The sequence below is a fragment of the Aulonocara sp. 'chitande type north' Nkhata Bay genome, linkage group LG1, assembly GCF_057382095.1.
Source record: "Aulonocara sp. 'chitande type north' Nkhata Bay isolate Kocher_YH1m ecotype deep benthic linkage group LG1, A_spYH_male_GT1.1, whole genome shotgun sequence".
NCBI lineage: Eukaryota > Metazoa > Chordata > Actinopteri > Cichliformes > Cichlidae > Aulonocara > Aulonocara sp. 'chitande type north' Nkhata Bay.
Window position 1 is genome coordinate 7,433,042 of NC_141344.1, and position 63,821 is coordinate 7,496,862.

Sequence of the window (63,821 nt, forward strand, 5' to 3'; positions counted from 1 at the left end):
AAACAATTTGTATCTTATAAAATATGTGAAAGATGAAAAAATCAGCCAGTTGCCTAAAGTTCATAAAAATTCAAGCTTTTAAATAATAGTTGAAAAAAAAATGGAGTGTCGTTATTCCCAGTTTTACCCCAAGGTATGCTATGTCCCAAATAAATCAAGACACAGTCATTAAGAAGTGCATCTATGTGGCCTTCAGCTCATCATTTTATTGGTGTTTGTATTGGCATCAAGATGAAGATGTACCTGAAGCTACTGAAGAGAAGTGTCTGTAAATGTCTCATGTCACTGATGCAGATCTTTTGAAAGCAGGAAAAAAGACGTAATCTGGTTTGCAGAAGGCTGTTTTAAATTCATCATAATTTCTAATATTACGAAATGGTGACTTTCAGAGACCTTTCATGATCTCAAAATAATCCGATCGCATGGAGAATTTTCTGTAACATATGGCAATGTTATACAACAACACAAACAGGACATATTTTACCAACATCAAGGTATTTTTAAATATAAATACAAGGTATATTGTTTGGTAATGATGCAGCTCTTAGGCTCTGGGGCTTTGTGTTTCACGATGTGTGTCCTTGCATTAAAGAGGGCATTCGTGTCAGTGTTACATTTGTTTTTTATATATGTATAATCCACTGGAGAAACAAATTCCATAAAGTGTTCTTTTATTTTGGACTATTTCGTGGTTGGTCAGTCATTGACTGTCAGGTCGAATTCGGTGTCTGATTGGTTAGAGAAGGAAAAATTTCCTGTTGAATGAAATGCGTAAAGCCCCGCCCATCCAGCCTAGCAAGACCAACGGAATTGAGTTAGCGAAAACTTCTTAGCTCTGATGCGGAAAGAGCTTGTAAACATTTTGGAAAGGTGATTCATTTGTGTTCAAATAGGTGTTTTAACGCAATGCATAGCAACTGCGTGACCTAAATAATACACCTGTGAAAATTTACTGTCAAGATATTACAGGTACAATTTTTGAACGCTTCTGCAATGTCTAATGGTGCTTTATGCTTAGCTGTAAGGAAAGTATTCTGCTTGCTTAAAGCCTAAATGATGATTTTATTCATCCATAAGAAAATATGTAAAAGACATTGTGTATAATCACTTAAAATATATTTTTTAATTTGTATGTATAATTTTGATATTTATGTTATTTTAGCGTACATTTTGTACTGTTCCTGAGCTCATGATAGATGTATTCTGTGTACAATTTCTATGGTTTACGTTTTAAAATTCAGAATTAAAATGAAAACGCATTTAATGGCTGATTGAACTGCAGTGTCATGTTAAGGGTTATTGATTAGCTTATGGCCATACAGGTGTTTCCCTGCCATATAATTCGAGGGGTCACTTCACACACTGGTTCGTGCAAAGTCAGTTTTATTTAAAATAGAAATATGAACATTTCCCTATTTCTGATCGTTTATTAATAATATGAAGAAATGAAATCCCAATAAACAAAACTGATTAAATATCTATTTACATTACAATTCTGGTGAGTTTTGGGTGCTTATCAATTTACTATTCAGGATATACTCTGCAATAATACCCACAATAACAGTCCTGTTGGTGTCTGTGCCAGGTTTTTGAGACTTCTTAAGGATACTGTGTCTTGGACCTTGGACTCTGGCTTATCTCTAGTGATGGCAAGTTACCAATCTTCAGAAAGAAGAAGACAGACCTCAGCTTGGCGGGAGCACTATGGTAGGACAATCACCCAGTTACTGCAGTCCTTTTGCTTGAATTGCCAGAACTTGAAACAAAACTGATTTTAGCTTTAAATGGTAAATGGTCTGTATTTGTATAGCGCTTTACTAGTCCCTAAGGACCCCAAAGCGCTTTACACATTCAGTCATCCACCCATTCACACACACACATTCACACACTGGTGATGGTAAGCTACATTGTAGCCACAGCTGCCCTGGGGCGCACTGACAGAGGCGAGGCTGCCGGACACTGGCGCCACCGGGCCCTCTGACCACCACCAGTAGGCAACGGGTGAAGTGTCTTGCCCAAGGACACAACGACTGAGACTGTCCAAGCCGGGGCTCAAACTGGCAACCTTCCGATTACAAGGTGAACTCCCAGCTCTTGTTCAGGAAGTCCTGACATTACTATCCAGAGTTATAATTTTTTAATGTAGCCCTAGTAAAGAAAACACTTCACAGATATCACCGAGATATCACCAAGGTCTCTTGGATGTTTTGGATGGTCCAAATAAAACCTTTAATTTCTAACCCAATTTGAGTGTTCACTGTTTAAAAGACCTTGGGTAAGTCACATTTTCTTCCTTTCGTTTCTTTTTTTTGTGCCCACACTTTCAATTTAGTTTAACTTTTGTAGTGCCAGTAAAACGACAAACATTTGGAGAGATTAAAAAAATCCTAAAAATACATCCATGCAGAAATAAAAATTAAAATGGGGAAAAAGGAGGATAAATGAATGAGTTCAATTAACTTGTTGAAATGTTTGTTTTGTTTTGTTTACATCTTCATTTATATATTTTTACCTTTTATTATAATAACTTGGGCGGTCCCAATCGCACTTGAAGTGATTGCGCAGTTTAAAGCAAGTAGACATCTGAAGATGATATATCTGATATATATGTTCTGACTGAAGTATTTCTAAAACAACTAAAATGAAAAGTAGTGGTTTTAACTGATGGATGCGAACTATTAATGAAAATTGAAAAACAGTTGAGGGCTTATAAAGTTTCTCTAGTTGGTGTATTGTGTAACGATGTGTTACCTGCTGTTTAAGTAGATAGCTGTGGTTGTATTAACACATCAGGATGAGGGTTAAATTGTTCTCAGTGATAGTCCATGTTGAGAGCATCTGATGGGCAGCGACAGATGCCATTGTATGGCGCAAATAAGACATGGAAAATTGACCAAACTTTACCAAAATGAACACCAGGTTTGTTATTAATATGCTGCTGTGTGGTTTTGATTGAAGTGCTAAAATAATCCAGGACAAAAGGGTTTTGTGGTATGCTGTGAGTTCTTAAAAACTTACCTTAAAGTGGAACACATAAATAGTGCTAATAAAAACTCTAGGGGCAGAATGGCAACTGAATCGTTTTTTTGGGGACTTGTGTCTGTGTAGATAACAAGGGACAAAGCACAGCAGCACGCTAAAAGATGAGCACCTCATCCAGCACAGACGAGGCCTGGACCTGGAAATGGAACATTGCTATAAATGTTGAAGCTCTCACTAGCCAGCCCTAGAAATACATGTTGGTTAAATAAATTATTATTCTAATATATTAATGTAATGCAACGCCAGTTAGCTGCTGTTTTTTGAGATTCTGTGTTGTTACCAATCACTAACCTGTGCCCCAGCAGGCAACAGCTGCAGCCCACTCAGAAATATGCCACTTTAAGAACCATGACATTATATCATTTATGCCCTTCTGCATTTAGGAAATCTCTAGATTTATTTCTTGAGATATTCAGTTTTCTTTTAAATATATATGGCATTAGGTTATGTAAGTATATTTAACTGTTTATGCCATCCATACTAGAACAACATATGGCAACAAAGTTTCTCCCCTTATAATAATTCAGTAACTATTTAAAACAAAACTGCCGGCTGTGTCGAGTCACTATGAAGGAATTTAAGAAAAAGAAATGAAAAGGCTGAATCCACAGTGGGAGGTGAAGGGTTAAGATGAAAACTGACATACAGTTTTTGATGATAATAAATGTGATGCCTCAGCTTACTAACACAGAGCAAAAAAGTCTCAAAACATCTGCGTCCCCCTCTGTATTCCTGTTATTTGTAAAATTTCTGTATCACTGCACCTCTATTCAAATTCAAATTCAGTGTCTTGCAACAAAGTGTTGAATTTACTCAGCTGTAAACCTGCTGACTGGCTGCTTGCATGCTGTGAATGACATGCAGTGGAAGTTTCACACTAAATCCCTGTTGCAACGCTGAGCTGGCTTTATGCTGAAAATACTCAAAATCTGATAGAGCATGTGCTTCTCTGTGGACTCGCTAGGGCACAGAAGATCAAACAGGGTTAAAGATACTCTCTGGTGGTGACTGAATATTAGGCTTTAGTGCTGGACATTTTCACAGATCAAATGTAACTCTGGTAGTCCACAAACTGCACAGTCTTGACTTGTGGGGTCTTTTTTGGCTCCCTAATATATGTACCTGCACCAGACCTTAAAGTTTGGAGTCTAATTACGCTGGTCTTAAGCGTCCTCTCGACTTTATTGCTATGCAGAAGTCCGGGCCTTTGACCTGTAAAGGTATTTTGATCTGGGATTATGGTTGTGTGATGGAAGGATTAAGACCCAATTAACTGAAGGGCTGTGAATGATGTGAATGATGATGATGTTTGAGGACTTTTCTTTGCTTTCTTCAAAAGTGAAGCACCATTTCCTGTGTGAAGCATTCCAAAATTCTTGAGAATTATAGTCCATCAACAGCAGGATTTTCAACAGCTCATGTTTTTTTAGACACTCCACAAGCATTTGTTACATATTTGTCCATGTCGTATATATAGACATATATTTATATGTGAGTTTGAGTGTGTTTTGGGGGCATGGTAGTGTGTGTGTGTGTGTGTGTGTGTGTGTTTGTGCACAGCAAACTGCCCACTCTCTATGGCAGTGAAGTCAGTGGTTCATATTTTGGATGATATAAAGATTAGATATGCTCTAAATTCAAATAGCTTCACACCGCAATAATTCCACTCTTTGTGTGTCTTTGTATGTGCACACATTTGTGCGTGCGTGGGCCGTGCATCTGCACATATGTTTATGTCAGTATAATAATACGATTCTGCATTAAATTTCCCCTCTTACTGCGATTCTCAGACTTGGCTGTGACATTATTGTAAATCCTTCAGTAGCGATACAGTAGTACTACATCAGACTCAGCGAGCCGGCCTTCCTCCTTAGAGCCAAAACACCTCCGCCACTCACGCACACATTCAGGCAGAATTGGCATCTTTTATCCTCAACTGGCCTCTTTTTTCAGAGATTGAAATTTACTATTCAACATTCTTCCCCTTGTTAGAAAATAGAATATTGCTTTCTGCCACTGACAAAGTTGGCTGAATTAGAAAATATGCAACAACCTGACACCACCTTCTGTTGCAGAAAAGAGCCTCTTTTTCATTTTTTGATTGAATTATGTATAAAGACTTAGAAGACACTCCCTGGCCATGGTGGTGTTACTTTCCCCATATTACTTATTCAACATGTCTAACCTTAGGCCCCATTAGCGTTGCAGAAGTGGAGCTATTTCCTCAGCTCTTCATGTTCAAACACAAGACTAACATAGAAGCAGGAGCTGAAACCCCACAGTGAGTCACACAGTCACAGTGTCTTCCCTCTCTGCCTCCTGCTCTGCCCACCTTTGGCAAATTAAGGCAAGATTTCATAGCTTTAACCTACAGATAGCATGCACTGCCACAGGCAGTATGGTCCCAAGGTTTGCCATATTTGTCTACAGGATGTGACATTGTTCCTCTGCACGTCTTTGATCTGCTTTGTCTTTTTATGTAGGCTTGTCTCTGTGAATCAGCGACGGAGAATAGTGTTTATTTTTATGAAATGTGTAGTACTCCAGCCGTCACCTGGATGAGGTGATTTGTATGTACCTCCGATGCACATATCGAGTCTAATGCTTTGACTGTTCTGTTCATTTTATATCACGATCCCAAGCGTTGTGCAGCAATTGAATTTGGGCATTTTTTATTCCTTTGTGTCTGTCTTCCTTTGACATGTTGTCAACGTGGAAATTCACAGCACCCCGCCACTTTTCCTCAAGCAACCTCTTGATGTGCCACAGTGAGAGTCGTGTCATGAATAAACATGCTGATGTACAAAGGGATGAGTGTTGGTTAGAGATGAGATAGACAGTTTACATGTGTTTGAAAGGGAGGGCCTGCAGAGAGGAGAGTGACAGGGTCACGGAGCCCAAATGTTTAAAAAAAAAGCTGCTTCCACTAACATCTTTTTCTTTTCTCTTTTTTTTTTCAGTGGTTAAAACATGCTTCTGTTGAAATTCTAGTTGTGGCTCCTGCTGTTGCTCTGCGATTAGTGAAATCCTGTTTGCAGCACTCCTTTTTTTTAAAAGTTAAAATATTTTTTCCAGAAGTCGGTGCTCTGAGTGGTAAAAACACGTTGAGTTCTCAGCATTGTCAGGAATGAGCAGCAGCACCTTCTTAAGTTTGGAAATAATCAGAGGAAAAAAAGCTGGTACTTTACACTGAGACTCCTGGAGCTCTGGCAGCACTTGTCAAATAACATCAGCCTATGTCAGACCATAAGACCACAAAGCTGATAACCTTCTCTTCCAACTCTGTATACTCCTAGTCGAGCGCTAAGACCATCAGGTCAATTACTCTTGGTGCAACCTAGGTCTCGGCTGAGGACCAGAGGCGATCGTGCTTTTGTCTAAGCTGCACCTAACCTCTGGAACAGCCTTCCTGCTACTATTCGTGCCTCGGACTCTATCCAATCTTTCAAATCACGGTTGAAAACTTACCTATTTAATCTGGCATTCCCGACTAGCTAGTGCCCTCATCTCATCTATTTTAATCTTATTATTGCATCTTTGTTTAGCCTCCTAGTGGATATTTTATATATGTGAACTGACCCTATCTCTGAATTGAGGTCTGATACCTACTTTATTGAGCCCACACTTCTGGTCTAATTAGTGCTTCCCATCTGTTAGTGTTAGTGCTTGTTTTGTATTTTGTTACTGCCTTTCTATATAGGGCTGGGCCATATCATACTGTTCACGGTAATACCAGTATAAGGTTAGGCAATGATAAGAAAATTAATTGCCCTGCCCTACTTTTATATACATTTATTTTGGTCTATTGTATTATTGTGAAGCACTTTGATATACCTTTGGTTTTAAATGTGCTATATAAGTAAAGTTGTATTATATTGCATTGTTATTTTATTTGTTTTATCTGGGTAGTTATTTGTTCCCACTTTTGCAGAAGGATAGTTAATCTTGAAACATTTAATGGTTGTTTCAGCTCTTCATCCCAATTTTTAAGCATTTAGCTAGTACAAAATAATGTGAAAACAAAAAATATTTGACATTGATAACTGATAATTGGCTGATGTGGGTAGTTAGTTATTCAGGTGATTTATCTGTATTCCATTTTAAGTTTTGCAAAGTGTGGTTCATATAGTGGTTTCATTAATTGGACAAAAAGATGATGTTAAAAGTTGTGAATGGACTTGGAAGAAATCTAATTTGTTTGTTTTTGCTATACTTTAGAAAGCACAGCAAAATTTTAAAATGTGGCTTTTTAACATGAGATGGTGAAGCATTCCAGGTTTCGAGTGTTTAATCAGAAAAGGCTTCGCCACCAGCTTGTTCATGGGCTCTCCGGTGCGAGAGCAGCAGGGGAGTATTGGAGGACCGTGGGATACGAGCTGGGATTAGTACCTCTACAAAATGGGTTGGGGCTAAGCCATTTAATGTTTTGCAAATCATTAAAAGAACTTTAAACAACTCACTTTTAAGAATGACTGGGGAATAAGTTGGAGAAGCTAAAGTCGCTATCCTGTCCTCACACTGGTTGTGAGCCTCAGAGTGGAGCTTTAGATAAGTTGTTGCTGTTTTGTGGCTTTTTTATAAGTTCTTAAAAGTAATCAGATCTTTGAAGGCAAGAGTGATTTTTATCGCCTTCCTGTTTTTTTTATTAAATTACTGAGGTCACTGAGTAACACCCAGGCTTGTAACTTCTGATTAGCTCGTCCAGCTAAAGGACCAATGAGCTGATGCCATTGTGCCTCTGTCTACAGTTAACAAGAATCACTACTACTCCCAGAGTATTGTTCAGATTTCAGTGAAATTTGCACACAATGATAATCTAATGGGTCTTTACTCAAATGCATGGTCAAGGTCATATTTATCATTCTGCAGCTGAAACCAGTATTTTGTTAGCTAGCTGTGCAGAAGCCTGTTTTCTTTTTATGAGCAAAGCCACTTCAGAACCGTTCCAGCCATTCCAGACTTTTAGGGTTTGACATTACCTAACCTTACATTGGTGACCATTTGTTTGGAATGATTATGCCTTGAGTTCTGGTCTATTATGTGTTTATTACCTTGCGGTCGTGTCCTGGTGATTTGTGTGCGTTGCCAGACATGATAGAAACAACCAAAATGCGGACGTCTTTGTGCAAGTCATTTTTTGTCAGGGGAAAACATATTTATTCCTCTTCTTTTTCCACTTCTTTTTACTTTCCTGTACATCCATTCTGACAGTTTCAATAATGTCCCAATTTGCTGACATTTATGAGTGCTTATATTGATGCTGTGATTATTATTCTTTATGTGTTATTCTCTCACTGAGAAATTCAAAAAATGTGGCAGAAAAGTAGCTGGAATTGCACAGAAGGAATCTATGCTACTGAACTGGCCAATCATAATAGTTGTGGGTAGGGCTGTGCGATATGACCAAAATCTCATATCCCGATATAAGAATTCTATCGTCCCGATAACGATATAAATCACAAAAATGTAACATTTTCTGTAAATTCTGTGAATCTCGGGCAGCTCGACTTGCGGGAAGTGTTTCCAGCTGCGCGTCATGTAGCTGGAGTCGAGTGTTTTAACCAATGCATGAAACTATACATTTTTAGACATAAGTTGTAACAGCCGCCGTTTTCTTTGTATTTATTATACGGCGTGCTGCGGGGAAAAGCCTGTTCTAACGTTTGAGTCTAAGGTTTATTTTTTAGCACCTGGAAGCTATTTTTTTGCTTCTCATCCGTAAATAATCTGCTCTTTCACGTGGTTCAGTTTATTTTGAAAAGTCTCAACAGGATCTTGAGCTTTATTGTGAAAGGTTTATGTGGAACATAAACAAGCGGACACGAGATGCTGTTACCGTCGTTGTTGCTAACCACAACGCATAAAAAGAGGCGCTTGTCCGTCCGTAGTGTGGTTATATTAAATATAAGAGAAAGAGAGAACTTTAAGAAATTAATATAGCCACTACAGTGACTAGAGATGGACCGATCCGATATTACGTATCGGTATCGGTCCGATACTGACCTAAATTACTGGATCGGATATTGGAGAAAAATAAAAAATGTAATCCGATCCATTAAATATCACGAAAGCACCTCACAAAACTTGCAACACGCCGTAACTCGCCTCAGAACGTTAGCACGTCGGAGCAGTATGCATCACGTGATAGAGCGGCTGTGACATTTGTGACCTGTTGGTGGTCTGGATAGCATGTGGAGCTTCGCTAGCAACCCGGCATTTCATCTCCGACAAAGTTATCCCCGAGAGAAGTAAAGCAAGTGTGTAAGTCCATCTCTGAATGTTTGTAAAGCATTCCTGCGTTAAGCTTAACAAGCGACTGCCTCTTCTTGCTGCTACTTCAATCATGAAACTGCTTAATGATCAGCTGATCGGCTTTTCTGTCTCGACTCCGTCTCTCTGGTTTGTTTTTGGTCCACTTTGCACCAGAAAGAGGAAACCAGCGGCTGAACAACAGCAGTGCTTGATAAGCTGTTGTTAGAATGTATTTATTATTACTTTCTACTCGAGGATCTTTTGTAGCTGACGGCTGGTAACTGTGCAGGGGCGGATCTAGCAAAGTTTAGCCAGGGGGGGTGATAGGGCATTAACAGGGAAAAGAGGGCACAAAGACATACTTTTCTTTCTTATTCTCATTTAAAATGTCTAGCTTTTAATAAATAATTATCTGACACCCAAAGTTTTAATTTGATGTAAAATGAATAGAAGTCCATTACTGTATATAGTAACTATTAAGTCTAATATACCCTAGTAAGCTATAGTACTTTTTCCTTTGGGAAGGTACCATCTGTGCAGTCTGCAATTTTGTTGAAGAAAGATGTTGAATCTATTTAATATTTCTTGAAAAATAATTGATTTCTGTGCATTTTTTTTTTCACACTGCATCAAATTAAGGTTGATTACATCGATTAAGCATCATGAGGTGGAGCGTGAGGGGTGGTTCCCTATTTTTTATTTATTTATTTTTGTTGTTGCTGGGAGTTGGAACCCTATTAGTTAGGTTGCTTAATATTTACGCTAAGTACTCTTTAAAATACCAGAATAGGGAGGATGGTGTAGGTTTAAGTTTATTAGATTGATCAGTATTGCTGAACTATGAAATTTTTTTTTTTTTGCATACAGGTATAACAGAATAGCTTTAGTGTAGTTGTTGTTTTAAACTTGAGTATGAACTTATACAAAATGCAGCAAGATATTAAAAAAACAAACAGTTTTGTTGATTAAAAAACACTATATCGGATTCATATCGGTATCGGCAGATATCCAAATTTATGATATCGGAATCGGTATCGGACATAAAAAAGTGGTATCGTGCCATCTCTAACAGTGACCATCAAAACGATGAAAAAATATTGCCGTAAACAGTTTATTTTGCGACACCACGAAACAAATGATTGCGTAAAATGAAACGATAGACGTTTTTATATCGTCATCCGATATATAGGGGAGACCGGGGATAGTTGTAACGTGGGTCAGTTGTAACACTTTTAATTTCTCCAATCAGGGCTAAGTTTCAAATCATGTGATTCACTCGGTACATGCGCAATTCAGTTCTTCCATCACTGGTGAAAAATCAGCACCCTTCGACAAACACAGACAATTTTAGAAGAAAAAAACTAATTTGTATGCCAAAAAGTAAGTTTTTTGACTTTATTTCATTTTCTAATAGCACTAACTGCTTTGCAGTTAAACTCATCAAACTTAAATTATGTTATTTGTATGTCTATGGGGATATATTCTGTGCATGTCTTTAGTGCTAATGTTTTAGGTGTTAGCTGTAATGCGAACTAGATCGTGGCTATAGGAGTCTGGGTCAGTTGTAACAGCAACAGCCTGGGTTAGTTGTAACAACCACGCAAATGTTACAACTTACCCCACTATTACTTTAACTCATATTTTTTTGTTTTCTTTGAATTACAGTATGCCTAGGTCATGGAAAAGACAGACTGACCGAGGGGTGCCACTCAGTATTTTGGAGAGAGCATCAAATGATGTTAGAAATCAGGGAAAGTCCACCAGATCTGTGGCAAAATTGTATGGCATTTGCCATGTCACTTTGCACCGATTTTGTAAAGAGAGGAAGAAGCTGGAAGAGCAGGGATCAATGGAACTCCCACCTGTAGGATACCATAGTGGAAAGAAGGTCTTCACTGATAAACAAGAGAAGGAATTAACAGAATACCTGATGAGAGCTGCAGATGCATTTTATGGACTATGTCCACGTGAGGTAAGCAGATAGGAAGCAATAAAGGATAAGACAAGGGAAAGTTAGAAATTTGTAATGGTAGCAATTTAAAATATAGTATATCAGAAATACTAACATATTTCGTGATTAAAATTACAGGTAAAAGAACTGGCATATCAGCTTGCAGTGAAACATGGATGCAAATATCCAAAGTCATGGGACAAATTCTCAAGGGCTGGACCAGACTGGTTCTCAGCCTACATGAAACGAAACCCAATTTTGTCCATTAGAAGTGCTGAGGCTACAAGTCTGGCACGGGCCACCAGTTTTAATCAACACAATGTAGCAATGTTTTTCCAAAAATTTGATGAAGTGCTAAAGAGACACACCTTAACAGCAAATGACATATGGAATATTGATGAGACTGGCATAACAACTGTGCAAACCCCGGACAGAGTGATTGCAAAACGTGGCACTAAACAAGTTTGTGCAATGACATCGGCAGAGAGAGGTTCACTGGTCACCCTTGCATGTGCAGTTAATGCCATTGGCAACACAATTCCTCCAATGTTTGTGTTCCCACGCATACGTTATGCAGACCACTTTGTCAGAGATGGGCCAGTAGGAAGTATTGGCAGTGGAAATAAGTCAGGATGGATGCAAGAAACAGAGTTCCTCATCTTTTTAAAGCACTTTGCAAATCACACCAAGGTCAGCAATGAAAAAAAAGTGATTCTTCTCATGGATAACCACAGTTCACACCTGTCAATTGCAGCCATTGACTTCTGCAAGAGCAATGGAATTGTGATGCTCACATTTCCCCCTCACTGCAGTCACAAACTCCAACCACTTGACAGGAGTGTTTATGGCCCACTGAAAAAGATGGTGAACAGTGCAAGTGATTCCTGGATGAGAATGAATCCAGGAAAGACCATGACAATATATGAAATACCAGGTCTTATCAGGACGGCACTTCCAGCAGCAGCTACACCAAAGAATATACAGGCTGGATTCCAGTGCTGTGGAATTTGGCCATACAATCCAAACATATTTGAAGACAGTGACTTTGCTCCATCACAGGTCACAGATCGTCCTTCTCCAGCAGTCCATATGGACATTTCTCCAGCTGACCAACAGTCTGCTCCTATTGCTGCTCATCTCACCAGTCCTACAGCTGACGACATGACCACTCCTCCAGATGCTCACATCTCCAGTCTCCCAACTGACCTCCAAGCTGCTCCCTCATCAGGCTGTGATGAAAACCCACAGACCTCCTTGGGCTTTAACCCAGAAGATGTGCGACCCTTACCAAAAGCTGGACCTAGAAAAACCCCTTCAACGGGAAGAAAAAGGAAACAAACAGCAATACTCACTGATACACCAGTTAAGATGGCCCTTGAGGCAGAACAGAGAAGCAGGAAAATAAGTTTTCCAAAGAAGAGGCTGTGCCAGAAAAAAGGCAAATCCACTCCCACAAACCTAAAACAATCCAAGCTTTCCACATCACGAAAGAAAAATCAGAAAATGAAAAACACTGAACAGGACAACACAGATTCCTCAGATGCTGATGAGAATTTCTGTATTGTGTGCATGGAAAACTTCAATAACTCAAAGCCAGAAGAAGCTTGGGTTAAGTGCCTGACCTGTGCACTGTGGGTGCATGAGGCCTGCACTCCAGGACAGCCATACATCTGTCACCACTGTGATTCTGATGGTGATTAAAAACTTGACAGAAACACATACAGTTCATTTGATGAAGCTGGTGCACAGCTACATTTTTTCAGGTTAATTATTATGTTCAAATGTGGCAAGAGTTGTCGGTTATAATCCCCACCGAGCCAATGAAGACTCAATGAAGGCCAACCAAAAGTATTGAAAAATTCAGTTGGTGAAAAGTTTTTGTTACAGTATGTTCAAAATCTATATTTCTGCACTCTGTCACACACTCCTACACACACTCACAAACACACAAATAGCTACATAAATGTTTATAAGTGCATTCAGGTGTTGAATAAAATAGATTACATCTTAAGATTTTGTCAGTACCCTTATTTCATTGTGTTACATCTCACCCCGGGGTATGTTACAACTAACCCAGACTATGGGGTTAATTGTAACATTTCACTCTTTGTGTTTGAGAGCATACCATGCAATGGGTAATTGTGCTGCAGAGAAAATAGCTGCACTATTTAATAGCAGAGACATGTAAATACTTTGCATTAAATTTTGAATCCACTACCTTAAAAGAGCTCCAAGCTACAGACAGAAATGTCAAAAATGTTACAACTATCCCCGGTCTCCCCTATCGTTATATCGAACAGCCCTAGTTGTGGGCTGCGTTGACGCAAACTTTAGCTACATTTTTAGGTAGGTGCACACCAGGTTTGGCCATGCAGAGAAAAATGTTGCCCATACCTGAGCTAGGGTCAAAGCAAGACATTTGTACAGAGTTGTAATTTCCCTTTATTGCTACCACATGTTAGCTTGGTTTTGAACCTTTATCCAGTTCTACCAATATACATTATTAACTGTTGTAGTACTACCGAACCAGCATTCTGAGTGGATTATCAGATGAGTCTCACAATCATCTGCTTTTACATGCATGTGGCACACACTCTGTCTGTCTCCTATCCTCTGTGGAACGTGAATGAATAGGATGAAGTACTGAATAGCGGTTGCTGAATGCTATAGTGAGAAGAAAAGCAGCAGTGAGATGTTATCAGTGGGGGAAATGGTCTCTCCTGGTTGATTTACTAGTCATGTAGTGTGCTTGTCTGACTGCAGTATAGCAGATAGTGTCAGAGGGACATCAGAAGAGGCCCAAGGGACTGTCCGCTAAGAGATCAACCAGAAAAACATGTTATCAGTGACATACTGTGTGACCATGAGCTAATGCTGGCTGCGTTTTCACTATGAGATCAAAAGGGATTTTTAAGATCAACTGTCTGAATATTTGCTCAAAGCTGCACCGAAGCAAATTTATATGTACACAAGCACCCGTCTTATTAAATCAGAAGTTTGAGCCCTACAAGAGTAATGCAGTCCAATATTTCTAACTGAGATGCCATTGATTTACCCTGTTTGGCCAAATTAAATTCAGGTATGGGCACTGATACAGCAGGAAATCTGCTCACTACAGGAAGTCACATTCAATAATTAAGACTGAAATGCAAACAGTATTCTAATCAGCAGTGAGTAAGTACCCTCTCAGAAAACTTTACCTTTGAATATAAGCTTTTCTTTCTTCCCCATCTGGTTTTCTTTTCTTTTCTTTTCTTTTCTTTTCTTTCTTTCTTTGTCTTTCAGTGTAAACCATCAGGTATTGGTTGTGTCTGTTATGGTGGTTGATGTAAGAGTTTCAGCGACAATCTTTTGCCATCATTTCCTACAGCAGACATTCCCAAGACTGCCACGGCCCAGTTTCAAAATCTAAAAATCCACCCAAGCCGATTATAACATGAGCTCAACATAAAGTAATTCCTTCATTGTGTTTTTGTGCATTCATTTTGATCACTATTTGCTTATTTAGGTTGATTTCCTATTAACAAGCCTCTGCCACCTGATAGCTGCTTCTTTGTCGCTAGTAAGAAAAACAAAAAATAGACAAAATACTTGGTAACCACTTTACACCTACAGGAGCTGACTTGATAATGAAAACTTGTAGCATGAAGCTCCTGGTGCACAGTTCTTAAGTTTTCATTAGTTCTTAAAGTTGTCATTAGCTAGTTCCTCCATGGCCCACACTTTGGAAATCACTGTCCTCCAGGGTATCAGTGAGTCATTTAAGAAGATGCTAAATTTCTTCTTTTATGTATTAATGCTGGTAGAAATATTAGTAACATACACAGGGTTTTCCTGTATATAGAAAATCTTGGCGCTCAATAAAAGAATAAATCAGGACTGTAATTTAAAATTGTTTTTTGTGAGTTTTATTTCCTCTAGATTAAAATACTGTCAATAACTGGCAAAGTTTTGTTTATTAAAGTAATACTCATTCTTTGGGTAGTTATTTGTGGTATTGGAAAACCTGTCCATTTCCCATTAAATAGTACCACATCTGAGTATGTGGGTTGCACCAATTAAAAAACTTACCTGTCTGGACCAAAACAGCTTATTCTACTATTGCATCTTGTTTTGACCTTCTGGTACCGTAGACAATCAGGTGCTGACAGTTAGAGTTCTGACTGGAACCTGATTAGGGCTGTTTAGCAATGAGTCTAGATTCTGCCTATGGCATTTGCATCTAAGGGTTGAAGGAGAAGATGTAGAGAACTCTATCCTGATTGCTGGACCAATAGGGTAACAGAGTTTAGTGGAGGCAGTATCATGGTGTGGGGCGACATGTCCCTCACTGGAAAAACAAGGCACTTGTGGGATCAGATTGGGCGTGCTGTTCGTGTCAGAGTGAACTACACTGCCACACTGGCTGTTGACTACAATTACGAGTATTAAGAGAGTTCTCCTAATGCTACAGTCACACAGGGAAAACAATGGCTGAAGACCATGGCACAATCAAAATTATTGTGACTGAACTTGCAATCAATACGATTAGATGATGATAAGTCTGCTGTTACTTTTCTACTGAATGGGATTAAGTTTGCAAATACATGCAATGTATTTGTGATAATGCAACAATAATACTGTGATACTTTGGTGAAAGTTGCAAACCTGTTGTCATCAACATACACAGAAATTTACATCAAACACAAATTGATATTAACTACAGTATTCTGCAACCTGAGCCAACCCTCATTTCTTTATATATTGCTTCCAGAGAGCCAGACTTACCTGTATTTTTAAAAACTGGTATTAAGCAGTATTTCTCTAAGCTGTCTGTGCCTTAACACTTAATCATAGGTTAACTTACTTATGACACATTCAAACATTAAAATTGGCACCTAACTCAAGGTATGAACTAGGGTTGTGTCTACACACAACAGAAACTGTAGGAAAAAAAACAGATTTAAATGATATCTTTAGGGACACTAGGCACAGCCTGTTGCATAAACACAATTTGTTACCATTTTGTTAGTCAAATCCATGAAAACTGCCAACGGGCAAGAAATAGAATTCTTGCATCAACAAGGTTACTCTTGAAGACCTATTAACAAAAATCTTGGCATATCTAGACATGTTACAACAGTTATTTAACTGCAAAATGACACAGACACTTTGTAATCTTGCTTTTGGCATATAGGAATATAATCAGCATACCAAACACCAGACTCGACTCCATGAGTCTGCTGTTGCAAAGAGAAATTGCAATTAATGTCAGACTTTATAAATTAGACAGCCATTATTTGAAAACCTATGCCAATCTGGCTGGGAGAGTTTGCGGTCAATCTGAATTGGACTAAAATTGTTTGACAAGTTGCCTCCCACCAGATAAACTGTGTAGTCACTTTGAGATTAAATGTAGTTGTTTAGAGGTTGGTGGTGTTGCATGTCAAGCACTTGTCAGCCAGTAACAGCAATTACTTGCAATCGGATGCAGAATATGAGAAAAGATTATGCGATCAGGCAGATTTTTTGTTTGTTTGTTTGTACTCTAGTATTATTCTATCAGGCTGTCATATCAGTGTAAACTATAGGTGAAGAATCCTAACTTGCTGTTTACATGTGTTCCCATTTTAATCTACAAAATCCACACGGGCTCTTCCTGTAGATAAAAGCCGAAACTGGTTTATTAATCTCCAGGTCGGCAAGTATCGACAAAGGGCAGTTGTCAATGACTCAGTTATGACCCTGCAGAAAAAACTATTATGCTTCAGTATTCTCTCACTGCTGCTGCCTGCCTTTAAGTACTCATTAAGCACTGTTATGTATTGGTAGTGGTCTTGTATGAGTATGCAACTCTACGTGTAACTCTACATTCATCAGTGTTGGGAAGGTTACTTTTAAAATGTATTCCACTACAGATTACAGAATACATGCCCCAAAATGTATTTTGTAACGTATTCCATTACGTTACTCAAGTAAGTAACGAGTAACGTATTCTGAACACTTTGAATTACCTATTATATTCTCATGCTTTTTACAACCACATGAATGTACGATTGCTGTGTGAATTATTATTTTTACTGACGGTTACTCGCCACACCCCCCATATGGAAAAGATATATATAAATCTTATAAAGTTTGTATCTGTCTTGTGTGAAACTTGTATGAAAAGCATACAAGAGTGAAAACAGATATAAGATCCCTTGAAAAATTATATAATGAAACTTGTATGTTTTGGATACTTACTAAAACAATAAATGAAAGTAATGAGAAAGTGGCCACTTTCATGAGTAAATCATGTAAGTTTTTACTATTTCTTTTCCATATGGGCAATACCGACTAGATCTTTAAATCTTAATATAAAATGAGTAACAGTAGGGTGGGCATTAGGGTAAGGCTGCATTTTTGCAGCGATGTCGTATAGAAAACTGTTTTACGTGTATATAAAACAGGTCCGCGGCTCCAAACCGTAGTTAAGGAACCTCTGGCTAATACGTCGGGTTCCATGTCGGGCTCATAGCCGAAAACTAGCTTTACTTTGTTGTCTGGGTCAACTTTGCTTGCGAGAGACAAAGAGAGGCGTTGAAAGGCTGCTCCAACGGAACTTATTGTTTCGGAGGAAAACACGAACACAGTGTACAGTCGAGTTTTAATAGCTTACTTACAACTGGGCTCGTCAGGCACTGTTCTTGACTGCAGTGGTTATTATTATATTTACATGCTTCCAGCTCCCATTTCTGCTCGGTGACAGCTCGGACCTTTCCACTCTCCTTTTTCTCCCTTCCTCGCGCTCACAAACACATAACGGGTATGGCAGTCCATTCTCCCTGGAGTACGGACTACACTGCCCATGAAGCTACATTCTTTAGGGCTATGCCTGTAACACTCTGCCTATTGCCTTTATATTAAATCATTTTTGTGAAGAATTTTTAAAAATATTTCTTCACGTCATTATGCAGGCCGCAAGTAGAGGTGACATGGGCCGCAAGATTGAGACACAGACATGAGCCTCTTAATGCGTGTTTTATTTGGGGCGTGGAAACCAAAAATAGAGAGGGCATAGCCGAACATATGAAACAGGAAAATCCCTTTATTTCAGCAAAGTAACTATATTCTGAATACCACCTTTTTAAACTGTAACTGTAACGGAATACAGTTACTCATATTTTGTATTTTAAATACGTAACGGTAGTACATGTATTCCGTTACTCCCCAACACTGACATTCATGTAACTCTACATTTATTATACAGTTGGGAGGAAATTATTCATGATAATGCAGATTAGACTACAACTAAAGTGTCATTTTTTAGCACTGTGGCTGAATGTAATATGACAGTAAATATTAATACACTGTAATTTGTTCAAACTGCAAATCAAATTCACATCCTCAGATACGCCGCCTTGTCGAACTAAGTCAAAAAAAGCCAACAAGACTCACTTTGCTATTATGTATGATAAAGAAAAACATAAATTAGAGTTTTGTAAGGATTAGTAAACTGTTGAATATTTGCATACCTGACTAAGTAATTATTATTTTTTAGTGTAAAGTTTTGTTTCTAAATCGAGGTCTTACAAAGCCTTTAAAAAATTTGTTGTGTTATTTATTTCTTTTTTTAATGAATGGAGCAGGAACACTGGCATAGTAGTGAAGTCCAAGGTCTGTTGCCAGTTTAACTAGTTCCATTTTAAGCTGTGTGTGGGATGTCGGTGTCAGTGGTCAGTGTTTATTTGAGCTGCCAGTGGGTAAAGAGGGAGGAAAGTTTCCGGATAGGTCAGAAGACCATCATCGACCAAAAAATGTATTATTTTTGTAACAGTTAACTCTTCATTTGATATTTGTAACCACTGGACTGTAATCAAAATGCCTATAGGAAAAAAGTAGGCTGTCAGCAAAAGACTGGAAGCTTTATGTTATTGGATAAAACTCATCAGAAACAGAATATTTTATTAATCCCAGAGGACATTATGTGGTCACAGTTGCTCCAAGACAGTAAGAACATTAACTAACAAGTTAAAGTACCAATCAAATATTACAATATTTTACAAAATATTGCAAAATAGCTCTAATATATAAATATCTCAATATATTACACTCAATTAAATATAGATAAAGTTGTAATTGAGGTGCCCCTCTTATCATCCCGACTTGATGTTATTTTCTCTGTAGAGACTGTGCAGATATTAACGGTGTGCAACTACTGCAGTGTGTACTTCTGCTTTTAGATGGAGGAGTTGTACAGAGAGATGGCCGCAGGCAGGAATGATTTTCTGTGTCGTTCAGCGGTGCATTTGGGTAATCTCAGTTTCGCACTGAACATGCTCCTGTGACTGGCCAGCACGTCATGGAGTGGTTGGGAGAATATTGTCTTTAGCTTAAACGACATCTACCTCTCTGACACCGCCTTTAGAGAGTCCAGCTCCACCTCCGCAATGTTACTGCTGTGCGGATCAGTTTTCTGGCATCCACAACCCTCAGCCTGCTGCCCCAGCATGCAACAGCAGACAGTATGGCACTGGCCACAACAGGCTCATAGAAAATCCTGAGCATTGTCCAACAGATTAAAAGACTTCAGCCATCTCATAAATAGTCATGGCTCTGGCCCTTCCTGTACAGTGCATTTGTTTTTAACCCAGTCTAGTTTATTGTCAGTGTGTACTTTGAGGTATTTATGGTCCTCCACCATGTCCACATCAACTCCCTGGATTGAAACAGGGTCCACAATCATGTCCTTGGTCTTTATTACGTTGAGCTGCAGATGATTGTGCTTGCACCATATGACAAAGGAGTCCACCACAGCCTCATCGTCTCATCACCCCAGCGGATGCATCTAACCACCGCAGAGTCATCAGGTGCAGGTGTCGGTGCAGCAGCTGAAGTCTGTGTTGTAGAGGGTGAATAGGAAAGGGGAGAAGATGGTCCCTTGTTTTGCTCCAGTGTTGCTGACCACCATGTCAGACACACACAGTGTTAAAGACGCTCAAGTCAAACTTGGGATATAGTTTGTAGAGAAAAAAAAGTGGTAATAATGTATTGCAGTTTATGGTATTGTAATACTCTGCATATGGAAAATGTTTATCATTGAAATCGTATCATTTTATGAATTAAGATTTTTGATGATATTGTGGACTCTACAGGGATTCCAACCTGTAGTGAAAAATTAAACCTGGACAGTTCTGAAGCTTTTGATGTATAAAATGAAGGGTATGTAATGTTGGCTGTTTCTAAGTAAACTGACATAATGTGTTGTGTTGTGTACGTGCCACATATTTTAGCAACATTTCAAATATAATTAGGTTATTGAAGAATGTGTTTCTGACTCTTAAAAGACTCTTATATGTATACAAAATAAGTACATACAGTATTTGGTTGGAAAACAGTTTAACTAGCCCCGTTTAATTGCTCTTAATTTTGACTGTTTTCTCATTGTTTTCTACTTTTACACTAGTCTATTAGTTTTATATTTTTTCTCCAGTTTGATGGAGTCTGAAATTAGTCGCCAAGAACATCTCTAGTCCATTTACCATTGCACACTGTTCCCAGTCAGTGTGATTATGTTCATTTGCAACAAAAAGTCACAAACGAGCATAATCCTGAGTAAGTAAGATTGGAGAAGGCAATTTTTCCCCTTTTACAGAAACTTCAGAAGTCAACAAATCAGTGATGCTGAAAGGGGCCGTGGCAGCAATCAAGGACTATTTTCCTATATACCTATCTTTGACTGAAAAAACATCAAGTTCAAACATTTTCTCTGGGTCTGGAATTGCCATTCAATAAAATACAGAAAATAACTGACTAAAGTACAAGTGGACAAGCTCTTTGAAGGAAAAGTTGGGGGAACAATAAAGTAATGCAAAACCAAGCATAAGCTTGATGTGTTAACAAATGTCTCAGAGGCTGAACTGTCCTCAGATGAATATGAATGAACTTTTACAGATGTATGTGGCTAACATAAAAGAAAATGTTAGAATAAGAGGGAAAGGGGTATTTCCAGTGTGTTAAATAAGATTGAAATGCAGACTGGTAACCTAATCGGGTTGTTCTTCTGTTCCCATTGCTGCTGTAGTCTGCCTCCATCAGGGAGTGTTGTTAAGAATCTGCAACTATGTTCCTTCTCATCTTCCTTCCCTACTTTAATCTCGACCCGAGTGCTTGGTTTTACAGTGAGTGAAGTGTGTCTTCTAAGCTTTGGTGAAGGAGAGACAAGGTTCTTCAAGTCCCAGCAGGTCTGAGAAGCTTCTTATGAGGCCCCTTAAAGACAACTTTTCAACAGAAGTGAGATCCTGACTGACTACAGCATTTTGCTTCTCTACAGAATTCTAGTGAAACTTCTGTACATTCTTGATAATTATTTGTGTTGTCCACATTGATGGCAAAAGGTGAGGAGCATAAAAATGATGCCATCACAAATGGCTTCATTTCTTGGGAGTGAAATGCTCTGAACCTATAGCCATTTCAGTCACGAACTGGATTAAGCACAGATAGAAGAAAGCATTTCCCTGCTGGGCATCTGTCCTACCCAGTGGCTCATTTCTTTCACTTAGAAGAGTGGTGGTCTTACATTAATGAAGCCTGTGTACCCAGGATGCTTCAGGCCAGCTTTGACTTTTGGCTGTTTACTTGACTGTCTTTCCCTGGAAAGCTGTCAGGCCAGACAAGACTTTATGATGCCATTAAACATTAGCGTCAGACTGCTGAGGGACTGGATCTGGTCACTCTAACTGAGGTTAAATTAGCTTTTTTGGCAGACAAAAGAAATGCTACTGAGCTTAGAGCAGTATCAGAAGTGGAGCCATCAAGCCTAGTGTTACCTCAATATAGAAAGAAATTAGGTTATTCGGTTGACTTATGAATGAGCCATAATGAAGGTTTAAGGCTTTTGGGAATAGTGGCTTCATTACAAAATGCTTTATGTTAATAACTGGCATCTCCAAAAATAACTGAATTCAGCCTAGCAAAAGGATTCAATAAGGCAAAGCGGGCCTGATTTTAAAAGGGAACATAAGACATACAAAAAAAGCAATGAATGATGTCATAATTACTGCTTCAGGTAGTCTTAAATTGATAGGTTTTTACCTCAGTGACCTGGTGCTGATCATAAATCCAGCTATGTCCTGTAGGACACATTACTAAATATCAACGAAACACAAACAGTACTCATCACACACATTGTTGTGATGTTGTGCGATCATTGTGTAAAGATCTTTTGTGTGTTAACAGGACTAAATAAAGAGTTATACGAATACACCTTATTAACCTTATTTTGAACTGCGCTTCCTATTTTAGTCAAAGTTCTATTTGCCTTTTTTTTTTTTTTTTTGCCACATGTTAGTTCTCATATGTATATAATAGGGGTGCAACGATACTCGTATCGATATTGAACCGTTCGATACAGTGCTTTCGGTTCGGTACGCATATGTATCGAACAATACAAAATTTTTAATTTTATCAACTTTTCTTCTGACTATGCTGTCTGTGTTGAGAGCTCAGTGGATCTGCGTTCGACTACTCCGCCTAGGCTGCACTGTCAAGCGCAGATCCACTGAGCGCAGCGCAAGCTAGCAAGACAGAAGCTAAGCTCGTTGCAACATGGCAAATTGAACCTCCCCCACCCTCATTCAGATCTGGCCTTTGGAACTATTTTGGTCTTCATGTGAAGTATGACCCTAAAGGTAAGCGCGTCATGGACAAAAGTAAAACAGTATGTCGGATGTGCACCGCAATGCTCAATTACATGGGTGGGAACTACTGCGTTAGCGCAGTTTGCTCGTTAACGTGTTGATGCTGTCCAGCCCCAGGCACGGGGCGATCCGAGGTAGCTTGTTAACGGAGATTTGCCGTGTTGTGGCGTTAACGTCATTTCAGATTAACACTGACAGCACTTGTGGGAACACAATGAATATGACTGCCCATTTACGCCGACATCATCCTAGTGCAAAGACAAGTGGAAGCAGACAAAAACAACAAGCACGCATGCTACAAACTTTACCCGAGTCATTTAGACAGCCGTTAGCACATGATTCTCCTTATGGGGACCTGATATGTTTAATATGCTGCTGAGAATATAGCCCAGAAGAAGCGTATAGTATAGCTTTTATTTTGGAAAGAGACATTTCTCTGTAATAAACTCTCTTTTCCAAAGATGAGTGATTTCTCGATCAGATAGATTTATTATTTTATCCCTTTGTTGTTTCAGCAACATTAAATTTAAAAACTGTACTTTTGAGTTAAAATATATATTTATAATTTTAATAAATGACAAATTAAAAAAAGCATGAGCATTTTTTGTATCGAAAAAATATCGAACCGTGACACCAAAGTATCGAACCGAACCGTGAATTTTGTGTATTGTTGCACCCCTAGTATATAAATATGATGTGCGATGTTGTATCTGTTACTCAGGATATCTGCAAGTCCTTAAAAAGTCTTTATTTGCTAATTAAAATATTACAAAATTATTAACTGTCCTAAATTTAGTTTGAAGGATTCTTAAATGTTATTTGGATGTTTCATAAATGAGATTTTGAAGTACACAATGTTTTCACCACCTGTTCAGATTTAGATCACGCAAAATGACATGAATTTAGACGACAGAAGACATGACAAGCAGAATTTAAGCTGTTCTTTAAGATTTTGTTCTTTGTAGGCTTTTTTTTTAAATACATTTTAAAAAAGTTAATTGTAATAGTAAATTGATAAGACACATTATACTTCAAGGTTGGTTCATCTATATAAGATACTTTTGCCTGATACATATACCTAGTGGGGTCATTTTGGGTCCATTTTCAGGCCACAGACATGTTTCATCATAGTAACTGAGATTACACTGCTTTTCAATCATAACTACCGCAATCCCTTCATACCTTTTGTTACTGCTCATACTAAAATCCAAGTTCTCCTGAAAAGTCCTGAAGAAGCGTGAATGCACAGTAGCATTGTCTCCATAAAACACATTAAACTACTAAATTATTTCCTCTGGGTCTTAATCACCTAACAGACTTTGTTCATCTTATTGTCCCAAGACCTCACATTCCCTGTGATGATAGCTGGAACAGGTGATTTATATTTAAACTTAGATGTCTACTTTGCTCGACCTCTGAAGCCTTGTTGTCTCCCCCGTAGCTCCTCTGGGATTACAGGCCTTCCTCCGGGCAGTAAAACTGTCATGACGATTAGCTGCTGCTGATTCCAATAGTGCAATGTGAAACCACAATTAGACTTGCAAAACTTGACTTGCCATTTATATTTTTTAAATAAATTTTAATGGATGATAAAAGTCATAAAAATAATAACATTAAAATAAACTAAAATTAAATTGGTATGAAACATTAAATTTGTGGTTTAAATGTAGACAACAGCATCTTGGTGCAGTTGTTAACACTGTCATCTCACTTACAGTATATAGGTGTTGGTGACCTGTGCAGTGTGTATTCTGCGTCTTGCTGTATGACAGCTGGGATAGGCTCAAGTCCCTGCCCCAGAACACTGAAATGGATAAGTGGATGAAGATAGATGGATAACTTTAGACACCCTGCTACCACCGAGGAAGCATGTAGTCATGCCCAAAAGTTTTTGATTGAGTTCCACCAGTTCAGCTTTACAACAAGATGGCAAGGTAGGACGAACCGTGACAAATTCTCCAAGGTGCTGGGAACAATTCATACACAAAGTACCTTTAAAAAAAAAAAAAACAGAAACCTTGCACGATACACAATGGATAAAAACTGGTGCTAACATCAAATTTTGTGGTTTGAATCATTCACACTTCTCTTGTAGCACCAAATACATTTCCACAGTACAGATTTTTTTTTTTCAGTTCCCTTTTAACATGGTCAGAGAATAACCAACAGAGGATACGTCTTTAAGCAAGAGCTACACTTTGAATCTAAAATATAAAACGCATACTAAGCAGTAGAGGCTGCACACCACAGCTAGTGCAAGCATAGTGACCCAGTTTTCAAAAGAGCGTTGACTAAGTGGGACTTGGATCATCATCCTTACTTTTATTCTGAAAAAGATCCTGATAACAAGGAGCCCTTACATAGTGGTTCATGCTGTATTTAATTGGTGCACAATAATATACTGATTTTAACAACTTGTGTTTTTATGTGTAGCAGGCCTGGGTTTGACAAAAGAGGATACAGGGCAGTTTTAGATCCTTGTGTTGTGATCCCTGGTGTTGATGGAGAGGAATCCTGTGAGTTCAGTGATAAATGTTCTTCTTTCTGGAGTTTAACACTGAATTTTGAGCAGAGCAAGCAGTTTTCCTTTGTCTTTTGAGGGCATTAAATAGCTTGAAATTAAAATACTGGTGAGCAAATTTCCATTTTTTTCACATATTGATGATGTGGAGACAAAAAGCAATTAAGCTCTTTGCAATAATGCAATTAGACTCTTAGTTTTAACCAACAGAGAAGGTTATCCCCCTTTAATTTGGACACTTTAATGATAGTATGTGAGGAAAATGAGGGAGCATTTGTTTTCTCTACTTAAATTTGTGTAGCTGATCTGCGGATTCTAATTGGCAACATTCTCACCAGTCCAGCTCTCTAATCTAAAAGCCACCAACAGGCCAAATATACCGCAGTCAAGTTAATTTAAATTGGGCTCTACCAGCATGATGAAGAGTAAGGCACAGTGCCAGAATAACTGCATCTGCAGTTAGTCCCAGTTGGAGATGGTATTTCACTGAGACAAATGAAGACAGACACTGAGAGAATTGGGAACCCCCAAATTAAAGGCATAGCACAGTAAGGATTGGTCTAGATTGATCCCTTTTTTGAAGCATAAAAGCAGCATTTGTTTTCTCAAGCATAAAAGCACTGTCGACTGTGTGAGTAGATAAAAAAAAGATGTTTGCATTTTTTAGTTTTTCTAGTATGTTCAGTCCCTTATCTGAAAAGGACACTACAAGATTAGCACAGGTAATGTTTTATTCAGTTTTTCTTGTAATTTGGTTTGTAAGATTTTTGCTTTTGTAGAATTCTAAAAAAACTACAAGAAGAAAAGCACGGCTCCTTTGAAAGCTAATGGGACTGGCTTGGAAAGATTGCATAGTTGTAAGTCCACATACTGCTGTGCTTTCATAGTATTTTACATGTAATCACAGTGCTTTTTTTTCATCAGAGTTACATATTCGGTTTCTGACTGAGGCAACTGTTGTTGTGATTTGGTGGTACATACAGTGGGGCAAAAAAGTATTTAGTCAGCCACCGATTGTGCAAGTTCCCCCACTTAAAATGATGACAGAGGTCAGTAATTTGCACCAGAGGTACACTTCAACTGTGAGAGACAGAATGTGAAAAAAAAATCCATGAATTCACATGGTAGGATTTGTAAAGAATTTATTCGTAAATCAGGGTGGAAAATAAGTATTTGGTCACCTCAAACAAGGAAAATCTCTGGCTCTCACAGACCTGTAACGTCTTCTGTAAGAAGCTTTTCTGTCCCCCACTCGTTACCTGTATGAATGGCACCTGTTTGAACTCATCATCTGTATAAAAGACACCTGTCCACAGCCTTAAACAGTCAGACTCCAAACTCCGCCATGGCCAAGACCAAAGAGCTTTCGAAGGACACCAGGAAAAGTATTGTAGACCTGCACCAGACTGGGAAGAGTGAATCTACAATAGGCAAGCAGCTTGGTGTGAAAAAATCAACTGTGGGAGCAATCATCAGAAAATGGAAGACGTACAAGACCACTGATAATCTCCCTCGATCTGGGGCTCCACGCAAGATCTCATCCCGTGGGGTCAAAATGATCATGAGAACGGTGAGCAAAGATCCCAGAACCACACGGGGGGACCTGGTGAATGACCTGCAGAGAGCTGGGACCAAAGTAACAAAGGTCACCATCAGTAACACACTACAACGGCAGGGAATCAAATCCCGCAGTGCCAGACGTGTTCCGCTGCTGAAGCCAGTGCACGTCCAGGCCCGTCTGAAGTTTGCCAGAGAGCACATGGATGATACAGCAGAGGATTGGGAGAATGTCATGTGGTCAGATGAAACCAAAGTAGAACTTTTTGGTATAAACTCAACTCGTCGTGTTTGGAGGAAGAAGAATACTGAGTTGCATCCCAAGAACACCATACCTACTGTGAAGCATGGGGGTGGAAACATCATGCTATGGGGCTGTTTTTCTGCCAAGGGGACAGGACGACTGATCCGTGTTAAGGACAGAATGAATGGGGCCATGTATCGTGAGATTTTGAGCCAAAACCTCCTTCCATCAGTGAGAACTTTGAAGATGAAACGAGGCTGGGTCTTCCAACATGACAATGATCCAAAACACACCGCCCGGGCAACAAAGGAGTGGCTCCGTAAGAAGCATTTGAAAGTCCTGGAGTGGCCTAGCCAGTCTCCAGACCTCAACCCCATAGAAAATCTGTGGCGGGAGTTGAAAGTCCGTGTTGCTCGGCGACAGCCCCAAAACATCACTGCTCTCGAGAAGATCTGCATGGAGGAATGGGCCAAAATACCAGCTACTGTGTGTGTGCAAACCTGGTAAAGACCTATAGTAAACGTTTGACCTCTGTTATTGCCAACAAAGGTTATGTTACAAAGTATTGAATTGTATTTTTGTTATTGACCAAATACTTATTTTCCACCCTGATTTACGAATAAATTCTTTACAAATCCTACCATGTGGATTCATGGATTTTTTTTTCACATTCTGTCTCTCACAGTTGAAGTGTACCTCTGGTGCAAATTACTGACCTCTGTCATCATTTTAGGTGGGGGAACTTGCACAATCGGTGGCTGACTAAATACTTTTTTGCCCCACTGTACATAAAATTGAATTGAACTAATCTATGCTTTACATCACTTGCACTTTCCCACACTGACGGGCTCATTGGTGACGTCAGTGGTGTAGTCCAATAATCTTTCTATCCGACTTCTTCAGGCCAACCAGCCTCCACTCTGTGTACTTTAAATCTCATTGCCCATCTGTCATTCTCCCTTGTAACCTACCTCCTCCCCATCTATGCCTCTCCTCCATGTTACTCAGGCTCCTTCAAAGCCTCTATCTTCATAACCACCACCAGCACGTAGACTTCAGGAGGTCATGACCTAATACTATGGACTGGACTATTGGAGTCAAATCGCCAAATAGGTTAATTGAATTCTATACATGTATATCAAGAATTCCTTTTTGAACTGATATTTGGATCAGATATCGGGGACAACAAGCCTAGTTGCATAGGCCTAAACCATCTGGCAACCACCGACCACTAGGGGAAAGTATGTTCTGTGACAGGTTGGCAAATGGTTGCTGGGAGTTTCTAGGTGAAATTGTTTGCAAAGAAGCATAAGGATGCAGAATCAAAAAGCTCCTTTGGAATTCTTTTGGCAACGAGCAGTTTGCCATGCTCGTCAGTAGAGGCTCATGGAGGAGCTAGCATTAGCTCAAACACTTGGAAAGCCGAGAAAAAGCAGAAGGAAGAGAAGACAACAAAAAGTAATTAAAGTAAAAACGAATTCTTTAACAACTTGCAGAGCTTTACTCAACTGAACTCAGAGTGTGGACTCAGAGGTTTCATAGCACCTGTTAAACTGAGCTGCGTGACTCAGTCTAACTTAGCAGGTTTGTCATAGGAGATAGGAGTCTATCGGTGTTTGAGAAAAGTTGCAGCAGTGACAAAAAAGTGAATGCAGTTTTAGTGGCTGTCAGATTATTTCAGTCATCCATAAAGTGTGCTGATAAGCTGTGGTTGCGAAAAAATAGTAAGTGAAACAGGCTGCCAAGTTAGTCTGTTACCCTAATTGTGCTGTTGTAGTTTGCTTACTGCATTTCTCTATGCATGTTTGGAATGCAGTGTAAAATTTACTGTGCAGGGGAATCTGGAATATACGTGGATACTACCACATGACACATACCATCCATATTAATGTTGTTGTACACCCCCTGTGGGACTATAGCCACTCCCTGGTAGCAGCAGCCTAACCTATCATGGTAAAATACCCCATAACACTGCACAATCGCTTATGAATGGTTCAGAGACACGGCAGAGATCACTCCACATATGATCACCTCATCTGCCTCAGTTTATGTACACACTTCTTTGTGCTGCTTCCTTATTTTTTAGGGAGTGGCTGAGGTTATTGCCAATTGTTCACAAAGATGCTTGATGAGTGCCAACCCTATCATTAATATTATAGTAGATTTTCACTGTTTAGAGAGCTCTTTATATAAAATATTAAATTTTAAAATACCTGGAAAAAAAAGCCTGAGGACGAGCCAGTTGATCAGATTCTTGCAATGAATTATTAATGAAACACAGTAGGAGCACAGCACATTCTATCTCTCTCTATCTTTTTCTCTCTCTTTTTTTTATAAGTATGCAGATTTATTTTCTCTTCTGTTCCAGCAACTGCTCGTCCTTTTTTTTTTTTTTATCTGTCACACAAGTAACAGACAGAAGAGATAGAAGTTGCAGAAACATGAGCCAGTGTGTGAGGATTTAGCTCCTGTCACTTAATAATCAACATTATTCAAGGCTGTGTCATACACAGCAGTCTTCACCACAAGTGTGAAACCACAGGATTTCTGTTAATAACAAGTATGTTTGCGTGAAAGGCATCAAAAGAAAAGGCAGGTGCATATTGCAGGTAGAAATAACAAAGAAGCTTCCAGTAGACAAGCAGTTTGATGGACACACATTCTATAGGGAGGATGTATAGTCTACATTAGGGCTGTGCGATATGACCAAAATCTCATATCCCGATATAAAACATCTATCGTCCAATAACAATATAAATCACAAAAAATTTAATATTTTCTGTAAATTCTGTGAATCTCGGGTAGGTGAAGTGTTTCCAGCTGGGTGTCGTGTACCTGGAGTCGAGTGTTTTAACCGATGCATGAAACTGTACATTTTTAGACATAAGTTGTAACGGCCGCCGTTTTCTTTGTGAGTATTTATTACACGGCGTGCTGCGGGGAAAAGCCTGTTCTAACGTTTGAGTCTAAGGTTTATTTTTTAGCACCTGACGACTTTTTTTTTGCTTCTCCTCCCTCCATAATACTTTTTCACGTGATTCCATTTATTTTGAAAAGTCTCAACAGGATCTTGAGCTTTATTGTGAAAGGTTTATGTGAAAAATAAACAAGCGGACATGTGATGGTTTTACCGTCGTTGTTGCTAACAACAACCCATAAAAACAGGCGCTTGTCCATCCGTAGTGTGGTTATATTAAATATAAGAGAAAGAGAGAACTTTAAGAAATTAATATAGCCACTACAGTGACCAACAAAACGATGAAAAAAATATTGCCGTAAACAGTTTATTTTGCGACACCACGAAACAAACGATAGCGTAAAATGAAACGATAGACGTTTTTATATCGTCATCTGATATATATCGTTATATCGAACAGCCCTAGTCTACATGTCTACATCTTTTTATGAATCTGACAGATATCCATGGCGATGCTGGCCTCCCAGAATGTTGCAGGAAATGTAGATGTGATTTCAGAAACTGAAAATGTATTGTCCGGTTTTAAAAAGCAAGATTTTGATAAAATAATCAGTTGCAGGAAATGCAATTTTACGATAACAAGAAAAACATGGCTCAGTCACAGAATCAAATAATACAGAAGCCATTCCTGTTCCAATATCCTCCCAGATAAATATCAATGAAAGGCTCTTTTCTTTCCAGATGGCATCTCATTCAATCAAGTGCTACCTTAGACCACAAGCTGGGCAGCAATTTAGTAGATTTTTATTGTTTATTTTGTGAATCAAACAAAACAGTCAAAAATCAGCTCTGTAATCATGACTCATCTCTGCATGCTTTAGAGGAATTACTTCATATTAGCCTGTGGCCAATCCATGCAAAAGAGAACAGGTCAGTATGTCAAACCTCAAATTTATGAAAATAAGGAAAATAAACATAATCACGCAGTTTAACCAATATTTATTTTGCATTTTTTTGGTCTATTTTGCAATAATATAATTTTTTATTGACAACAAGACTTTTTACAGGAGCGGCTCCCATCCATCAGCATACACACAGCTCAGTGATACACGTGATAGCTGGTCTGCCTTCATTAACCATGCACGCCACATCCATGTCTTGTTTGATGGATAACTTCTTGGCACATGAGTGCATTTCTCTGAAACATCTGACCTTTATTGACACAGTCCACTTCAATATACTGAGCAATGAAGGGCTCCATCTATTCAATACATGATTGCTTTCGTGAAACGCCTGCTTAAAGAACTCTTTTTGGAATATGTGGGTAGAATTAGCATTTTGCCAAATAAATGAAATCAAGTGACCTTATATGATGAATAGAACAAACAGCATCCTATTCATCACATTCATCAAGAGCTGAAGATGAATAAAAGATTATCATTTACACCCACAATCAGTACAGGTCAATGATTTTAACCCAGACAAATTATTTAGACAAATGTCTTTTTTTTACTCTGAGAATTTGGCTGAGAATATCTAAACGAGCCTCTGTATTTGTCAGGAAAATGTATAGACATAGTTGTGAAACTTGGTTAATAAAGTCATAGTCATCCAGTGCACAGTGTGAATACAGAGGTTTAAGTTCTGTTATAATTGGTTGGCTTTGATCTCCGAACTCTGCAGGAGACTGCTTATGATCCATCCCCAGAGAAACCTGTACTGTGCGCCTCAGTCAGCTCCAAAACCTCCAGGTTCTCATCCTTTTCCAGAATTGAAGACAACACAGCCGGCAGCTCATTCTGATGTAACAGCTTTACTCTTACTTGAAGGTCAGTAACTCTGTTTTGTGGCCTGAAGCTTGTAGTCATTTCTTTCCTGACTGTCTTAGCTGGGACTCCTCCTGCAGGACTACGAAAGCCATATGTCTTCTCCTATTAATATTTTAATTTAAATTTTTCCATATCTTCAGTTTAGGATCTTGATTTCTTTTTTATTAATTAGCTATATTTACATGTATCATTATATCATTTATGTAGTAAGTTGAGTTTCATTTTAGTAATAGTATTGTTTCCGAAACTATTTTGGATTGAAAGTTCTTTTGTATATTACAGTATAATTTATCACTGATAAATTGTTGTTTCTAAAAAAAAAAAAAAAAGGACAGCTGGAAAATTTGTTAATCATGGATGCATAAATGTGCATCCGGTTCTGATATACATTAATGCAGTTCACTAGTGTTATGTGTGGGTTCAAACACACATCTGTGTGTACAAATCTGCACTCAGAGTCGATTAGCTTGCCTGTGTCTGTCCACATATTCAAGCAAATATATAGGGGGGGGGGGGTCATGCTTCATCCAACCTATACAGCCACATTGACGTGTCTACGCAATGAACAGCAGCAGTGGAAGACGGATGAATGTGTATATATCCATTGGCTGTGACAGCTAAATTAACTGTTGCCAACTAAACTTTTCACCACCTACAGCTTGTTAAGAGACTTCTTTGTCTGATTAAATAAGATAAGTTGGAAAGGCCAAGGTTATAGTTAAGTATATGATAAAGCAAAGGACAAAGCAAAGTAAACATATACCTTAACATAGCATCTATTCCAGTTATGCTTCCCTCGCCTAAGCATGGTATTAATTATACAGTAATAAGGACTCAAAACAACATCATTGACTTTGGAGGCCACCGTTGTCAATATCATCCTTTTCAATAACAGGCCACCAGTTGATGTTACTTCTTCTCTGTGCTACTTGCTTGTGCTTTGTAGACATGCTGCAGGGATTGGTTTGCTGTCTGTATACATCCCTGAGAGAGGGTCTGTCATTCATAGCCACACTGTTTATTTTTTGACCTTTGCATTCGTTGTATCCATCTGTCCTTTGGCTGGCTTTGCAAGTGGAGCCGTGTCCTCTGAGGAAAGGCAAGGAGGAGGAGATGAAAGATTCATACAGGCACACGCGGCATGAGGGAGGTAGCAGGAGAGCTCCACCAGAGAGAGTTAATTAGGATCTCCCTTTCCCAGGCAATCACTCTGCTCTTGACATTTCATCTCACTTTTTCCCGAACAAATCTCCCTACGACTTGCAGAGACAGGCAGAGAGACAGAGAGGAAGTGCTTGACCTTGGTTAGGTGTTGTGCTGCATTGCTAGTTTTAGCTCACATCAGTCTGCCTGCCCATGATAACGTTCAACATGAAACAGTGGAATAATCCCACAGCTCTCCAAGCAACCTGTCTCTAACAGTCTGCCTCCTTTCACCTGAAAGGAAGAGCCCATTCTTTTGTCCTCCCTGGTGCAAATTCATTATTTTGTAGAAGAAGCACACATATAAATGTTCCACAGACACATTTCCGAAGGCCCATACTTTCCCTGCTGTATCAAAACCCCCAGAAAAACACATTCATACGCAAATCAGTCCCAATGGTGAGGTTAGCAAGAGTGCAGCGATACAATAAATGAACAAAACAGACCATCAACACTTAGGATTTTTTTTCTTCTCATAATAATAAAAATAGGAAACATAATCATAGCTTGGCTAAATTGAAAACCTTCAGTGTTCAGTGAGAGAGAGAGAAAGATCTGATGATCAAGCCATAACAAGAGAAAGGATTGGTCTGAGAGAGAGACACTGTGAGAGTGTGTGAGGAGGTAAAATGTGTTTATTGTCCCTGTCTCCCTGTCTGTCATTTGAAATTGGAGAAAGCAGACTGTATTATTGGACACCAGTGCCAGTCGCAGCCAATGATCTGGCTCTGTGATAGATCTGTTTAATGCTCACTTTATAGCTGGCAATCCCCTGCTGAGGATTTTTCAGAAAGCTGACAGAGTGGTGTGTAGGTAACCTGCACGCAGAGAAAGGGGAAAATTACTGTTCTGAAATTACTTTGACTCAAAGCTTTAAAGTGGCATCTCAGTCCCCTCAACCTTTTTCGACTAGGCCGAAATAGATGACAGAATTTCCTCACCTCTCAAAGGTTTCATGGTGATAGGAACAAACAAAAGTGGGAGTATTTGTGACAACACACATAATACGTATGAAACGTGACTTGCCTCTGACATCCTCACTGAGTTTTACAGCCATTCGTTGCTGTTTTTATGTAGTCTGGCATGAAGCGGTGCAAGGACTTCTTTGATTACAGTTCTGAGATGCTTGTCACATGACCCGAGGGGTCATGAAGTCAGTGGTGGGCATTCAGCAGGACCTTGGCAGAGGCATTACCAATTTGTTCATTAGACCTTTATATGGGTGTAGGTAGGGCTGGGCGATATGACCCAAAATTCATATCTCGATATTTTTTAGCTGGATGGCGATATAAGATATATATCTCGATTTTTTTTTTAAGCCATAAAGTAAGAACAAAAAGAGAGTTCTTAGTCAAAGCTGTGTCCCAGATGTCACACAGGCACTTTTATTAACATACAGCACAGATGTACATGAAAAATTACTCAAAATTAAATTATGAGCATTCATTAAATAATAATGCTCCATAAATAAAAGAAAACAAGGTTGTTTTTGTGCTAAACAAAGAGCTCACAATTGTGCAGTCAAAATGTAAACTAAAAGACGCTGAGCGTAATAACAAAGACAGACAGATTTCACAGCTGCTCTGTTCCCAAGTTTTACTGTGTGACTGATAGCCTGGAGTTTGAAATCCGCTTCATAACCACGTCTCTTACAGGTGCCATTTATGGTCCTTATACACACACAATACGGTAATATTACGTTGATGCACAGTACGTATCACTCCGCGAAGCTCCTCGGTAGCCGTAATGCGCCGACAATCTATCAAGCGGTGCAGCTCCGTAGCTTACCAAAGTCGTACTCAAACATTTTTGACAGATTGCTGAGCGCCGTGTACCACATAAAATCAGTTCGCGGCCATCAAGCACAACCAGAATTCATACATAAGGCGCGCTATCAACTTTTGAGAGAATGAAAGGATTTTAGGGTTAGCGCTGTTAGCTCGTTAGCATGTTTAGCTCGTTAGCACGTTGACGCCGTCCAGCCCCACGCATGGGGCGATGCGCAGTAACTCGTTAACGGAGATTTGCCGTGTCCGTCTTGTCGCTGCCTGCATGTGAAGCGATGGGGGAGGAGGGGGAGTTGTCTTCAGTGAAGGTGAGGCGGAGTAACGTTGCGTAGAGACAAAAGTGGACGAAAGAGAGGCAAACTTGCGGCTCCACAACTATAATTATAACGTAACATAGACTATATCGATATAAAGGATATTGTCACATCTTATATCTCGTATAAAAATATATCGATATGTTTTAAAAACTCGATATATCGCCCAGCTCTAGGTGTAGGTCAGTGGGGCTCTGACAGGTGTTGTTGAGATGAACGACTTGGTTGTAAACTCGCACACATTTCGATCTTCACTCGTCAGTGAGGGCAAACGCTTCCAATAGAAACAGTAGTCATGGAAATGAGGGTTACTAACCCTGCCATGCTTAATTCATAAATCAGCTTCTGTGACCGCTAATGAAGCCAGTGTTTAGCGGAAGAGTTTTTCCATCCAAGTGTTGTTTTTTTGACACAAGAAATAATATCAGTGGAATAACTTTCCAGTCCTTTGTCAGATGTCTGACAGCTCTGAAGTGAAGTCCTTAATGATTTGTATAATTGTAATCATCTTTCTTTTTTCCATTTTCCATTGTCTTAGGAACTCCACTGTCAGAATAATTTCATTTTAAACATTTAAATAATTCTCTTACTACGAACACAACCCAAAGAAATACATTGCAGTTCACATTGTACTTCACTAGAACTCCAAGTTAAAAGTCAAGTCTTCCAGTTAGACCATGTCAAGTCTTCATGTAGCCTTATATTTAACAATTGTATGGTAATTTATGGTAATAACAGTTGCCTCTAGATTAAAGAATGTCACGGCTTTAAAGTGTTTTTTAAAATTAGCTAAAACAGAGTCAGCTTGGACATTTTAAAACTGTTTTTCGGTGCTACAGTTGAGTGCTTAATTATCCCTAATTTCCTCTGTCAAATTGTCTTCATCTGCAGATGGGGAATGTTTGTCAAAAGGAAGTACTAAAACACATTCAGAGCCAACTGAAGCCGTGCAGCAAAATGATTGCAACTAGTACGTTGAATTATAAATAGCAGCTGCTTTCAATTTGCTGAAATTAATATTTTGAAAGAATGTATTTGGGGAATACAGTTATTTGCTTCCTTGCTGAATGCTTAATGAGGAACTGATGCCACACTCATGTTTGCAGAGTAAACATGAAGTTACACCAGCAGCCATTTAACTTAGCTTAGCACTGGGGGGAAAGGCTAGAAACAGCTTTACTAAAGCATAAAAAAACAGGTTTACAGCTGCTTTCTTTCTTTCTTTGACTGGATCTGACCCGAGATTTAGTCCTGTGCACTTAAGAATTCATCCTATTACTTTTATGAGCAATCATAAATAAGCACTGGAGACTCAGTTCCACTGGCTTTAAAGGCAAGTCCTAAAAATTACATTGTGCACAAATGACTCATGAAATCAGTTAAAGAGACTGATACAGTAAAGAAAAATTCTTGTTACTTTACAATAATTAAAATAAAAATAAATCAAAATAAATGATCAAACTAAAATTTTGGCTAGGGAACTGTGTGGCAGCGCACCTAAATAAGATCATGTCTTAGAGGTACACACTGTCATTTCCTGTTATTTTCTGATTTCTCCAGTTTAAAACATTATCCTCGTGTGCACAGTAACTAGTGTTTTCATTGTGCTGGAAGTCTATAGCTCTATCTGTTTGGAGATATTCATATGGATCCTGCTGCTATATGAGGCTACAGTGAAGAAACATCTGAATATTAATCCAGACAAATGATCTGTGACACTATATTACCTATAATTTTCAACTAGTTGTCTCTGCTCCATCCACAGCAGGTCTGTGCTCTATGTTTGGGGCCTGCCCCACAGTTTGAGAACCACTGGTGTACACATATCGCGTATTGTTATTTCGGTAAGCTCTGTGTATCTTCATTGTGTAAACACTGGAGCTGAAATGTGGAAAAAGCCTGATACTCAGACTTTGTCCAGTCTGCAAAGAAAGGCTGGTTAACATATAAAAGGAGGGACTTTGAAGCTGAGACATAGCCTGAGAGCTGGTGTCTTAAGCGTGACAGTTTGCAACCCTGGTATAAACATTTTCCTTTTTTCATATTCTGTACACAGTTCAGTTCTGTTTACTTTAGCTCAAGGGCTTTAAAGTCACTGAAACCGAGTATGTGGTACAGACCCTGTGGAAGCTCCTCTGAGACCAACTTAGCTTGGTGTGCTTGCTGATTCAGGGTCATGCACCTTTGTGTGTCTGGCAGAAACACAATGAAATATGAGTTAAAGTTTGTCAGAATCCAAAGAACTTATTGTGCTATGCCCATCTTTTGAAGTCTTCTGTATTTTGTGTTTTATTGTCAGTGAAGTGTAAACTCAATAAAAGTAATGAACAGCAAGTTTATCTCTGCATCACTGAAGTAACAATTTTCATTTGATGTACTGTCTATCTTACTCTTATCTAAAGTGACTGAGTGGGAGAACACATCAAGTGCATTACTGTAATAATCGGGGACTTAATGTTGTAATATTCCATTAAAGTTGGGCACTTTGGCCTGTTAGAAATCCTGCACAGAAGAACGTTCCAGGAAAATTGAAGGGGGGAAATGAGTGAAGCATCAAGAAAGGTTAAGAAAGGATTATTTTACCATATAAGAGGACATTAGAGTAAGTACGGGACCAGGGGAAGCAAGTGACTGGAGCGCATACTGTGAAGATGATTTCATACAAGCAAAAAAAGTGTTTGCAACCAAAAGTTAATAATCAGGTCATGCAAGGCAAACATAAGACGCAGTTCTGTCATGTTGAAAGAGAGAAAATATGATAAGTATGTTTAACAGGAGCACAGAGGTTCAGCTTAAAGTTATGATTATGACACAATGAAAACGTTTTTAGTATAAAATCCCTTAATTAAAGATCCCATTCTTTTTCGTGGGACTTTCTCACCATTTATTTAGTCTATAGATTTAGCCGCTCTTTCATCACCACACAATGGATGATTTTCAGCTATAAAACACAGATCTTGATAAGGCGTCAAACGTTTGTCCAGAGACATTTCAAACAATCCCCATCTTGAAAGAGACAAATTATCAGCTAGCCTGCAATTAAATTGGATGTCATTTGTAGTGAAAAAGAACTCAAAGAGAAATAAGTGACACATTATAAAACTATCTAATTGTCTCGGTTCATTGCACGTTTTTTTTTTTCTATTCTCGCTGATTTATGTCTTTCCCTGCAGTACTTAGCATGTCTGTCAGCGGCCATAGGTTCTGACAGAGTGTCCTCGAGCAAAACAAAACCTGTTTATCTTGGAGCCCACTCTTCCTTAAATTATACTTTGTCTGTTGAATTCCTTGAATATAACTACAATCCTGTCCTCTGAATCAACAAATATTTCCCCATCCTTTCTTTAATGTGAATCTTATCTGGTACATGACCACTGATCCAAAAAATTTGGCTTATTCTTTCTTAGCGTAAGCATGTACTGGATTCGTATACAGTACATGCAGATTTAAAAACAACCCAGATCAGATTGTAAAGGTTTAGAAAATAATCCACCTCATTTTTTTCTTTTTGACGTGGGACAAGCTGTTATTTTGGTTGTCTGTTACAGGGTTTGTGTCATTAAGCTGGACAAAAGACTCTTGCTTTGTTTTAATTGAACATAGGTTTATTTTGGGAACACTGATTCATTGTTCATTTGTCTGCATCACTTGGTAGATATTCATTAACACAAAAGAGACATGCATCAGCCTGTTCTAGTGCGAGTCATCTGACGGCATTTGTTTCGGTTTACTTTGTTTTATGGATCTGGATGTTTCTCACTGCTGCCCACTATGTAGGACAGGTGCTATTCCACCGTTTTTTAAATTTAAATCCTACAGTGTACAGTTCACCTTTGCTAAACTCTAGGGTATAGCGGCATATTGGAAAAATACAAGTATTTTAATTTGTTAAACCATTTATGCATCTAAAAAAGAACATGGCAACAGAGATAGATTTGCAAAGATCCAGTGAACAACCCAGAACACTTTGTTCTTTGGGAAGACAAAAGTAAAGTGGCCATAATACATTGCATTACATTTACCAAACGTAGCATATCAGGACCTCATGGGCTTTAGGCGTCTTTTGGAGCTATAGGACCTAGCAATGTTGCAGTCTCTGAGCCATCCACAAACTTCTCTGTATACCTTAGTATTCTAGCGTCAAATGTAAGACCATCTGTGCAACAGCTTGGCCCAAATTGGGTCATGGAACAGAACAATGCTCCCAATCACACCAGTAAGTCTACAACAAAATTACTGAAAAAGAATCAAGGCAATGGCTGACTCGTGGGATGTGCTCTTTTACAAGTCACAATTTTCTTTTGATTTTTTTACAAGATGATAATTGCAGAGCACTGTCTGTTTTATACCTCATGAGTTTGTCATGATTTCCAAATGTCTAAACTTAAGTCAGAGATAATCTTATTCTCCCTCTCACACAGACAAAAAGCTTCCTCTAACTTTAGGTAATTTCAGGTAATTTGGTATTATACCACGCCCTAATGATTACTGATGTATATTATCATTGAATGAAATGTGCTTAGTGTGCTTGAAATTGAATTGGGAGGCGCACATTGGTTTTGACGCTGCAGGGCAAATACCGAGAGTCATTAGACGCGCTTCTGAGATAAAAACGTAAACTCTCTCGTTGTAGATTCAGCTCCCTCTGGCAGATAGTGCCTTATTAGGAAAATATTGTCTGACTTGTTTGTTCGCTCCAGTGTACAATTATCTCCACAAATATAACATACTAAAGACACAACAGTGAGAATAGCTTCAAGTCAGAGAATTTTAAGAGGTTGCGTGAACTTCCTATACTTGTAACATCGGTAATCCAGAAACAAGAATTCAGTCATTCATAAACCATGTCAGGTCAGTGAGACAGACACATTTGACAACAGTTACCCATTTTACCATGCATTTTATTTTAGAAGTTACAGACATATAAAGCCAGAATACATAAATATTGCAGGAGCTGAAAATAAGAGCAAGTTTTATCACTTTTTTCTGAATAGATTGCTGCCTTACGCTCTGCTGTCCTAGTTAACAGACCTGCAGGACATTTTTCCTAGAGGCCAAAGGGACAGTAGCGTTTACTCATGGAAATTCAATCTATAGATTGAACCACCATAAACACATAGAAACGTGGTGACAAACAGACAAAAAAGAAAAACAAAATAACCACAAAGCAATACACAAAATGGTCACAAGGAAGTACAAAGAGAAAAAAGATTAATAAAGATTTAGATTTGTAGTACCCCAAAAAGTTGATTCTGTTCATCTGGACATAACGAAACACTACCCTCAGATGGCATTTCCTGGTTGATTGAGCATGCATCAAGACAGATCTGTTGTAGATTTTATTTTCTGAGGAGAGATTTTGTATTTAAAACCAGAGCTGATGAGAGCAGTGACATTAAATGGAAACCTTAAAGTTATTGCATGTAGGTACAAAATGTTGACCTGGAAGTTAAACCATAAACCATAAAAGCTGAAGTCTAGTTTGACAGAATTTTGCATTTCAAGTACACCCTTTATGTGTGCACCTAATCTCACATACAGCCTCAGATGCCAGGCCCATTGGTCATTTAACAAAATTATTCATTAACTTAACAAATCCATGGTGTAATGGTTTAAGCATTCACACAACATAAATTGAAAGATCAGTGGTTTGTTCCTGGGAGGAAGCAAAGATCCGTCAGGAATCCAATGTAAAAAAAACACACCTGCCAAATCAAAACATGCAGAGCTACCCACTGTGGTGACCCCTTGTGAATAATGAAGCAGCCAAAAGCAGCTTTTAACAAAGATACTGTACAACAATTAAAACACGGCATCAATGGAGAACCGTGTTAAAACAGATAAAAGCATAAATATCAAAAGAATATCAACTGAAGGCCTGATTAAACAAAATGTTTTTGTTTTTTAAAAGACTCCACTGAGCTGGAGCGGTAAACTGTTCCAGAGCTTTGGTGCCACAGACTTACAGACCCTGTCGCCCCCTAGTCTTTATGAGGGGCTACTAATAGATTTTGAGCTTGTGAGCGAAGACAGAGAACAGCAGTGTGCTTAATAAAAAGTTGGGATAAATATTCTGGAGCTTGTCCATTTAGTGCTCTGTATGCAGGAATGAGAATTTAAAAACGAATTCTAAAATCAACTGGATGCCAATGTAAAGAGATAAAATAGGGTAATGTGAGCCCACTTACTAGAGTGTGTTAGAAGTGTGGCTCTCGGTAGGGGCCGTGCTAACACCTGCTGCTCTCTGGCAGCAGCACCATGCTCTCCCGTGTTTTAAATGCACCTTAGAACAACACGCAGCAACACTACACATGAGCGAGAGGAGGGAGGTTTGGGGTCTTCACACACCCCTGTTCTCTGCTGGCCATCGGGGCGGGGGGTGGCTGGGTGGAGGTGTTGGCCGTCCGATTGGGATCTGGGATGCGGGGCCTCCCTGCTGCTGCGGAGCCTGGGGCGGTCTGCTTGCCTCCACCCCGAGGGAAAGGGTAACATCTCCTGGGTCTAGGTGCCGTTTCCCCCTCCAGGGGCGAGGGTACCTGGACCTGGGGTATAGAGTTCGTTTGGGGAGTGTGATTGTGTGTCTTTCTCACTGTCCCTCTTCCCTTCTGTCTTTCTTTCTCCCTTTCCTATCCCTCAGTCATGTCTGTCCCGTCTGTAACAACTGAAAATAAAATAAAATAAATAATAACAACAAAGGTCGATCAAATGGACCAATACGGCAAGGCCGTGATGATTCATTTGGCAAAGTAAATCCATTGGGTATCCTTGTTGTTCTTCAGACAACAATTCTGACGGCTAAAGAACCAAATGGGACAGGCAAAAAAAAAAAAAAGAAGTGTGGCTGCAAAATGTTGTACAGAAAGACTGTCGTTTGTGTCTTTTAACAGAACTCTTATGAATAAGAATTAAATAAGTTTAAAAAAACATCTGGAGCTGATAGAGGTCGCAGTTAAAGCCCATTTTACAAGGGCAACTGTCAGCCCCTGTCAATCTGCCTCCATATCACAGACTTTGCAAATGCAGGTTGAAAAGAGACCCAGGCAGCAGTGGGCTTATGTGCCCGAAGGAACTGCAGTGACAGAGACCCAAGTGTCGAGTGCCACCGAACGTTGACTGAGTAAGATTACCCCAAGTGATCAATAGGCAAAGGCAACTGTTAATGATCCTTCCACAGGTTCCTCCCTCAATGTCAAGTTCACGTCTTTGTCTGAGGCTGTGTGTGTGTGTGTGTGTGTGTGTGTGTGTGTGTGTGTGTGTGTGTGTGTGTGTGTGTGTATTACTTCCTGTTTTATTTTGCAGTCTCCTGTCTGGTTTGTGATGCTCAGTTTTGCTTCCCCTGTCTCGTTAGTTATGATGTAGTTTAGCACGTGTCTTCACTTTCCTTAATCACCCTCTTGTGTATATATTGTCTGCATCTCCTCTGTCTGTTGTTGGTTCTCCTTCATTGTGGGTGTTGTTTCCATCTGTCTGTCATTTCAGCTTGTTGTCAACTCTGTAGTCAGTCGGCCAATTAATTCTGTCCTCTGTTATAGTTTTGCTTTTGTTTTTCTTGCATTTTTTTTTGCCAGCAATAAAGCTGTGATATTTGGTTTTATTTATGTCTGTTGAGTCCTTCATTCTACTCCCTGCCCGCCACTTGCCCCGCTTCACATGACACGTTCTAGCAACAAAATCCTTATTCACCTTCATCATGTTATTCATTAAAACACAGACACATGTATCTCACAGTCATTATTTAATTTTTATTGTATGTGTACAACTGCAGTGGGGAAGAGCCATTTGTTCAGGCTTAGTGCAAACTGTATGCATAAACATGGCAAATAAAAATGCATAAATTCTGTGTGCATGTATATGTACAAGAAATTTCTCTTAGAAACACTGTTTAATAAGAATCTCAATAAAACAAAGCACACAGTCGTATGTTTATAAATACAAATAACCTTTACTGCTACTTTCCAGCCAGCTAGCTTTTTCATTTACTTTGGCAGAGCTGATAAGGCTTTGTGCTTGTTGCAGCTCATCCAACTACTGATTTTAAGCATGTAATTTAATCCTGGGGTTTGCCAGTAATTGATCTGAGGGGCACACAAAATGTCAAAAAGCAGAAGTAAACTGCTTTCAGCTTTCAGCATTGTTGAATATTATGCAAAGAAAGGTTGATTAGGAAGTGTATGGAAAGAGGTAACTGTCAATACATTTGAATGTATTCATACTGGAGCATTTGAATCACATATAATATACATTTAATTTATTTTTACCATCCAATCCAGTTTTGTGGGTTTGTGTTTCCTCTCAATACTGGAAAATGTTATTTTCTTTTTGTTATCATCTGTGTCTTTTCTTTTAACTTACCAGCCAGCAACCTTACCAGCCCGTTCTCACTCCCGAGGCGTAACATGCCAACGTTTTGTCACATCCCGCGGCGTTCCTGAGGAACGTGAAAGGAGACCTTCGGCGTTCTTATGGTACGCGGCGGGTTATGGCTGAAATCCAGTGCAATGACGCTCCCGCGGTAATAGACGTTGCAGCCCTGTATTCCAGCCCTAAACCTAACCTTATCCCTAGCCCTAACCATAACCTTTTTCCTGATCTTAACCAGGACTTTAATGATGTTAAATAGCGTGTTTCTAAGTGATTTGAAGAAAAAGAGAAAACATGTGTAGATTGAGTCCATACGGTTGTCATATTTCCTCATTTTTCCGAGGTCGTCATTTAGGAACGTGGTGGGGTTGGTTCAGATCTCTAGATTCATGTATGTCCAAATTCCTTTGGAAAAATAAACCCCCACGTATAAGCTTAAAAACACTACAAAAGACTAGAACTGCCTAACTTTCAGCACTACTTCTTAGCCAACAGGCTTCAGTTTATCTCAGGATGGCTAAAACACACCCTCTTAGATGAACCTTGGCTAGATGTAGAACAAGCACTCTGCAATAATCTAGAGATCTCAGACCTACCATTTATCAGCTCAAACATCCAACGACATGAATGCTTTAAAAGCAACAGCATGGTGGGAGTTTCTAAAATTGACGGCGTCTTCATTAATCCCATGCAAACGTACACCTATCTGGAACAACCCTGACATATTACAAAACAATAATATGATAAACTTTTCAGATTGGAGTGGTAAAGGAATCAAATATTTAGAACATATACTAGAAGGAACAGAATTTATTTCATTTGACAGACTAGTTACAAAACATGGGATCAACAAGAAAAGATTTTTAGAATATCAACAAATTAAATCCATAGTAAAAAAGAAATTTAAACCGGGTCAAGTTGAACTACAAACACCACCAAGTGTGGTTCAATTTCTTACTCTTAAACCCCCCAAATTACTATCCAAAATATACAGAATGCTTTCTAAAACAGATGAATCAATATCGCTTCCTATTGCAAAATGGGAAGCGGATTTATCAGTTAACTTAGACCTAAACTTCTGGTCTCAGATTTGCTTAAAAACCTTTCATCTAATTAGAAATCCCAGTCTTCAATTAATTCAATACAAAATATTCCATGGAGTGCACTATACAGGTCATCGGATGTTCAAGATGGGCTTTACGTCTACCAACAACTGCTCACACTGCCAAACCAATTCACCGGACAATTATATCCACGCTCTTTGGTTCTGTCCACCAGTTCAGAAGTTTTGGCGCAAGATATGTGAAGACTTATCGAAGTGTCTGAAATGTAACACTCCAACTTCCCCCTTAGTGTGTTTGTTGGGCAGCTTAGATAATGTCACTTCAGAAAAGAATATCGCCCATATGGTTTTCACTGCCCTATGCATAGCCAAGAAAACAGTCCTCATGAACTGGAAAAATAAAAATAATCTTAATTCTAACCAATATAGAAATTATCTATTAGATTACATTGGTGTGGGGGTAGGGACAGGCTTAGGGCGTCGGGGGGTTCCCCGGAGGCATCTTCCTTGGGGGGCTCAACCCGGGGTAGCGGTCATGTCCGGTTAGGGGCTCTGTTGGCTCTCAGGTGACTGTTTCCTCGCGGCTGCGTGCAGCGGGGCTAGGGGAGGGTCTGTGCTGACGGACGTGGGTTACTGACCTGGTAGCCTGGCTGCCCCTGGGATGGGCGTGAGGTTCTGGGGGCGCTCCGTCTCTGGGCTGGGACCCGGACCGGGCCTCGGGGTCTTGGGTCCTGGTTGGTGTGTTGCCGGGGTTGTGGGCGGGTGGGTGCATGGGGGCCTAGCCCTGGAGCAGGGTGCCACCGGTGCATCGAGCCACCTGGGGGGCTCTTCAACTGGTGGGGGAGATTGTCACATCTTGCAGGAGCTTTCCTCTCCTCAGGAGCTCCCTCTGCAGGAGGGGGAGATACAGAAGAGGTAGAGGAAGATTTCAGCCTGGGTGTTTATTGTCTTATGTAGTCTGGAAGATGAGTGGATGGTGGGGTGGGTGCAGTTTTGTCTGTGGTGGGGTTGGGTGGACTGTCCCGGGCTCTGTGGGGCCGGGAGGCGCTGCTGCACTGGTCCCCGGTCTGGATGGGCCTGGGCCCCCTTTCCCTGGCGGGTCGCGGAGTATGGGGGTGCCTACTGGGGTCAGCGGGGGAGCTCTTCCCTCCCCATCTCCAGCTGCCTCCCTCTTCCCGCTCCACCACAACCACCCACACATGCAGGACCTTGGAGTAGGGAATCCAAAGTACCATCAGGGTGTACACCCCACCCCTGGCGTTGTTGCCCACCTCTCAATTTTAAATACACGTAGACATTGAGGGCTAGCAGGAGGGACCATGCGCTTACCTGCTGCTCTCTGGCAGGTAGCTCCATGCCCTCCTGGGTTTTAAATGCACCTTAGAACACACATGCATCAACACTACAATGAACGGGTGGAGTGAGGTTTGGAGTCTTCTCTCACCCCCATTCTCTGCGACCTGCTGGAGCGGGGGGGCTAGGAGGAGGAGTTGGCCGTCCGACTGCGGTCTGGAGTGTGGGGCCTTCCTGCTGCTGCGGAGTCGGGGCGGTCTGCCTCCCCCCACCGCAGGGAAAAGGGTAACACCACCTGGGTGCAGTTCCCCCCTCCAGGGGCAAGGGTACCTAGACCCGGTTTGTAGAGTACGCTTGGGGAGTGTGATCGTGTGTACAGCGTCTCTTTATGTCTGTCTCCACGTTGGTTGAGTGTGGAGTAAGTGCATATGAGAGCATGAGGGTGGGAATGGATGTTTGTATCTGTGTGTGCCTGTATTTCTGTGTCTATATGTCAGGTTGGGTGTCAGGCGCCACCTCTCTTGGGACCTCTCAGGCCCTCCAAGGTTTGGAGGCCTATCTCCCCCTACCACCACTTCCCCTGCCAGTGGTGGACCCCCTCAGACATCGGTGCGTTGGTGGTTCTTTGTGTCCGGGGATGGGCGTCCAGGTACACACCGGCTCACTCCTTGGCGGCCGCTTATCGGGGCCTGGAGCCTGGGGCTCGCTCGGGCCACTTCGGAGGTGGGGTGCCCCCGGCCTCTCGGCCTGGGGCTCGGTCACTCAGGCACGGCTGGCTGCCGGCGGAGCTCACGGGCGCGTCACTGCAACTCCCCCTGGCTTCTGCTCCGCGGCTGCTGAGTGAGCCCTCATCTGGGACTCTCCTCAGCTCTTTCTGGGACAGTGGCGCGGCTGCCCCTCTGTTGGTCTTCCTTGGTCTCTTGTGTTCTGGGGGCCTCTGGATGTCTGGAGTTTTGATCTCCTCCATACCTGCTTCATGCCCTGGAGGACAGGGCTGTGGCCCCCCCACACCCTCTAGCAGATTATTACATGAAGGAACCTTTTAAAAAACAAAAAACAAGCGCGTCCATGCTCACAGGTGTACACACGGGTGATCACACCCACAAACTACACCCTTTTTGGCTCCTACCTCAAAGCACACTGTGTTCTGTTGATCTTATGTGCTGCACAATAATGTTTAATATTTAGTATTTACTGTCATATTCCCATATATCATTGTGATGTTGTTTATTCTATTACTCTTGTTCTCTTCTGCTTGTTTTCTTTTTTTCTTTCTCAGCAGGTGATCCAGGTGATTGATATATGCATTTTTTTATTTTTTTTTCTGCTCATTCTGTTTGTTTTTGTCTTTTGCCCTTCTCCCCCGTCCCTCTTCTCAGCTGTTTCTCTTTCCCTCTTTCTTTCTCCCCTTCTTTCCCCCAGTCAAGTCTGTCCCGTATTCCGTAAGTGAAGAAAAAAAAAAAAAAAAAAAGGAACGTGGTGGGTAGCCGAAAAGGTAACATGTTGACGATTTGGCACCTAGCGCAAAATGTTACGCTTTAGGAGTGAGAACATGTTGACCTTACATATGTACACGTCATGGTAAAGTTGGTGTGCAAGGCTGTGTAGGTACATCTGGTTTAAAGAAACACAATTGTCAACCAGATGTAGACGTACAGTAAATGAGTGGTGCTCAAAGAGGTTTTAATTTAGTGTAGCTGAGCATACTGTGGAGCATTGCAAGGAGATGGATGTTTTTCCACATTACAAGATGCATACAGATAATGGATGCAATATAGAAAAGTTACATTGTTATTTTTTTACCCATATTTATGCATATTAAATGTGGGGATTTTAAAAGCCTTACTCTGTGTCTTTCGTTGACATGTTGTCACACTGTGCTATCCAGTATCACATATTAACTTAAGCATATTTAAATGTTGGTCAAACAAAGGCAATATTGTGACTGAGGAAGATCTAAAACATGTTAATGCCTGACTGTCACAGTAATGTCTTTCATGTGTTATTTAATTGAATGTCATTCAGGATTTTGCAAAAACATTAATTTCACTGATATACTGTTTGTCCCTCACAGCCGCCTTATTGTCAGATTTCCCGTCAACTTTACACAACAACAAATATTAAAAAAGGGCTTCATTTAATTGAGTGGGATGTCTATGTTTGTGCACGTGACAAGCAAGGGTAATTTCATTAACACATAGTCAGGATCAGACGGTAGAACGTTCTGAGTTCTTCTACACATCTGAAAGGTTAGCCGCTGCACACAGTGTACTGATGGAATTGTTTGTAATAAGCTCAGCTTCATCAGAACTGTCAGTGCATTTTTATTAAGACAAGGTTATCATTATGCATACAATTAAATTTCAGAGTTGGAACATCAACTTCTGAAGGTTAATTTTCTGACAGCTCAAATAAACTTACCGGTCACTTTATTACTGTTGGTGCTAGTTCTGGGTTGGAGCCCAGTTTCCTTTTAAAACTGCCTTAATTCTTTGTGGCACAGATTCAACAAGGTGTTGGAAACATTTTTGTGTGATTTGGTCCATATTGACATCATTGACATGACCATGTCGGTCAGCAACAACACTGATTTAGGTTGAGGCATTTAAATGGCATTTAATATCCCGACATTTTTACAGTCTTCTGCTGTGCTGTTTTGAGGAGTCTGGTATGAGTTATAGTTTCCTGTTCTTAGTTGACATGGGTGGCACCTTTTGCTTAATCCCATATGTTTTAAGGTTCTATGTGTTGTCCATCGAGAGGTGCTCCTCCTCATATAATGAGCAGTTTTTTGAGTTACTGTTGCTGTCCTGTCAGCTTGAAACATTCTCCTATGACAAAGTATTTGGGTTACCCTTTGCATGGATATGGAACTGCTGTTATAAGTATCCTAAGGTAATAATAGAGCCTAGGTGTATTTTTCTTAATTTGACTGCCTATGGGTTATTTCAGTCTTTTTTAGGCTGACTTGTTTATTTTAGTGTTTATTTTATATTTTTCTTTGTTTATGCCCTCTACTCCCATATGTGCCATCTAGAAGACTAAGATTGCCCAAACAACTGCATTAGTCATCTCTGATAATTGGTTACCCAAAATAGCCACAGAAACAAAGAGTGCACTGCTCTCAGTGTGTGTGTGTGTGTCTGTGTGTGTGCGTAGGTTCAGCAGCAAGCCAAACTCCATTCAAAAGAACACACTGCATCGCCACTCTGAATCAGAGTGAAACTAAAACCTAAAAACAAAATAATACAATAAGTAAGGTGCTTAATACAATGATATAGTACTGCTCCACGTGTATCTGTTTGAGAATGCTTAAGATGTATTGTCTCTACTAATGTTAAAGCAAAGAGAAGAGAAGCTACAATATGTCAAATATAAAAATACAGTTATCAAAGCTCCTTTAAATGTCCTTATTTACTTTACAGCAGGTCAAGAGGAGCAATAAAAGACAAGGATATGTTTATATAATAGGCCATCTTATATATACACAACATGTGGTTACATACAGAACACAAACCTACCAACCTGTTACTAAAATCTGGTTCTCTACCCTTAAGTTAACAAGTTCTTACAGACGATCATTCAAAGGCATAATCAAGAAAGAGGTTTGCAGAAGATAATTACAGGAACCCTTCAGCACATGTGCACCTGCTTATCCCAGCTAACATGGCTCACAATTCGAAGTTTTTAACTCCGGATCCGAGCTGGCCGAGTGAGATCTCGAGGGAGAACAAAGGGAAGCGGCGGCGGCCTAGAGGGAAGCGAGCCGGCGTCAGGAACAGGCTGAGAGCTCGTGCACACCGCACACCTCTGCCTAGCATCCTGCTCGCCAACGTCCAGTCACTGGAGAACAAGCTTGACGACCTCAGGGCCAGGATAAAGTTCCAGAGAGACATTCGGGACTGCAATCTCCTCTGCTTCACCGAGACATGGCTGAACCCAGCGGTGCCGGACCACGCCATCCAGCCGGCCAAGTTCTTCTCGGTTCACCGCATGGACAGGACACGGGACTCGGGGAAGTCAAGGGGAGGCGGCGTGTGTTTAATGGTGAACAACAACTGGTGCAACAGTGCGAACGTTGTTCCTCTCACACGCTCCTGCACACCAAATCTGGAACTACTGTCCATCATGTGTCGTCCTTTTTATCTACCTCGGGAATTTACATCGGTCATTGTAAGTGCCGTTTATATTCCACCACAAGCGGACACGGTCACCGCCTTATGCGAGCTGCATGAGGCACTCACACAGCACCAGACACAACACCGGGACGCTGCGCTTATTGTGACGGGGGACTTTAATAGCGCCAACCTCAAACGCGCAGCGCCGAACTTTTATCAACACATCACCTGCCCCACCAGGGGTGAAAGGACACTGGACCACTGCTACACTACGGTCAAGGACGGCTACAAGGCACAATCCCGCCCCCCGTTTGGCAAATCTGATCACGCCGCCATCTTCCTCATGCCAAAATACAAACAAAGGCTGAAACAGGAAGTTCCGGTTCAGAGGAAGGTCGCGCGCTGGACGGATCAATTGGTGGCCGCGTTACAGGACGCACTCGATGACGCAGACTGGGGCATGTTCAGAAACAGCTCCGATGATGATGTCAACGTGTTTACGGAAGCGGTTGTGGGATTCATCGGGAAACTAGCGGATGATACCGTGGAGACAAAGACTATCACAACGTTTCCCAACCAGAAGCCGTGGGTGGATAAAACCATCCGCGACGCTCTGAGATCCCGCACCGCTGCCTACAACACGGGACTCATGACGGGGGACATGGACCCGTACAAAGCTGCGTCATATAACGTGCGGAGGGCGGTGAAAGAGGCGAAGCAGCGCTACGGGAGGAAACTAGAGTCACAACTCCAACAGAGTGACTCTAGGAGCCTGTGGCGGGGACTAAGGACAATAACGGACTATAAAGCACCAACAACCGGTATGACGAACGCGGCCGTGACTCTGGCAGACGAGCTGAACACTTTCTATGCTCGCTTCGAGGCTGCAGCTAAGGTCTCCAACAATGCTAGTGTTAGCGGCGCTAACGGCTGCAGACAGGAAGATACTGCCAGCACCGGAAACGTGCTCGTCATCTCCGAGCATGAAGTAAGGAGAGCCTTCAAGAGAGTGAACACCAGGAAAGCAGCAGGACCAGACGGCATCCCAGGTCGTATCCTAAGAGACTGCGCATACCAGCTAGCTCCTGTGTTCACTGAGATATTCAACATCTCTTTATCTCAGTCGGTGATCCCCACATGCTTCAAAGAGTCCATCATTGTTCCTGTCCCGAAGAAACCCCACCCTGCTTCTCTCAATGACTATCGCCCTTTAGCCCTCACCTCAGTAGTGATGAAGTGCTTTGAACGCCTGGTCAGAGACTTCATCATTTCTTCACTACCAGACACACTGGACCCACTACAGTTCGCTTACCGTCCAAATCGTTCCACAGACGATGCCATCTCTCATCTCCTCCACACATCACTCACTCACTTGGACACTAGAAGGGGGAATTATGTTAAAATGCTCTTCATAGACTACAGCTCTGCATTTAACACCATAATTCCCTCCACACTCACCACCAAGCTGGAGCATCTGGGACTCAGCTCATCTATGTGTCAGTGGATCTCCAACTTCCTAACTGGCAGACCACAGGCAGTAAGGATGGGCGGACATGTCTCAGCCTCCACCACTCTCAGCACTGGAGCCCCCCAGGGGTGTGTTCTGAGCCCCCTGCTGTACTCTTTGTACACATATGACTGTGTGGCCACTACCAGCTCCACCACCATCATCAAGTTTGCTGACGACACCGTCGTGGTGGGCCTGATCTCTGATAACAACGAGACGGCCTACCTGAAGGAGATTAGGAATCTGGAGAACTGGTGCCAGAGGAACAACCTCCTTCTAAACGTCAGTAAGACAAAGGAGCTGATAGTGGACTTCAGCACTAAGCAGGAGAGGAACTACCAGACCCCCGTCATCAACGAGTGCCCAGTGGAGAGAGTGGACAGCTTCAAATACCTCGGAGTTCACATCACGCAGGACCTGTCATGGTCCTGTCACATCAACACCGTGGTGAAAAAGGCCCGACAGCGTCTCTACCACCTCAGACGCTTGAGAGACTTCCAACTGCCCTCCAAGGTGCTCAGGAACTTTTACTCGTTCACCATAGAGAGCATCCTGGCGGGAAACATCTTAACCTGGTTCGGGAACAGCACCATGCAGGACAGACGAGCTCTACAGAGGGTTGTGCGGTCAGCTGAGCGCACCATCCGCTCCGAGCTCCCTGACCTGCACTCAGTCTACAGCAGGCGGTGCTGGACCAAGGCCAGGAAGATCGTGAAGGACCTCAGCCATCCCAACAACAGACTGTTCTCTCTGTTGAGGTCAGGAAAGCGATTCCGCTCCCTGAAGACCAACACAGAGAGACTGAGGAGGAGCTTCTTCCCGCAGGCGATACGGTCTCTCAATCACACCACCACACAGTACTGACCCACACATATGGTTCTTACACACACACTGGACTTTCTGGACTTTGGTTTTGCACAACACTGGTCACTATATTCTTCATTTCCGGTTAATACTTGTACAGCTGCTGTTATTGTGTATATATTTATTTATATTTAGATTTCTTCATACATTCTTATATAGTTCTATATTGTGTATTGTGTATTTTGTTGTACAGTTATTTTATTTTCAACTTTAATTTATATATTTTATCTTATTCTTCCCAGTTAAATTTACCCTTTTTAATTTTTCATATTTATTTCCTATCTTATTCATAGCCTTTTCCTTTTTTTGTTTTCTTTAGGTCACGAGCAGTTGTCCAAGCATTTCACTACATATCGTACTGTGTATGACTGTGTACGTGACAAATAAAATTTGAATTTGAATGGCTAACTTCCTGTTCTGGGTCAAAGTGTATGCCACATTAACAACAATTTGTTAAACCCAGGGCAGAACAAAGAGGTTTAATTGCAGCAATCGGGCTGCAGCAAACAACACGCTGGCGATCACAGTTTGAGAGCAACAAGCCGAGTCCCATTAGGTTTCCCAGAAAAATAAACACTTGGTTTTTTACAGCCATGTGGAAGGTGTACAGAAATTCTGTGTGTAAAATTAGTGTAGATTTTACTTGTTCCGGACAGACATGGCATCTTTACTCTATCATAACATTTTTTTTATGCATAACACCTGCCAAATGATTTGTGATACACTAAAAATGTAAAGCTCAGCACACAGAGAAATTCATTTTTAATTCCATTAATCAGTTAAAGCAGTTTGAGTTTGTGACCTAGTATGTAAGACACTGTATGGAGTCTGAGCTGCTACAGTCATGTTTACCTGTCATCACAAGAGGAGGGGGTGGGAACTGGAGGCCATTTTTGTTCTGTTTTTCAGGTAGCTAAAGGAAATAAGATAAAATTCTGCACAATGATCACAACTTTTGTTTCAACCAGTTTTAAATCATCAGCCAAGTTGTAATGACTAAAAAAATTTACTACAGTATCTAGTATAGTAAGTGCCCTATATAGATAAAACATACCAAATTGTCCAATTTAGATGCCCACTAGGACACCTTCATTCAGGCCTGAGTGTTGTTTAGGTAACTAGCTTTTTACTTGCTCTTACACAACCAAGGTCACAGGGCTTAGTCAGTCCTATCTACATGTGCTTGTTGAATTTTGAAAGATTCCTGCAGATATCCTGTTTAGGCTGTCAGATTTGGTACTCATGATTCATTTCCTCTGTGTACAGTTAAACCGAGAATGTTATCTGCACTCCTACGTGGTAAAGGTAGGCATGAGTATTCTTTCATTTATATTTATATTTGCTGAAAGTACTGAGTTTGTCCATTACTTTTGTCAAGAATTAAATGATTTTATAACTGATTTCCATTTAAATTTGGTGCCAAAATTATTGGTTCCCTTGATGATAGATTCCATAGAGTTTGGTGATTTTTTTAATACCAGCGTACTGAGACTGAAATTTAAAGTTTGTGCAGTGAAATTCTGAAATTCACACTTGGTTGCTTTAGACCAGCAAACTGCCAAAACGACTGCTTTTATTGGTGGTAAGACTTTCTGATGATCATTTAATCAAGTGCATTTTATGGGCAGAACCTGGATGTTCCTTACCCTATTAATTCCTATGGAAGAAGTAGATCATTCTTCACAGGACCATATATAGTCATGTGAAAAATATGTTCTTAAAACCTGTAGTGGAATCAAATAAACAGTTTGATTTTCATTTCATTGATTTTTAATCCACCGTTACTTTAGCTGGATTAGTACCTGAGGTGTCAATTTAAAGGGCCATCAGATACTCTAGGAGTTATCACAGCAGTAAATTATATGTATTGTGAGAGGTTTAACTAAAATATCTGATTCATTTTGCAAAATGGTCTACTGGGAATTTTTGCTTGCATGTATATACACTCAACAAAAATATAAACGCAACACCTTTGTTACTGCTCCCATTCCCCATGGGATGGACGTAGAGACCTAAAATTCATTCCAGATACACAATATAACCATCCCTCCCAAACAGTGGTCACAAATCAGTACAAATGTGTGGTAGTGGGCACATCTGCCATATTGAGATAATCCATCCCACCTCACAGGTGTGCCACATCAGGATGCTGATCTGACATCATGAGTAGTGCACAGGTGTACCTCAGACTGCCCACAACAAAAGGCCACCCTGGAATGTGCAGTTTTGTCTCACAGCAAAATGCCACAGATGCCACAAGCAATGAGGGAGCGTGCAATTGGCATGCTGACAGCAGGAATGTCAACCAGATCTGTCGCCCGTGCATTGAATGTTCATTTCTCAACCATAAGCCGTCTCCACAGGCGTTTCAGAGAATATGGCAGCACATCCAACCGGCTTCACAACCGCAGACCTCGTGTAACCACACCAGCCCAGGACCTCCACATCCAGCAGGTTCACCTCCAAGATCGTCTGAGACCAGCCACCCAGACAGCTGCTGGAACAATTGGTTTGCACAACCAAACAATTTCTGCACAAACTGTCAGAAACCGTCTCAGGGACGCTCAACTGCATGCCCGTCGTCCTCATCGGGGTCTTGACCTGACTCCAGCTCGTCGCCGTAACAGACTTGTGTGGGCAAATGCTCACATTCGATGGCGTCTGGCACGTTGGAGAGGTGTGCGCTTCACGGATGAATCATGGTTCACATTGTTCAGGGCAGATGGCAGCTGAGAATGTCCCAGTTCTGGCATGGCCAGCATACTCACCGGACATGTCACCCATTGAGCATGTTCGGGATGTGCTAAATTCAACTAGGGTAAGGCCTTAGATGGCTGAATATACTGCTATTATTATCGATTACATGAGTGGTGGATATATTAACCATTAACCAGCTTAAAATGTAAAAATAACACACAGCTTAAACTGTAATTTTGTGTTCTGGGAGTGAGGTTTTTGTCTAACTATCCGTTTAGTTTCTCCAAGGGACTCACTTTTGTAGAGCTTGTCCTTCAAAGGAATCAGGCACTGAACTGGGGCACGGCTATTGTTCTGATTAATTTGAGTTTTTAAATAATGTCAGCTAGAAGGAGGCCATCAGCTCAGGAGAGTAATAAATTACAACAAGGACAGAAAAGCTGTTAGCGGTGAAAATCTGTGTAGTTAAAAACACAATGTGAATGTCTTCCAGAAAAAATGAAATTTCAAATTTAAAAAATAATTTGTGCTATTAGGAGCAGAGTACGTGGGATGTTGTTTCGAGCGTAGTGCTTCAGTCTAAGGATTCAAACATACATGTGACAGACAAAGGCCCGCCGCAAGGAAGAAAAAATAGAAAGTGAGAGCGAAAGTAAAGAGAGAGGCAGAGAGCAGTGTTGCGTGTGCGATCTCCATTAGCTGTGACAGCCAAACCAGGATCACCGTGCCAGTAAAAGCCCACAGGTGAAGGAGCCAATTTTATAACTAAAAAGGTTTTCAATATTTCATTGATGGTAACGCTGACATTACCTATGAACTCGCCATATTTATTTTACATGCCCATTTTAGGCAACTATGCTTTTTAAAGTGCAAGTTGTCGTATGTGGGATGGATGAAGATGAGTGCTTTGTGCAAATGGGAGCAGATACGGGCCCAGTTAGCATGAGAAATTAATGAAGGCACTAGAAGGTATATTTTAACTTGAATCACTAAGAAAATGAATGCGTATCATGGTTTAGACTTATACTTGCTGTCACCCCTGTCAGGTGAAAGATTGTGTTTTAAAAGCTCTTCTGAAAACACAGAAATACTTCTTATATTATCTCATACTTGAAAACATGCAGTAATTAGATGATGCTCATTTATACTGTACAAACACATGGGGAAAGCATCCGCAAAATTTATTCATGTTATTCAGTGAGTTTAGAAGCATCCACAACAATCATGTGCTGCTAAGTTTTGGAGAGCTCAGAGACACCCCCCCCCCCATCCCAGCGCACCTCACTCCCTGCAGTTCAGCTCGTAATGACACAGTGATTTGATCCTGCAGAGAAAAGAGGCATGTGCATAAGAATGAAACACTAATTAAGAAATTCAGTCATGTGTGAACCTGGAAGAGCATATAGCATTCAGATTAAGTCGCCAGCCCTACTGTTGTTACCTGGCCACACCCCATCAATCAGATAAGACTTTGCAGCTGAAAGGACAGGATTGTTGCAAAGAAGAGGGAGCCTGTACTACTTACAGATACCACAGCAAGAGGGAAGTAATATGCTGATGTTATGCAGGTTCACCATTTATTGTGTTTAGTGTGTTTGTTTACTGTAATTGATAATTAGGTAGTTACGTAGTATAGTTGAAGCTGATGTTAGTGTTCTTATGGGCTCAAGACCATCAGTGAGTTTTGGGAGTGTGGGGTTTTGGGACCCTTGTTACTGGCTATTATATCCTGTACAGCCATAACTAGAACTTGGTTAGCATTGCAGAAAATCAGACTTGTTTGCGATGGGTATTAGAGCCCACCAGGGCTGCCCTTTGTCACCAATTTGGTTCAGACAGAATTTCTAGGTGCAGGGTATGGAGGGTGTTGGGTTTGGTGGCCTCAGTATCTCATCTCAGCCTTTTGTGAGTGACCTTTGTCATGCAGGCATCACTAAATGATGACCTTCAGTTTGGAAAGTGTTGCAGCTGAGTGTGAAGTGGGTCAGATGATATTTAGCACCTCTAAGTCTGAGACCATGGTTCTCAGATGTGGGTTGGGAGTTCCTGCCCAAGTAGTGGAGTTTAAGTATCTTGTGGTCTTGTTCAGAAGTGAGGGAAGAAGGGAGTGAGAGATTTTTTGACAGATTGGTGCAACACCTGCAGTAATGTGTGTGCTGCACTGGTCTGTTGTGATAACAAGAGCTGACCGCGAAGCCGAGGCAGTCGATTTACTGGACACTCTACATTCCTGCTCTCACTTCTGGCCATGTGGTAACCGAAAAAATGAGACTGTGGATATAAGTGCCTGCAATAAGATTCCTCCAAAGGATGCCTGAGCTCAGTGTTAAAGATAACGAGAGGAGCTCAGTCATTCAGGAGGAGTTCAGAGCAGAGATGCTACTCCTCATCAAACCAAGCCAATTGGCTTGGTTCAGCAGAAAAGGATGCCTCGTGGACACCTTTTAGAAGTGTTTCAGCCATGTCCATCCAGGAAATCCTGGGGCAGACCCAGGACATGCTGACAAGATTATTCAAAAATTTTTATTGTCAAAATCATGTAACTATAATACACATACAGACAGAAAAAAATGAAGTCCAAATTCCGGGCATACAAATATAAATCCATAATAAATTATATTTTCAAATCAGATTTAGTTAAACTAAAAATATAAGTGATTACATAAATCCTAAAACACAAGTAAAATCTGTTGATACAAATATGAATGACACAGGCTAATAACATAAATCCCTTGTTGTTATAAGAATCAAATTGTAAGTCGCAGCTCTCTGTAATCTCAAAGATCTGTGAAACACTTCTCTCAACTCTTTAAAGAGAGATCTGCAGTTTATTTTCAATATTTCTTCTTGTTAACTGTCCACTATGCTTTGCTTATATAGAGAATAGTTTTTCTCTTTGTTAACAGTTTCTAGAGTTTTGGAGCAGCTTGAAAAATAGCAGAGTCGGCCATAGACATTGTTGATGATCTGATGCGGAGCTTGTGTAGATTCCTTCTGTTTAATCTTCAAGTCCTTTTGAAAGCACTGGTGTGGGGCTGTGTCAGATAAGGAATTTCACCCATTCATATGTACGTTTTTGAAAGGAAAATGAGTAAAAGTTGTTACTTATCTTAATCAGAAGTTAAACTTTAAAGTAAAAGGTTCATCAAAGTTACTACAATCCACCAGTTTTGCACATCAAAGTCTGTCTTGAGGAGTACTACAACATATGTGAGAAAGTTATCTGAAGCTTTTATTTTTAGTCTGCAGAGAAAGCTCTACAAAATGTCTCACAAGGCAGTGTTGTTTAGGGCTGATGACTACAAGTTTCTGGTGAAGATAGAAAAAAGTGAGTTTACCAGATCTCTGAAGCTCTGTTAGAGGTTAAAAACTCAAGGCTACACTAATTGTTTCTGCTGTGACTTTTGCACATGGCTCAGCAAACTGTTTGTGGGAACCAGAGAGGAAGGATTAAAATGGGTGAATTTATAAAGGTTTCATTGGGATGTCAGTCTGTTTTTCTTACCCATTTCCCTCTTTACCTTTGGAGCTTCCACAGATCTGTAGAACTATTGAGATAAACATAGAGCAAATCTAAGCTGCATTTAAACACTGACTATAATCATCTATGCAATTTAAAAAAAAATTGATGACCTACCTGCTTTGATGGAACCCTGTTTTCCTCCAAACTCAAAACATATGCCATGTATTTTTTTTTTTTACCTGAGATACATGGTTATTAACTACTTTTTCATTTTGCCTTCCTGCTGTCTGCTGGATACCTTGACCTCTGCCAAGCAGTTAGTTAGTAAGGCTGTGTCATATAGTCCCGATCAAAAGTTTAAGACCACTTGAAAAATGGTAAAAAAATTGTATTTTGCATGTTTGGATCTTAACGTTTCAAGCAGAGCTTCAACATCCAACAAGAAGAAATGGGAGTGAGACAAAACATTTTTTGAGCATTTATTGAAAACAATGTTTAAAGTGAAACAGGCTGTTTTACAACAACCCAGGCCGTTATGGCATCCCCTCCACTGTGGCGCTTAGAAAACCATCAGGACCATCAACGTTACATTTCTTTGTCATCAGAGAATAAAACTTTCTTCCACTTTTCAGTGTCCCATGTTTGGTGCTGTCTTGCAAAGTCCAAATGGTCAGTTCTGTGGCATTCAAAGAGATGAGGCCGTCTGATGGTTATGGGGCTGCAGTCGGCACCACTAACCGCCTTAATTTGGGTCGAGGATTGTCCAGTGTCGTTACGGACAGCCAATTGGATCCTCTGGCTCAGTGCTGGTGAAATTTATTTATTTTTTTTTGGTCTTTCACTTGACTTTTTGTGTTCCATAACCCATAGGATCATTTAAGAAATTCCAAATGACTGTCTTACTTCGTCCCGCCTCAGCAGTGATGGCGCACTGCAAAAGACACTGCTTATGCAGTTCAACAACCCGACCATGTTCAAAAAAGGCCTTTGCAATCAGAATGTCATGACAGTGTGACTACATGACAAAAAATGGCACTGAATCCACATTTTTGCACAGGATTGGATTTTTAAAGGCATGTGGTCTTAAACTTTTGATCAGCTGTAGAACAGCCTTTTTCAGTTTAAGCATTGTTTTCAATAAATTGCATACTCAAAAAATGTTTAGTCTCACTCCCATTTCTTCTTGTTGGATGTTGAAGCTCAACTTGAAACGTTGTTAAGATCCAAACATGCAAAATGTGATTTTTCTTTGCCATTTTTCAAGTGGTCTTAAACTTAAACGTCCTACCTCATATATGAGTTGGTTATGAAACGTCTTACACGGACCAGAAAACTGTACTGCTGCAAACTGGTAGCACAGCAAACCTCGTCTACCACCTACGCAAGAATCACCTGGACAAGCCGAGTAACACATCCCTGTATGAGCACTTCATCCGAGACTGCACACTCTGCAGTTGATGACTGAAGACGGGCTATTTTCCTGATGTGAGAAATGATAGCCAGAGGCCTCAGGGAACCTCTTGAGTCATGTGGCTTTGTCCATGTCACTACAGGTAACAACACATAAGGCCTATATTTATTTTGTTTGAAGTGTTTATTAATCTTATATAGTTGTTTGTGTTTTATTCTTTTCATATTTAATATATGTTGTGAGCCTGATATTACTGCTACAGTTTGCATTTTGTTGGTCTGTGTATTTAATATAGCAGTATATTATGTTGGGCCTTTTATCATTTGTTACTGAAAAAAGATTTTACATTTATGCATTAATATTTTTATGTTTACATTCTTAGTGAAATATTTTCCCAGGTGTTTTAAATAAAAGGACAGAAATCACATATGAATGCGTAGCCTTTATTTTTGACTATTTAATTGAAAAAAAGAAATAATAATTCTGTGTGATCATGATATAAACTATTCATTGAGTTGACAGAAAATGCACTATATTGTGATATATGTTGTTATTGGAAAAAGAAATAAGTTGCATTGGGATATGAGATTTTGGTCATATTGCACACTCGTTGAAGACAACTTTCAAATTTTTCTGCCTGCAAGCACTCCTGAGCTGTGTGCAGTCACAAAGATGGACCATGGTTCTGTGAAACAAGCCAATTGAAATAGTGGTGTTCCAAGTGCAACACATAAACGTCTGGTGTGAACGTATCTTACACAGCAACATCTTCAAAGTTTTTTTTCAGTCAAGTTGCATGGCCAAATTTTCTATGCAGTACAGAAAAGTATTACGTTTTTGTCCTTTAGTGCTATAAGGTACTAAGGTGCCAAAAATGTGCTAAGAAAACTTAAACCCTACATCCTGTCTTAATACAAGACGGATATATCTATAGTATGGAAATTCTGTTACCAGAATTATGCTACCATACAAAATCAAGACTCATCAGACCAGCCCACTCACTGGCAGCTCTCTTTTTTAGACCATTAAACCCTATAGATGGTTGTGTGGGAAATTTCCAGTAGATCAGCAGTTTTTAAAATACCCATTATGTTGTTTCAACTTCAGCAGGCCGCCTTGACAATATCTATATGCCTAATACATAAATGCTTTGAATTGGTCCATGTGATAGATATTTGCATTAATGGATTTTGTTTTTTCTTCGACATAGCTGTGCAGATGATTTCTGCAAACTGTGCAACAACTGCAGTAGTGTTTGGATTCATGGCATATTGCAGTTATCAGTGGATAGAACAAATGTAAACTAGAGGCTGTTTGAGAAACTGCACAGTTATCTGGAAGAGGAGACTGCCTCTGAATTCCCCAGCATATGGAGTTGTAGACTGCATTATTCACATTGCACTGAACTCACTCTAAATTGTTCTTATTGGCTTTTTTGGGAATCCCCAGCCAGAAGTGACTGTTGCACTGAAGTAACGGTTCAGTGGTTGTGCCTCTCAGATACTGTCAACATAGATCGTTGGAAAATGTCACTAAAAAGGCAAAAAAGAGCCATTAGAATATATCCAAGGGCTCTAGACATGCTGTGTGCTGCTAATGTTAGTGCCTTTACAACTGTAAAAAATAAATGAATTCTTTTGGTCTGTTTAAAAAAAACAAAACAAAAACAGAATCCAAAAGACATGTCATGTTATTGCTAAAAATCAAAACATCTTCCTCTCCATTGCTCAAGAGTGTCACGCTTCTCTAATAAAGTTTCTAACTGATAAGCTGATGCTACCTTTCCTGGAAGATGATCTTTTCACCACACTAAAGTGCTTTCTTCAGGGATTTGTCACGGATCATTCACTTAAGGAGGTGGTGAAGCTCTTCTCAGACAACTTCAGAGGTTGAGTAATTCACAATCATGCCTCCGTTATCAACATAGGATTTGATCAGGAAAAAGATTTTGCCAGTGTCTGCAACCCGAGTGAAATACCTCACAATGACTCACACGTACCTTCAGATCTTCTGCACACCAAGATCACAGACCGAGACCTTCGCACCTTTTCATCTTTTGCATGTCTTCTTAACACAGTTAACCAAAGAGCATCCATCAAATATCTATGAAATATAACCCAAAAGGTTCTCCTTTCTGTACCATGGAAAGACTTCTGTAGAAAAAAGGTTTTCTGCTTGCAGGTATTGGTACACCCCCTGAGCAATGGTAATGTCACTACTTGCTAAGGTATAAATGGTAGACTATGGCAGTCTGCTGTCAGTGCAAGATGAAGAGAGCGGAGAACAGAGAAACAAAAGTAATTGAGCAGTAATGTGAAACAGTCTGCATGATAGTTTGGCCTGCATGGGAATTTAGTTTAAAAAATATCTCAATTTTTTTCTTTGTTTTTGGAAAAAACTTCATAAAGTAGTATACTACACCTTTCCCTTAGACATTTGGGCATTTGATTTTTGCTGAGTTTGACTTGAGTGACAAATTTTTGTCTTTGCAAGCCATGGCTTGCACTGTCAAGCTCAGACTTGTTTAAGCAAGCTGCTTTTTTTTTTTTTTTTTTTTTTTTTTTTTTTTTTTTGCTGTGAACAAATTTAACTTGTACATCGAGTAACTGCCACTTAAAACTGACGTGAACAAGCTGTGAATAACATACCAAAAAACAGCATCTAACATTAGATACTACAGCAAAGTGAAACAGTTCCAGCATGAAGGAGGTTAGTACCATATATGCTCAATAATTCAGTATGGCCCTCAACGGATGTTATAAGAACTGAAGTGGCCTTTCATAGGAAAAAGATCCTACATTCCTGTACAGGGTGAGGTGGATCTACTTAAGATGAAGAGAAGAAAGCTTCAGATGAGCATTAAATGCACTTCTGATATGTGCAGGTGAAGTTGCAGTTGCAGTGGTGGGCACCGACAAGATCTTGTTCCTTGAAATAAATTAAATAGATAGCAAAAGATTATTCAGTCTAGAGTTAAAGAATGGAGCACACAATTACTTAGTAGACAAACGCTGACCCTGTTAACCTGGCTAAAAAAGCCTGCAACTGCACAAGGCTTTCAAGCAAGCAGAAATGTATTTTAATTGGTGCTGTCAGCGCTAATCTCGATAAAATGACGTTAACGCTATAACCGCATTAAAGTGGCAAATCTTCGTCAGCGAGTTAACGCGGATTGCTCCGTGTGTGGGGCTGGATGGCGCTGACGCGTTGACACAACACACGGGGCGATCCGCGTTAACCAGCTAACGGAGATTTGCCACGTTAATGCGGTTATAGCGTTAACGTCATTTTAACTAGATTAACGCTGACAGCACTAATTTTAATCCAAAGTGATCTTTAACTAAATCTAAACAAGTGGTACCACAGTACCAAACTGTGACTGGAAATAACAGAAAAGAATAGACATACGGCCAGACAGTCCTCACATGTCATAAACTCACATGTTGAATTGTAACTGGGAGGCTCGTTTTTATTTCAGTCACACATGAAGATTCTGTTCTGTCTTCCTTCTCTCACACCAACCAGTCGCAGCAGATGGCCGGCCCTCCCTGAATCTGGTACTGCTGGAGGTTTCTTCCTGTTAAAAGGAAGCTTTTCCTTCCCACTTTCGCCAGAGTGCTTGGGTTTTTGTCTGCATGTATTACTGTAGGGTCTACCTTACAATATAAAGCGACTTGGGGTGACTGTTGTTGTGATTTGGCGCTGTATAAATAAAATTGAATTGTTACGTCATTTAGTCAACTTCAAGTTATACATCAGTAGTATGA

General features: G+C 40.2%; 1 long non-coding RNA gene across 2 annotated transcripts; it reads left to right on the forward strand.

Moving 5' to 3' along the window:
• Positions 1 to 784: 784 nt before the first annotated feature.
• Positions 785 to 53,799, forward strand: LOC147338611 (uncharacterized). Of its 2 annotated transcripts, none has more exons than XR_015130172.1 (4): positions 785 to 870; positions 1,586 to 1,707; positions 31,828 to 31,973; positions 53,750 to 53,799. It is a non-coding gene; the product is annotated as an uncharacterized LOC147338611 (long non-coding RNA). The 2 variants fall into 2 exon arrangements; XR_015130162.1 differs by having other exon boundaries at positions 821 to 969.
• Positions 53,800 to 63,821: the final 10,022 nt, after the last annotated feature.